The sequence below is a fragment of the Pseudophryne corroboree genome, chromosome 6 (assembly GCF_028390025.1).
Source record: "Pseudophryne corroboree isolate aPseCor3 chromosome 6, aPseCor3.hap2, whole genome shotgun sequence".
NCBI lineage: Eukaryota > Metazoa > Chordata > Amphibia > Anura > Myobatrachidae > Pseudophryne > Pseudophryne corroboree.
The window spans coordinates 753813225-753885313 of record NC_086449.1 but is presented as its reverse complement, the minus strand read 5'-3'; the positions used below and the strand labels follow the sequence as shown (position 1 = coordinate 753885313).

The following is a 72089-nucleotide window of genomic DNA, read 5'->3' as shown; positions in this document are numbered from 1 at the left end:
AAAGCACAGGTGGGCGGGAGGAGAGCATGGGCGGACATCACCAAGTCACATTGCAAGGTGACGCCAGTCCCCCCAGTGAGGCCGCCAACTAATGCACTCAGCATAGTATTAGCAGCAGGCAGAGGGGGGGCGGGCGCATCGGTGGTGGGAGGTACGGAAATGAGCTGCAGGCTAGGCTCCACCGATCACACACTCAGTGATCACTGTGCTACAGCAAGCGTGGCGTGCAGCGATGCTGGACATTAGGGAGTGCCTGTGCGCACCAGGCACCCCCTGTACGCACGCCTATGCGCTACCACCCCCCATATGCCACACTACATCACTATGCTATAGCCCTCCCATATGCTGCACTTCATAATTACACTATACCCCCCATACAACATACTACATCACCACACTACACTACTCACAATAAAATTAAAGCATCCCAGTTCCTCATTCTTAATGAGCTCACGTGAGTTCTCTTCCCAACGGAGCTCCAGACCAAGTAACAATGAAGACACCAGCAGCGTGTAGGGGCATGCCTGGTCCACTTGTCAGGAGAGAGCAGTCACTGGAGGGTAAGAAGGGGGCGGGGCCTAGTCCTACAGACGGGAGAGAGCACAGACAGGAGAGAGCAAGGTACAGGGGTACAAGGGGACGGCTGATGTGAAGAAGGGGGCGGGGCCTATTCTTACAGGCTTTCAAAATTCGATTTTTTTAAAAATTCGACATTTGACAAATTCGACTTTTCTGCAATGGTACAAATGCGGCAATTCGACAAAAGTATATTCAATTGAAGTTTGTAAATTCGACAACAGTGCTTTTAAACAGTAAATTCGTCATTTTCAATCCGCCACACTTTGCTGGCGGAATCTAATAAAAAAATGTAAAAACATGTTTTTTTTGCAGTTTTCTTTTTTGGTAATATCATATCTATTTATATTAGAAGGGATTAGGTACTTAGTTTGTCTTTTTTGGAGGCACAAGTATTATTTATATATTTTTTAAAAGATTATTATTATTTTTTAAATGGAATGTGAAAAACCCGTAAAAAAAATTGCGTGGAGTCCCCCCTTAAAGCATAACCAGCCTCGGGCTCTTCGAGCCGGTCCTGGTTCTAAAAATCCGGGGGAAAAACGGACAGGGGATCCCACGTATTTTTAAAACCAGCACCAGGCTCTGCGCCTGGTGCAAAAAATACGGGGGACAAAAAGAGTAGGGGTCCTCCTTATTTTTTACACCAGCATCGGGCTCCACTAGCTGGACAGATAATGCCACAGCCGGGGGTCACTTTTATACAGTGCCCTGCGGCCGTGGCATTAAATATCCAACTAGTCACCCCTGGCCCGGGTACCCTGGGGGAGTGGGGACCCCTTCAATCAAGGGGTCCCCCCCCCAGCCACCCAAGGGCCAGGGGTGAAGCCCGAGGCTGTCCCCCCCATAAAAGGGCTGCGGATGGGAGGCTGATAGCCTTGAGAAAATTGAAAGAATATTGTTTTTTCCAGTAGTACTACAAGTCCCAGCAAGCCTCCCCCGCAAGCGGGTACTTTGAGAACCACAAGTACCAGCATGCTGGAGAAAAACGGGCCCGCTGGTACCTGTAGTTCTACTGGGAAAAAAATACCCAAATAAAAACAGGACACAGACACCGTGAAAGTATAACTTTATTTCACACCTGCCGACACACACATACTTACCTATGTTGACACGAAGCAGTCGGTCCTCTTCTCCAAGTAGAATCCACGGGTAACTGTAAATAAAAGATAAATTATACTCACCTGATCCAGGTTCCAGATTAAATCCACGTACTTGGCAAAACAACAAACCGAACACACGGACCAGACGGACTGAAAGGGGTCCCATGTCCACGAATGCAGACATCCGAATCTCGCGAGAATCCGACAGCGGGATGACAACGTTCGGGCGCGCTCGGGTTAGCCGAGCGAGGCGGGAAGGTTCGAACCTGCCTCGGACCCGTGTAAAATGGGTGAAGTTCGGGGGGTTCGGATTCCGACGAACCGAACCCACTCATCACTAGTATGTACGTGTGCGTCAGGTGCCGTGCGTGCACGTACGTGTGTGTCAGGTGCCGCGCGTGTACGTACGTGTGTCAGGTGTCGTGCGTGTACGTGTGTGTGTGTCAGGTGGCGCGTACCTACATGTGTATGTCAGGTGCTGTGCATGTGTGTACGTACACGCGTGTATGTGTCAGGTGCCGCACGTGTACGTGTGTGTGTGCCAGGAGCCGCGCATGTCCATGTGTGTGGGTGTCAGGAACCGCGCGTGTACGTACATATATGTGTATGTGTGTGTGTCAGGAGCCGCGCGTGTACGTACATGTGTGTATGTGTGTCAGGAGCCACGCGTGTGCATACGTGTGTGTGTGTCAGGTGCCACACGTGTATGTACGTGTGTGTGTGTGTGTGTGTGTGTGTCAGGTGCCGCGCGTGTACGTACGTATGTGTGTGCCTGGAGCCGCGCGTGTACATACATGTGTGTGTGTGTGTCTCAGGTGCTGCACGTGTATATGTGTGTATCTCAGGGGCTTCATTTGTATGCGTCAGCTGCCACGTGGGTGTCAGGTGTTGAGAGTGTATGTGTTTGTGTCAGGTGTCGCATCTGCATGTGTGCGACTGTCAGGTGCTGCGCGTGTATGTGTGTGTCAGGTGCTGCATGTATATATGTGTGTGTTAGGTGCTGTTCATGTATGTGGGAGTGGCAGGTGCTGCATGTGTATATATGTGTGAGTAGCAGGTGCTGCGTGTGTATATGATTGTGTGTCAGGTGCTGTGCGTGCGTGCGTTAAATGCCACATGTATATATGTGTCAGGTGCTGCCTGTGTGTGTGTCAGGTGCTGCATGTCTGTATGTGTGTGGGTGTGTCAGGTGCTGCATGTCTGTGTGTGTGGGTGTGTCAGGTGCTGCATGTCTGTGTGTGTGTGTGTGTGTGTGTGTGTCTTTCAGGTGCTGCATGTGTGTGCCAGGTGCTGCATGTCTGCGTGTGTCAGGCGCTGCATGTCTGTGTGTCAGGTGCTGCGTGTCTGCGTGTGTGTGTCAAATGCTGCGTGTGTGTCAGGTGCTGCGTGTCTTTGTGTGTGCGTGTCTGTCAGGTGCTGCATGTGTGTGTCATGCGCTGCATGTCTGCGTGTGTGTGTGTCAGGTGCTGCGTGTCTGTGTGTCAGGTGCTGCGTGTGTGTGTGTGTCAGGTGCTGCGTGTGTGTGTGTGTCAGGTGCTGTGTGTGTGTCAGGTGCTGCGTGTGTGTGTGTGTGTGTCAGGTGCTGCGTGTCTGCGTGTGTGTGTCAGGTGCTGCGTGTGTGCGTGTGTGTGTGTCAGGTGCTGCGTGTGTGCGTGTGTGTCAGGTGCACATCCCAGTTCCTCATTCTTAATGAGCTCACGTGAGTTCTCTCCCCAACGGAGCTCCAGACCAAGTAACAATGAAGACACCAGCAGCGTGTAGGGGGCAGGCCTGGTCCACTTGTCAGGAGAGAGCAGTCACTGGAGGGTAAGAAGGTGGCGGGGCCTAGTCCTACAGACGGGAGAGAACACAGACAGGAGAGAGCAAGGTACAGGGGTAGAAGGGGACGGCTGATGTGAAGAAGGGGGCGGGGCCTATTCTTACAGGCTTTCAAAATTCGACTTTTTAAAATTCGTCATTTGACAAATTCGACTTTTCTGCAATGGTACAAATGCAGCAATTCGACAAAAGTATATTCAATTGAAGTTTGTAAATTCGACAACAGTGCTTTTAAACAGTAAATTCGTCATTTTCAATCCGTCACACTTTGCAGGCGGAATCTAATAAATAAAAGTTGTTGTTTTTTTGGTAATAGCATATCTATATTAGAAGGGATTAGGTACTTGGTTTGTCTTTTTTGGAGGCACAAGTATTATTTATATATTTTTTAAAAGATTATTATTTTTTTAAATGGAATGTAAAAAACCCGGAAAAAAAAATTGCGTGGGGTCCCCCCTCCAAAGCATAACCAGCCTCGGGCTCTTCGAGCCGGTCCTGGTTCTAAAAATCCGGGGGAAAAACGGACAGGGGATCCCCCGTATTTTTAAAACCAGCACCGGGCTCTGCGCCTGGTGCTGGTGCAAAAAATACGGGGGACAAAAAGAGTAGGGGACCCCCGTATTTTTTACACCAGCATCGGGCTCCACTAGCTGGACAGATAATGCCACAGCCGGGGGTCACTTTTATACAGTGCCCTGCGGCCGTGGCATTAAATATCCAACTAGTCACCCCTGGCCGGGGTACCCTGGGGGAGTGGGGACCCCTTCAATCAAGGGGTCCCCCCCCCAGCCACCCAAGGGCCAAGGGTGAAGCCCGAGGCTGTCCCCCCCATCCAAGGGCTGCGGATGGGAGGCTGATAGCCTTGAGAAAATTGAAAGAATATTGTTTTTTCCAGTAGTACTACAAGTCCCAGCAAGCCTCCCCCGCAAGCTGGTACTTTGAGAACCACAAGTACCAGCATGCGGGAGAAAAACGGGCCCGCTGGTACCTGTAGTTCTACTGGAAAAAAAATACCCAAATAAAAACAGGACACAGACACCGTGAAAGTATAACTTTATTTCACACCTGCCGACACACACATACTTACCTATGTTGACACGAAGCAGTCGGTCCTCTTCTCCAAGTAGAATCCACGGGTACCTGAAAATAAAAGATAATTATACTCACCTGATCCAGGTTCCAGATTAAATCCACGTACTTGGCAAAACAACAAACCGAACACCCGGACCAGACGGACTGAAAGGGGTCCCATGTTTACACATGGGACCCCTTTCCACGAATGCAGACATCCGAATCTCGTGAGAATCCGACAGCGGGATGATGACGTTCGGGCGCGCTTGGGTTAGCCGAGCAAGGCGGGAAGGTTCGAACCTGCCTCGTGTAAAAGGGGTGAAGTTCGGGGGGTCCGGATTCCGACGAACCGAACCCACTCATCACTAGTATGTGCGTGTCAGGCGCTGCGTGTGAGTGTGTTAGGCGCTGCGTGTGAGTGTGTGTGCGTGTCAGGCGCTGCCTGTGAGTGCGCGTGTGTGTCAGGCGCTGCGTGTGAGTGCGCGTGTCTGTCAGGCGCTGCGTGTGAGTGCGTGTGCGCATGTCTGTCAGGTGCTGCGTGCGTGTGCGCGTGTCTGTCAGGTGCTGCGTGTGAGTGCGCGTGTCTGTCAGGCGCTGCGTGTGTCAGGCGCTGCGTGTCTGTGTCTGTCAGGCGCTGCGCGTCTGTGTGTGTCAGGCGCTGCGCGTCTGTGTGTGTGTGTCAGGCGCTGCGCGTCTGTGTGTGTGTGTCAGGCGCTGCGCGTCTGTGTCAGGTGCTGCGCGTCTGTGTGTGTTTGTGTGTCAGGTGCTGCGCGTCTGTGTGTGTGTGTCAGGTGCTGCGTGCCTGTGTGTGTCAAGCGCTGCGCGTCTGTGTGTGTCAGGCACTGCACGTCTGTGTGTGTGTGTCAGGTGCTGCGTGTGAGTGTGTGCGTGTGTCAGGTCCGTGTGAGTGTCATGTGCTGCGTCTGTGTGTGTGTGTCAGGTGCTGCCTGTGTGTGTGTGTGTCAGGTGCTGCATGTCTGTATGTGTGTGGGTGTGTCAAGTGCTGCATATTTGTGTGTGTGTGTGTCAGGTGCTGCATGTCTGTGTGTGTGTCTGTCAGGTGCTGCATGTCAGGCGCTGCATGTCTGCGTGTGTGTATGTGTCAGGCGCTGCATGTCTGAATGTCAGGTGCTGTGTGTGTGTGTGTGTGTGTGTGTGTGTGTGTATGTGTGTGTGTCAGGTGCTGCGTGTGTGTGTGTCAGGTGCTGCATGTCAAGTGCTGCGTGTCTGCGTGTGTCAGGTGCTGCGTGTCTGCGTGTGCCAGGTGCTGCATGTCTGCGTGTGTCAGGTGCTGCGTGTGTGTGTCAGGTGCTGCATGTGTGTGTGTGTGTGTGTGTAAGGTGCTGCGTGTGAGTATGTTAGGTGCTGCGTGTGTGTGTCAGGTGCTGCGTGTGTGTGTCAGGTGCTGCGTGTGTGTGTCAGGTGCTGCGTGTGTGTGTGTGTGTGTGTCAGGTGCTGCGTCTGTGTGTGTCAGGCGCTGCGCATCTGTGTGTGTCAGGCGCTGCGCGTCTGTGTGTGTCAGGCGCTGCGCGTCTGTGTGTGTCAGGCGCTGCGCGTCTGTGTGTGTCAGGCGCTGCGCGTCTGTGTGTGTCAGGCGCTGCGCGTCTGTGTGTGTCAGGCGCTGCGCGTCTGTGTGTGTCAGGCGCTGCGCGTCTGTGTGTGTCAGGCGCTGCGCGTCTGTGTGTGTCAGGCGCTGCGCGACTGTGTGTGTCAGGCGCTGCGTGTGAATGTGTGCGTGTGTGTCAGGTCCGTGTGAGTGTCAGGTGATGCGTCTGGGGACGGTGGGGAGGGATGGACGGACACAGCAGGGAGGGCGGGGGGGATGGACGGACACAGCAGGGAGGGCGGCGGGGGGGATGGACGGACACTGCAGGGAGGGCGGCGGGGGGGATGGACGGACACAGCAGGGAGGGCGGGGGGGGATGGACGGACACAGCAGGGAGGGCGGGGGGGATGGGAGGGCAGGGGGGGATGGACGGACACAGCAGGGAGGGCGGGGGGGATGGACGGACACAGCAGGGAGGGCAGGGGGGGGATGGACGGACACAGCAGGGAGGGCGGGGGGGATGGACGGACACAGCAGGGAGGGCGGGGGGGGATGGACGGACACAGCAGGGAGGGCGGGGGGGATGGGCGGACACAGCAGGGAGGGCGGGGGGGATGGGCGGACACAGCAGGGAGGGCGGGGGGATGGGCGGACACAGCAAGGAGGGCGGGGGGGGGGTGGACGGACACAGCAGGGAGGGCGGGGGGGATGGACGGACACAGCAGGGAGGGCGGGGGGGATGGACGGACACAGCAGGGAGGGCGGGGGGGATGGACGGACACAGCAGGGAGGGCGGGGGAGGATGGACGGACACAGCAGGGAGGGCGGGGGGGGATGGACGGACACAGCAGGGAGAGCGGGGGGGGATGGACGGACACAGCAGGGTGGGCGGGGGGGATGGACGGACACAGCAGGGAGGGCGGGGGGGGGGGATGGACGGACACAGCAGGGAGGGCGGGGGGGGATGGACGGACACAGCAGGGAGGGCGGGGGGGATGGACGGACACAGCAGGGAGGGCGGGGGGGGGGATGGACGGACACAGCAGGGAGGGCGGGGGGGGATGGACGGACACAGCAGGGAGGGCGGGGGGGGATGGACGGACACAGCAGGGAGGGCGGGGGGGATGGACGGACACAGCAGGGAGGGCGGGGGGGATGGACGGACACAGCAGGGAGGGCGGGGGGGATGGACGGACACAGCAGGGAAGGCGGGGGGGATGGACGGATACAGCAGGGAGGGCGGGGGGGTGGACGGACACAGCAGGGATATGGACGGACACAGCAGGGAGGGCGGGGGGGATGGACGGACACAGCAGGGAGGGCGGGGGGGGGGGTGGACGGACACAGCAGGGAGGGCGGGGATGGACGGACACAGCAGGGAGGGCGGGGGGGGGGTGGACAGACACAGCAGGGATATGGACGGACACAGCAGGGAGGGCGGGGGGGATGGACGGACACAGCAGGGAGGGCGGGGGGGATGGACGGACACAGCAGGGAGGGCGGGGGTGGACGGACACAGCAGGGAGGGCGGGGGGGGGTGGACGGACACAGCAGGGAGGGCGGGGGGGGGGTGGACGGACACAGCAGGGAGGGCGGGGGGGGATGGACGGACACAGCAGGGAGGGCGGGGGGGGGTGGACGGACACAGCAGGGAGGGCGGGGGGGGGTGGACGGACACAGCAGGGAGGGCGGGGGGGATGGACGGACACAGCAGGGAGGGCGGGGGGGGGGGTGGACGTACACAGCAGGGAGGGCGGGGGGGGGGTGGACGTACACAGCAGGGAGGGCGGGGGGATGGGCGTACACAGCAGGGAGGGCGGGGGGGATGGGCGTACACAGCAGGGAGGGCGGGGGGGGATGGGCGGACACAGCAGGGAGGGCGGGGGGGTGGGCGGACACAGCAGGGAGGGCGGGGGGGTGGGCGTACACAGCAGGGAGGGCGGGGGGATGGGCGGACACAGCAGGGAGGGCGGGGGGGGATGGGCGGACACAGCAGGGTGGGCGGGGGGGTGGGCGTACACAGCAGGGAGGGCGGGGGGGGTGGGAGTACACAGCAGGGAGGGCGGGGGGATGGGCATACACAGCAGGGAGGGCGGGGGGGATGGGCGGACACAGCAGGGAGGGCGGGGGGGGTGGGCGTACACAGCAGGGAGGGCGGGGGGGATGGGCGTAGACAGCAAGGAGGGCGGGGGGGATGGGCGTAGACAGCAGGGAGGGCGGGGGGGGATGGGCGTAGACAGCAGGGAGGGCGGGGGGATGGGCGTAGACAGCTGGGAGGGCGGGGGGGTGGGCGTAGACAGCTGGGAGGGCGGGGGGGTGGGCGTAGACAGCTGGGAGGGTGGGGGGGGGTGGGCGTAGACAGCAGGGAGGGCGTAGACAGCTGGGAGGGCGGGGGGGGTGGGCGTAGACAGCAGGGAGGGCGTAGACAGCAGGGAGGGCGGGGGGGATGGGCATAGACAGCAGGGAGGGCGGGGGGGGATGGGCGTAGACAGCAGGGAGGGCGGGGGGGATGGGCGTAGACAGCAGGGAGGGCGGGGGAAGGACACGGCAGGACGGACACAGCAGGCCGGATGGACACAGCAGGGCGGGCGGGCGGCCGGGCACAGCATCGGAGGACGGACACAGCAGGCCGGGCGGACACGGCCGGGCGGGCAGGCGGGGGACGGACACAGCAGGGCGGCCGGGCGGGCGGACACAGCAGGGCGGCCGGGCGGGCGGACACAACAGGGCGGACACAACAGGGCGGCCGGGCGGGCGGACACAACAGGGCGGGAGAAGTATAAGAAAAATAAGAAAGGATGGCATACATCCTGCCGACGCTCCCGCTGAGTTAAGTGGGCCCGGCTTCCTCCGAGCTGCGGCTATCTCCTCCCGCTGACACTCCTGAAGGGGACCCGGCTTCTGCTCCGTCGTTCTCCTCCCCCAGTAAGGCTCCCTCCATCGCTCACGTCCCGCGATCTCCTCCGGGTCTTGTAGAGGCTCCCTCCTTCTCGTCCTCCCGCCGCCTGCAGCTGTCCTCGTCATGCACGAGACACTGCTTCCCACGCTCTCCTCGTGCACAACTTGACAAGCTCATCTATGTTCACCCCCTGCTGGCGGCCACTGCGCAGGCGCAACAAATTGAAAAGCCCTATCTTTAAAATGGGGCATATTTTACTTAATTAAAAAAAAACTATAACTTTTTGAAAAACCACAACCCCAAAAGGCACTACACTGGGACATACTCTATCTAATAAAACAAACCCCAAGTCTTAATTTGTCCTCTATCCTGAGTTATGCCTTCCCAAAAAAATCCTCATTCACTCTATAGGAAAACCATGTCAAAAAGCCACAGAGGGAGTGGCAGAAAAAAACTGACAGTTGGAACTTTAGCTTACTCTCAATTCCTCATTTTTTATTATTTTGCCCTGAAATTTGGCATGCACCAGCGGGTGACGATTCTACACGTCCATGCCAAATTTCAGCTTGGTACGTCCAATCAGTTTTGAGGTGTAGCCCCTCAAACACCATGCCCCCATCTCAGAAGTTCCCTATGGGAGAATTCCGTTTGTTCGATTCAGCCTTAATATAAGGGCACGACCGTGCCCTTATAATACACACACACACACACACACACACACACACACACACACACACACACACACACACACAGTACACGTATATATACACATGTATATATATCATGTGTGTGTGTGTGTTTATATGTTTGTATGTATGTATGTATGTATATACATGTGTATATATATGCATGCACATGGATATATACTGTATGTACTATAATTAATATAAAGTAAACTTTTATTAAGCACTTACAAGTGCCACCAGGAAGACAGCAGGCTGCAGAGGACGCTAGACAGCCATTAATAATACTCATGCAGCAAAAAAAAAAAAAAAAAAATTATTATAATTTTTTTTTTTTTAGGTGGAGGGGGGTTTCTGGGTGCTCGGAAACCCCCCTGGGTGCGCCACTGCCTATGACCCCTCCTGTCGCCGGGTCTGCATGTGTCTCTGTGTCTGCTTCTGTTTGGCACAAGTGACATAGGAGGGAGGGGGGGGTGTAACTCATTACAAATGTTCCCTTATGCAGCGCTCTTGCACTTTCAAAGGAGGCATGGATATGTCTCCTGTATTTGGCCACGCCACCCAATGCCCGCGCCTCATTCAGATCTCAGCTTCCATACATGGCATATATCAGAATGCCTCAGCCCTCCTACATCCCGTCTCTACACAAGATGATGTTGGTCTCACTCTGCATCAGCATAAATATATCTGTGCAATAATACTGTGACCACAGTAAATAGGGTTAGATACAGTATAAATCATTATTCATTAGTCACACCTCATTACAGTCCGTAGCTTTGTCTCAGAATAGGTAAAAAAAATATGTTACTGTACTTATGTTTTCTTTTGTTCCAACTGTTGTGCCGAAACCGTGCTGTTCTACAGTAAATACTTATACAGTATATACCAGTGGTATGTGTCCCCGGAGTGGTTGGGAACATCCAAAACTCAGGGCCCCTTAGAACCTTTGGGCCCGCTACAGGTGTCCCCTTAGTACCCCCTGTCACTAAACCAGACCTTTATGCAGGTATAACCTACAACATCAGTGACTGGCAAACACAAAGTTTGCAGACTCTGCAACTACAGTTCTGTATCTGACATTTTTCTTGCCTATATTTGACCTGGAGCCACTGTCTCTCTCTGTTACCCTTCCCCTGTCACCCACTGCCTCTCCCTGTAGCCCACTGTCTCTCCCTGTTACCCTCCTCCTGCCACCCTCTGCCTACCCCGGCCACACTTTGCCTCCCCCTGCATTCCACTGTCACCCTCTACCTCCCCTTGCCTTCTGTTGCCACCCTTTTCCTCACTCTGCCTTACGCTGTCACCCTCTGCCTGTCACCCACTGCTGTGTGGCATATTGTGGACTTGAGTTAGGGTGGAGGAGGGGGGGGGGATATATTTTTGCACCTATGCCCACCATTTACAAGTTCCGCCACTGGTCTGCATGTTACACTGGGCATCATATACAGTATATGTCTGCATATTAGTCTGGGCACCAGATAAACGTCTGCTTAATAAGTGATACCTAATATGGCGTATAGCAATTATGGTATACTAGGTGATTCATCGCGCCCTACGGGCGCTCTTCACACCGTCGCAAGGGGCTACACCCCTTTAACCATTACACGCCCTTGGGGCGTGCAATATTTTTATTATATGGAGTATTACCTCCAATCATAATTTTGTGTGTGGTTAAATATTGCAGGGACAAAGGGTGTGGGATGGTTAAGGGGCCGTAGCCCCTTGTGACGGCATGAACATTTCACGCAAGGCCTAATGAATCACCTAGAAGGTGCTGTGGTTGGGGAAGTGGCGGTGCGTGGGAGATGCGGATGGGCGATTGCGGGGTTGCCGCGGGTGGGGGAGGGTGTTGGTAGTCACCAAAGGTGGGGGAGGGGAGGGGGTGCTGTGGGTGGGGGAGGGGTGCTTGCAGAGGGGGCGCGGATGGGGGATGGGGTCAAGAGGTGCTGCAGGTGGGGGAGGGGCGGGTGCAGAGGGGGAGCGAATGGGGGAGGAGTTGCAGAGGTGTTGTGGGTGGTGGAGGGGATATGTAGATGCTGTTGGTGGGGGAAGGGCAGGGGCGGCAGATGAAGGAGGGGGTCTGGAGGAGCTGTCTGTGGGGGAGAGGCGTGTGCAGGGGGGTGCATTTTGGGGAGGGGTTGCAGAGGTGCTGCGGGTGGGGGAGGAGTGGTTGTGGGGTGCCGCGGAAGGGGTCTGTAGATGATGTGGGTGGAGGAGTGGTGGCTGCGGGTGGATGGCGAATGGGGGAGGGGGGCAGGAGGTGCTGTGGGTTTAGATGGGGTGGGTGGTGGAGGGTTGGGGCAGACGGGGTGCTGCGGATGGGGGAGGTGGTCGGGACGTGTTGCGGATGGGGGAGGGGCGAAAAAGTGGGGGCCATAGATGGGGGATGGGTTCCGGAGGTGCTGCGGGTGATGGAGGGATGGGGGTGGCGCAGGTGGGGGAGAGGCAGATGCGGGGCTGTAACAGATGGGGGAGGGGTTATGGAGGCAGTGCAGGGGGGTAGGGGTGGGTGTGGGGGTGCTGCGAGTTATGTAGGGGGTCGCGAGGCGCAGCGGGTGAGGGAGAAGCGGGGGTGGCAGGTGCGGGGAGTGGCAGGTGCGGGGGTGCGGCGGATGGGGTTAAGAGGTGCTGTGGGTAGTGGAGTGGTAGGTGCGAAGGTGGTGTGGTTTGTGTAGGGGGGCGGGGGTGCCGTGGATGGGGGTCCGGTGGTGCTGGGGTGGGGTGGGTGCTGGGGTGTGGTGGGTGGGGGAGGGGTGCTGTGGGTGGGGGAGGGGTGGGTGCAGGGGTGCCGTGTGTGTGGGAGGGTGCTGCGGTTGGGGAAGGTGCGGGTGCTGGAAGTGTGGTAGCGGGTCGGGAGGCACGGAGTTGATGCGGGTGGGGGAGTGGCAGGTGCAGAGGTGCCGCAGATGGGGTCCATAGTTTCTGTGGGTGGTGGAGTGCCGGGGCCGGGGTGCCGCGGTTTGGGTAGGGGTCTGGAGGCGGCACGGATGGGGGAGGGGCGGGTGCGGGGATGCCGTGGATGGGGTCCGGTGGTGCTGGTGCTCCAGGGGTGGGGGAGGAGCGGGGCTGCCGGGGGTGGGGGAGGGGCGGGTGCGGGGGTGCTGCGGGTGGGGAAGGGGCGGATGTGCTGTGAGTGGGGTAGGTGGTCGGGAGGCGTAGCGGGTGGGAGAGGAGCAGGGTTAACATGGGTGGGGGAGTGGCAGGACCGTGGGTTCTGCGGATGGGGCGTGGTGTCCATAGCTGCAGCGGATGGTGCAGTGGCGGGTGCGAGGGTGCCACGGTTTGGGTAGGGGGTGTGGAGGCGCCACAGGTGGGGGAGGGCGAGGTGCACGGGTGGTGGTGGGGTCTGGTGGCGATGCGGGTGGTGGGGGGCTGTGGGTGGAGGAGGGGTGGGTGTGGGAGAGGGGTGGGGGTGCTGTGGGTGGGGGAGGGGTAGGTGCGTGGGTGGGCTAGGGGCAGGTGCGGTGAAGGGGGGACCCAGGGTGCTGCGAGTGGGGTAGGGAGGCAGGAGGTGCAGGGGGTGGGGGCAAAGTGGAGTTGACGCAGGTGGGGGAGTGGCAGGTGCGGGGGTGTTGCGGTTGGGGGATGGGGTCCATAGGTGCTGCGGGTGGTGGAGCGGCGGGTGCGGGGTGCTGTGGTTTGGATAGGGTGTCTGGACGCGCCACGGGTGGGGGAGGGGCGGGTGCGGTGGTGCCATGGATGGGAGTCTGGTGGCGTTGCGGGTGGGGATAGTGCGTGTGTGTGAAGGAGAAGTGGGTGGGTTGGTGTGTGGAAAAGTGGAGGTGTGCCTCTGGGGTGTATGGCTGTAGCAGATGTGGGTAGTGGGGACTTCCTGCCTGTGTAGTGACCTAGTCGTTTGGCTGCTGCGGGAGGGAGATCCCGCTCAGCAGCACAGTGGCTGGAGCAGTGTCCCATCCTGGCTCCGGGCGGGTGCACTTGGTCTGGCCTCCACAGTGTATGCCTGGCGCCGGGGATGTGAATGGGGCTGGTGGCACGCGTGTTCCCGGAGTTGCGGGCTGGCTGTGAGGGGGGCGGCATAGTGGTGTGGCCGGAGCGGTGCGAGGCGGCATGTGCAGCGCTATGTATGTGCGGCGCTGTGGATTGGTGAGTGTGGTGCTGTATGCTGCCGTCCTGCGCGAACCCCCACTGGCTAGATGCGGTAGGGAAAGTGTTGGGGGGTGCATAAGGGAGGGATTACTCAGTGTGGGGTGTGGGTGTAAGGGGGCCAGGAAGTTGCGTCCAGCGGTGCTTGGAAGTCCCCTCCGCATAGCCTGTGTTACCCTCCCTGCTGCTGGCTGGAGCTGTGTGTGGTGCTACTGGTGGCCATGGCCACCCCTCTATACTGTGCCAGGGGGCATTTTTTACTTGCCTCTGGTGTTGGCACAGGCCATGGTGTCTCCCCCCGCAGATGCTGCTGACTCAGCCCAGCTCTGTGACTCCACCCAGCGTTAGAGGCCCAGGCACAGAGTCTGGGCTATTATATAGGAGATTAGATTTGGCACAGGATAAGGCTCAACCATGGATCTTTGAACCCAGTCGTATGTAAGTGACTTTATGCAAATGTTGGTACAAGCACTTCCCTGGTGTTAAGCCAGGCATCTGAATGTGCAAGGTCTGAGGTGCAGACTGTCAGCTCCCATATACACTGCAACACCGCTTGTAGCATCTAAATACACATCTTTGGTCGCACCATCGAATCTTGCACTAGCCTTATGGTGCAGGTGCAGATTATTAATCTAAATTATTCGCCTCTTACACATTCGATTCTGAGTCTCTGTACCCAACCACTATCAGAGATACACCCAAGACACTCCCATAACATGCCCATAAAATGGACAATCACCCTGCATCCCCTTAGCCAATACAGGAATGCCCAATACATTTTCAAAACATTTTTAAGACCACCTGTCTCCCGTGCGCCTCAATCGCAACTGTGGCTAAGCGTGCACGGAAACTGGACGCATGTGCAGTGAGACTTAGACGCATGTGCAGAATAAAAATAATCACTCCCCTGAGTCCGACTCAGAGTCAGGCCCAGTATATTATTTCAAGCCACAGACAGGCTAACTTTTCAATTTGGAGACATCAGGAATCTGAGTCATTGGAAATGATGGAGAATTTTGCATGGAACACAAGCAGGGACAGACTGGGGCCATGAAGCAGCCCCAGCACATCACTGTGACATGCACAGCAGTCACACGCACAAGGGGGCCATGGCCATGGTGGAGGTAGCGATTCACAGGGGCGTGCAATGAGTCAGTGGGGGGGGGGGGGTCTGGACTAGATGCAGGCCCCCGTCTTTCTGTATGAAAGTGTGATATCGCTCTAAAGTGGGTTCGTACCTAAAGCTCGGTCGTCTTCGTGTTCGGCAGTATCCACTCTTCAACAATGTTGAGGCCAGCGACTATTCTTTCCGTCACCTGTAAGGCTGGGGCAGAAGAACCAGGAGAACCCCGGAAGGACAACCCAAACACAATATACTCAAGGACCACTACACATGGGGGCGGTGACAACCATTTATTGCGCCGAAAATATCAGTCACCACTATAACTCAATTCTCACTTGGAGTACTTGCATATATTAAACATCATCTCAATATCCTATCTCTTCCCCTGTCTACAACAGTAATTACAGCTTAGGTATCTCAAAGGCTTGACAATAACTCGGTCAAACAATCAAATATTGTTACATGCAATAGCAATCATTCATTACGTAGTAATATCTTAGAGTAAGGGATGTTGTGACAGTAATTCTGTTGCACTTCTTGAGCTGTCCATAGGATGGCGCTGCACGCTGGGCACTAATGTTCAGTTCCTGCGCCCCAGTGGGCGTCTGCGGTCAGTGTTCCTTTAACAGAACTCCTGCACTCTCACAAAGGGAACTCCTGAGAAGACGTCGTTGGACGTGAGGTAAGTGTTCAGAGAAAGGTGTGCAGAACTAACGGTCAGTACTATAACACAGCAGCAATGGTTAACGGCACTAACCGTATTTGTATTCACGGAAAAGTAAGTCACAGGGGAGGTCGCAGCTGACCACAGTTCATCTATGTATATATAACACCACCACTTGGAAGTGTTTACTGAGGCGCTTTGGATCAGGGGCGTCCCCCCTTGTTTCCTGGCAAGCACTCGTGGCGTCAGTCCCACTGTCTGGTGGGGTATGGGTTGGAGCAGCCTGACTTGTGGACAGTAAGGGAGAGTCACTCTGGGGGCTAGAACTTCAGGGGGACCGCTGATAAGGGTACCTGTGTGTTGCTGGCTCCTGCCAGTCCGATCTGCTGCGGTTCTCCTCCCGGTCCTGCGGCCCTGGTATCTGTCTGCAATGCGGGTAGGGGTAGTTCCAGCTGTCCCCTCGTCGCTGCTCCTGCCTCTCTACTGTGCGGCGGTTTCTCCTTCCGGGCGGCTCTCAGGCTGGGCACTTAGTGCAGCGGTAGCCGGCGGTCTCAGCTCCGGCCAGCCGCTGCTCACACACAGCGGGTCCCTCTTCTCTGTCCCTCTCTAGCGGTGGTCAGGGGCAGAGTGTCTGGCGGCTGGTCTCTATATCCGCGGCAGCGGGTCCCATCCGGCTCTTTCTCCCTGAGGCAGCTTCCTCTCTTCTCCCGCGGCCGTGCTCCCGCGCGCCGGATCACTCTCTGCCCTCCTCCTCTTCTTGGCGCGCAGCTTCCCTTCCAATCCTGACACTCCAGGTTCCTGCGCCTGGGCAGACCAGCAGTACGGTTCTTCTGGGTCCTGGTGCCCTCCATCACGGCTCTTCCCACATGTTGTTGCTAGGCAACTGGGGCAGGGGATCACGACACTGTCAGTGCCTATGTAGCTGACAGGTCCCTGCAGGCAGCGCTGGCTGTTATGAAAACTAGTAGGGGGACAGTAGGGGTATCCCACACGTGGGTACCACATGTGCCCCTGGTGGAAGGATGCGTGTCCTCATGCATGGGCCAGGGAGTCCCTACCATGAGTCTCTTAATTCCAAAACAACATCGAGTGCAAACTAATCAGGTATAAAACATACAAGAAAACAGTTAACATTTTACTCTCTATACCTTAAAGGCGGGACGCCTTGTGTGCTACGTCCCGACCTTCTGGCCTCAACTATGGGAAAGTCACTCTCGCTAGGAGCGGTAACTAGGTTAGGCCGATCCTGGTTTTCAAAAGGCCTGTTGAACACCGGGTCGGGAGCTATGGGCGGGGCTGGATGCGGTGGAGGTAGACCACCCGTAAACACTAAGAGCTCCATGGGATCGTGTAAGGGTATGCCCCACAGGGTCTCCCGTCCCTCTGCCACAGGTGGATCTGCACTTCTCATCGGTAGCTCTGCGGTACAGAACTTGAGTTGGTCTCTCGGTACCACACTGACTGGACCTTCCAAGCCCTTACGGATCTTGTAGGTGTATCGGTCACCCTCAGGAACACTGACCACGACGTACGGGTAACTCTCCCACATAGCGTCAAGCTTGCTGGTGCGGTGATTCCGTTTCTTCCAGACAAGGTCTCCAGTCTTTAGTGCCTCAGGTTGGATGTGGGCATTGTAGCTCGCCTCCTGGCGATGCTGGGCATGCTCTACTCTTTTAGTTACAATTTCTCGGGCAGCTTCTATCCTCCGCTGGTGCTCACGGACCCAATCGGTCTTTGGGTCGATGGGAAGGGCCACAGCAGGGGCTAATTCCAGGTCCTGGGGTAATTTGCCTCGTCGGCCAAACATGAGGTAGTATGGCGTGAAGCCGGTGGAGCAATGCTCAGTGTTGTTGTAGAGGTAGGTTAGTTCGGGGAGTATGGTCGGCCACTTGGTGCGATCTTCTGCCGCCAGGCTCCGGAGCATCCCGATGAGGGTCTGGTTAGCTCATTCACACAATCCATTCCCCTGCGGGTGATAGGCTGTGGTCCGAGCTTTTCGACAGCCGTAGTAAGAACACAGTTCGTGAAACAGCTGCGACTCAAAGGCAGGGCCTTGGTCGGTCAAGATGCAGTCTGGATACCCATAGGGCCTGGCAAAGTGCTTCAAAAACAGTTTGGCAGTGGTTTTAGCAGTGAGGTCTTTGGCCGGGACGGCTACTAGGAATTTACTGTAATGGTCCGTTATTGTAAGGGCATATAGATATCCATTGGTGCTCGGCTCCAATTTCACATGATCCAGGGCAACGATTTGTAGTGGACGTTGGCTCTTAATGGGATGTAGAGGGTCCTTTTGGGTAGCGTCGGCCTGCCTTTTCCTTGTGCATGGAACACAATCATGGCACCATCTTTCCACATCTTCTCGCATGCCCACCCAGAAATATCGTGTGCGTAGGATGGCTTCAGTCTTTTGAGTGCTGAAGTGTCCGAATTTGTCATGGTAGACCGTGAGCAGAAGAGCGGCTTGATCTTTAGAGACAACCACCTAAGTGACTGGTTGGTGAGTACTCGGATCTATGCTGGTACGCACTAGGATCCCCTCCTCCAGGTGAATGCGGTCCCTATGCCGTAGTAACTTGATCAATTCCGGGTCGGCTTTGGCCCGTTGGACCCGGGTTAACTGGCGTCGCTGGTGCAACAAGGCCACAAGTTCCCTCAGCACTGGACTCTTCCGCTGCTTCTCGCACCAATCAACTGTGGGAGCATCCAGTAGGGCGCTTTCCACTCGTGGAGGTCCGATGACGGATAGGGGGTCCGACGTGGCCGTTCGTCCCTTTCGAGAGACTTTGAACACCGGGGTTTCGACATCTTCATCCCCATCCCTATCTTCCTCCTCAACATCTACACTGGGTAATCGTGAGAGGGCGTCAGCGTTCCCGTTGGACTTCCTTCTGTAAGATACGGTGTACCGGAAATTTGCTAGTCGGGATACCCATCTCTGTTCAAGAGCTCCGAGCTTAGCAGTAGACAGATGTGCCAGCGGGTTATTATCCGTCATGATGATGAACGGCGTGGCGGCCAGATAGTGTTTAAATTTCTCGGTGACAGCCCAGATGAGGGCGAGTAACTCCAGCTTAAATGCGCTGTAATTATCACAGTTCCGCTCAGTTTTGCGGAGGCCCCGGCTGGCGTATGCGATCACTCTTTCACGCCCGTCCTGCACCTGGGAGAGTACGGCTCCTAGTCCCCGGTGACTGGCGTCTGTATACACTTGAAATGGTTGTTCATAATCGGGATAGGCCAATAACGGGGCCTCGATTAAGGATGTCTTCAACTGATGAAAGGCTCGCTGCTGTTCCTCTCCCCAACATACCAAGGATGACCCTCTTCGCTCATGACCCGATTGGCCTCTGAGCAATTCATGCAACGGGGCCGCCACTGTGGCAAATTGTTCAATGAAGCGTCTATAGTAGCCCACGAATCCCAAATAACTTCGGACATCTCTGACGGTCTTGGGAACTGGCCAGTCCTGAACGACTCTGATCTTCTCCGGATCAGGCATCACGCCCTCGGCGCTGACAACATGTCCAAGATACTGGACTTTGGGCTTTAGCAGGTGACATTTGCTCGGTTTAAGCTTCAGGCCGCAGTTGCTCAATTGTTGGAACACGTCTTCCAAATGTCGCAGATGGTCCTCGTAGTTTCTTGAGAAGATTATCACATCGTCGAGGTACAACAGGACCATCTCGAAGTTGCGGTGTCCGAGACAGTGCTCCATGACGCGCTGGAAGGTGGCCGGAGCGTTGCAGAGCCCGAATGGCATCCTCATGAATTCGAATAAGCCCATTGGCGTAGTGAAGGCCATCTTCTCGATGTCTTCAGTGGCCATTGGGACCTGCCAGTAGCCGCTGGTGAGGTCCAGTGTGGAGAAATACGCTGCCGTCTTTAAGGCCGTCAGAGATTCTTTGATTCGGGGAAGCGGATAGGCGTCCTTGTGAGTTGCAGCATTGAGCCTGCGATAATCTACGCAGAAGCGCAGACTACCATCTTTCTTCTTCACTATCACCAGTGGAGCGGCCCATGGGCTGTGGCTTTCATGGATGACTCCAGCCTCTTTCATCTCTGCGATCATGTTCCTCACTGGCTGGTACATGGCTGGAGGTAGGTGTCGGTGTCGTTCCTTGATAGGAGGAGTTGTCCCCGTGGGGATGTGATGATACACAATCTGTAATACTCCATCTCTTTTATCAGTGGGGGTGTCAACATCGCCGATCTGGATCCCGGCCCACCATGGGGGTTCTTCCTCAATCGCCGACATTTCTCCGTCTGCCGCTCCTGATTGAGCCGCGGTTACACCCTGTCCCACGATGTCTTGGAAGTCGATCCAACTGACCTTCGCCACCGGACAGTACTTATAGAGTCTGATGGCATACGAGTGTGGGTTCAGAAGACGGACTGGTACCCTCCCGTGTACCACTTTGGCTAGTGTCCTCGCCACAGCAAACGGCTGTTGTCCATCCCCGTCACAGGGTTCCACCAGAGCCTCGTAGTCTCTCCCCCCCGGACCAATTCTTGTTTTGCACCACACTACTTGCTCAGAGTTCGGTCTCAGCAGAACAGGTTGACGGTCGGTGATTCTGGCCTTTCCAATCTCACCCTGACCATTAACGAATTTCCTTTGACCCTCTAGCACTTTGACGGTCTGTTGCAGGGCCTTTCGTTCCTTCGGGGCCGCGGTCTTCATCTTGTGTCGTAGGGTTTCTACTAGTTCCTCTGGACAGTTTCTCAGAATGTTCATGCCCAGGATCACGGGTGGCAAGTGCGCTTGGCGCGGAGGTGATGAGGTATCCTTGGCGAGTCATGACGGCATTTCCTATTTCCACATTGGCTTCCCAGTAGCCCTGGAAGGCGATGGGATGTCCATTGCTGGCTAGCAGGTGGAGCCATGTAGCGGGTGGAGACGCAAAGGTGGCTTCGTCCCAGTGTTGAAGGAACTCCGTGAATCGGATTGTAGAGACTTGTGAGCCTGTGTCCAAGAGAGTCGGTATCTCGATCCCATTGATGCGGATGTTCAGGTGAGGGCACTCTCCTACATACTGGGGCCACCAATCCCGCGACGGCGGACCTGTCAGTGGTTCTCATCCCGAGGGTCGGTCCCTCGCCTCGGGGTCCCCCCGTTTAAAGGGTCAAGCGGGCAGTTTCGTTCGATGTGTCCGCTCTGGTGACATCCCCTACAAATCGGTCGACCCTGTGGGTCAAACAGATTGGTATGCCGTCGGCCTGACTCTCTCGTGACCTCCCATCGAGGGTGGCTTCTTCCACCGCGTTCCTGACGCCATTCTCTGTGTCGGCTTCCATTTGGTTCTTTGCCGAGTTCTTCTAGCCCCTGGCTCATCCGAGACCGGCTGAGCATCACTTCTGACATCTGACGGTTCAGGGCTTCGATAGGGTCTAGCCCTGGTGGGGCCTGTGCCTGTTGAAGGACTGCCCCCGCTCGGGTGGTGGCATCTACATTCTTGTATGGAGGGATGCTCTTGAGGCTTTCTTCGTCCACTTTCCTTGGCGCCTCGTCATCTTCAGTCCCGTCGCCCTGATTCAATCCTAGTATCTGTAGAACATCTTCTTTATACGCAGAGAAACAACTGTCTGGCTTTTGGCGTCTCCACATTCGTAATTGTGACCGAATTGCTTCGCCTTGCGCTCCCTCAATAAATAAGTTAATTAGGGTGTCATCGGTCAGTCCAACATCCAGTGGATCCAGTGTTCATACAGCCCTCAAGGCTTCCTGTAGGCCTAGTGCAAATTCCCGTAAAGATTCACCTGGTCGTTGCTTTCTCGCGTACAGACGGCTCTTTAGTTCTGCTACCGTTTTGCATTCAAATATGTTCCTTAATTTCTGGAGTATACAATCTGCACTCTTCTTCTCTGCATCCTCCCATGCTTCTACTTCCCTCAGTGCTGGGCCGGTTAATTGTCCCTTCAGGATCTCTACTTTTTGTTCTTCCGTGAGCTTGTATAGTCGAAACATGGAGAGCATTTTGTCTTCGAATGCCTTGAAAGTACTTGAGCCAGGGACTTGTTATCCTGCGTATATCGGCAACCATGGGGCCCCAAAGTAATATGGCATAGATATAGGTGATGCCGTTGTTACTGTCGGGTTTCCGGGTGCCGCTGGTGGTTGTCCCTGTGCCGAGGACGACTCCGGAATGTCTGGGTTCGACATCTTGAAACGATCCTGTTCGCGGACGCCAAGTGTGATATCGCTCTAAAGTGGGTTCGTACCTGAAGCTCGGTCGTTTTCGTGTTCGGCCGTATCCACTCTTCAACGATGTCGAGGCCAGCGACTATTCTTTCCGTCACCTGTAAGGCTGGGGCAGAAGAACCAGGAGAACCCCGGAAGGACAACCCAAACACAATATACTCAAGGACCACTACACATGCGGGCGGTGACAACCATTTATTGTACCGAAAATATCAGTCACCGCTATAACTCGATTCTCACTTGGAGCAATTGCATATATTAAACATCATCTCAATACCCTATCTCTTTCCCTGAGGCGGCTTCCTCTCTTCTCCCGCGGCCGTGCTCCCGCGCGCCGGATCACTCTCTGCCCTCCTCCTCTTCTTGGCGCGCAGCTTCCCTTCCAATCCTGACACTCCAGGTTCCCGTGCCTGGGCAGACTAGCAGTACGGTTCTCCTGGGTCCTGGTGCCCTCCATCACGGCTCTTCCCGCATGTTGTTGCTAGGCAACTGGGGCAGGGGATCTCGACACTGTCAGTGCCTATGTAGCTGACAGGTCCCTGCAGGCAGCGCTGGCTATTATGAAAACTAGTAGGGGGACAGTAGGGGTATCCCACACATGGGTACTACAAAAGCAGCCAGCGTCAGAGCAGAGAGTCGGAAGGCCGTGCTGCTTGGCCAGTCCCGCTCTCTGTGTGGTCGTACCGGCCCATCGGGCCACTGCCATTTGACAGAAGTACAAAATGGCCAGTCCAACCCGGAACACAAGGTACTGTCATAGAACATGAGAACACATTACAGCCTTAGGGGTCTATTTATTAACATTATTTTTACTAAAATAATGTGAAAAAAGGTGTTTTCACACCCTTTTCACATTATTTTAGTATCACCTGAATGTATTAAAGGGCATTTGGAGCAGTTTTCATGAAAAACTGCTCCAATCCCTTTAATTCACTTTTTTTTAGTAACCCACATCGCATTCCCCCCAAAAAATGTGATAAAATACCGCAGTGTGCCCTGTGATAATCTGTGATAATCTCACCAGCTCAGGGTTCACAGGGCAGCACTGCGATAATGTGGCATTTGCCCAGCTTTCTCTGCCCCTGGCAGAGAAAGCTGAGCGGGACCTGGCGGAGTGATCAGCTATGTGTGTCCGATGGACACACTAGCTGATCACAGTGTAAACAGTAAAAAAATCAGTTTTCATAAACAGTCCTATACTGGCTCAACTAGGACTCTAAACTTTAGCAAAGCCAACTTTGAAATGATGAGGGTATTTTTCAGGGATATTGAATGGGAAGGTTTGTTTTTAGGAAAAAATACCACAGAGAAATGGGATGTACTAAAATCCCTGCTAGCTAAAAATACTCTCAAATGTATTCCTACGAACAGCAAAAAAAACTAAAAATCATAAACCGATGTGGCTTAACAAAAAGATAAAGGATCTTATGGGCAAGAAAAGGCGAGCATTTAGAGAATACAAATCTGACGGGAAAGTAATTTCAGCACTATAAGCACTGTAACAAAATATGCAAAAAGGAAATAAGTGCGGCTAAAGTAGAAACTGAAAAACTAGTAGCAAAGTAAAGCAAAGCGAATCCCAAAAAATTATTTAAATACATTAATAGCAAGAGATTAAAGAAGGAGAGTATAGGACCTTTAAAAGACAAGTTGGGAGTCTTAAGCAAAAATGATAATGACATAGCGGACACACTCAATGAGTTTTTTTCAACAGTATTTACTGGAGAGGACCCAATTCAGGGACTAACACACAATCTCAATAATGAGAATATCCCACTGATAGGTACTTATTTAAGCGAGGAGGTAGTCTGTGACCGATTAAAACATTTAAAGATTAATAAGTCACCGGGTCCCGATGGAATTCACCCAAGGGTTCTAATGGAGCTTCACTCTGAACTTGCAAAACGGCTATTTTTGATCTTTAAGGATTCAGTAATATCAGGTATGGTTCCCAAAGACTGGCGTATAGCGGAAGTAGTGCCTACATTCAAAAAGGGAAATAAAGCTGCACCAGGTAATTAATTATAGACCAGTTAGTCTTATATCTATAGTGGGGAAAGTTTTGGAAGGTATTCTAAGGGATAGTAGTCAGAAGTTCATTGAAGCCAATAAGGTCATTATAAGGAATCAACATGGATTTGTGAAGGACAGATCCTGTCAAACCAACTTACTTGGCTTTTCTGAAACAGTAAGTGCAAACCTCGATCAAGGTAAAGAGGTGGATGTAATTTTTTAGACTTTGCCAAAGCTTTCGACACTGTACCACACATGCGACGTATCTACAAGCTACATGAAATAGGGCTAGGAAGCACAATATGCACTTGGGTCAAAAATTGGTTAGATAATAGGGAGCAGCGCGTTATCGTTAATGGATCTTTTTCAAATTAGACTGAAGTGCTAAGTGGTGTGCCACAAGGCTCAGTATTAGGACCGCTATCTCCTATATATTAGCCCAGATCTGTGACTTTGTGCCTCATTTGCTAACGCTGGGCGGAATCAGAGTCACAGATCTGGCCTAAGCTATAGGAGGAAAAAGCAGGCAACTGGCCACTGTATGATTGCCTGGAGGAGGAGGACGGGTAACGGCCGCGGCGGCAGGAGGCTCGACCAGTCACTGTGAGGCAGCGGAGGATGGAGCCGCCCGGGTAGGATGACTGTGAGGCGGCGGCAGCGGAGGACGGAGCCGCCCGAGTAGGATGACTGTGAGGCGACGGCAGAGGACGGAGCCGCCCGGGTAGGATGACTGTGAGGCGGTGGCAGCGGAGGACGTAGCCACCCGGGTAGGATGAGAGCGGGGAGCCGCCGCCGGAAGACGGAGACAAGCAAGTGACCCGCAGTATACAGCGGCTGCAGCACCTCCTCCCTTCCCCACACTATGTGTATATACCTGTACATGCCCTATGTACTCCCTCCATACACACATACAGTATATACCTGCTGTACACACACCCACCCCACACACACACACACACACACACATATATATATATATATATATATAGATATACCTGCTGTACACACATCTACCCCCCCCACACACACACATATATATATATAGATACCTGCTGTACACATACCCCCCCACACACATATATATACCTGCTGTATACACATCTCCCCCCCCACACACACACACACACACACACACACACACACACACACACACACACACACACATATAAATATATACGTGCTGTACGCACATCTATCCCCCCACACATATATATACCTGCTGTACACACATCTACCCCTCACACATATATATATACCTGCTGTACACACATCTACCCCCTACACACACATATATATACCTGCTGTACACACATCTACGCCCCACACACACATACCTGCCTGCCCTATGTACCCACTCCATACACACACATATACCTGCTGCACACTCATACCTACCTATGCTTGCCCTATATACCCCACCACTCTAATATACCTGCCCTCTGTACTCCCTCCACACATCTATATGCCTGCTGTACAAACATCTACCCCCCACTCATATATACCTGCCCTATGTACGCGCACACACATACCTACCTGCCCTATGTGCCCACATACACGTACCTACCTGCCCTATGCTCTCCCTCCACAGACACATATATACCTGCTGTGCACACATCTACCCCCCCCCCACATATATACCTGCTGTACACACATCTACTCCCCACACATGTATATACCTGCTGTACACACACATCTACCCCTCCACATACACATATATACCTGCTGTACACACATCATACCCACACGCACACACATACCTGCCTGCCCTGCGTACCCACTCCATACACACATATATACCTGCTGTACACTCATACCTACCTGTGCCTGCCCTATATACACCCCCGCTCATATATACCTGCCCTATGTACTCCCTCCACATCTATATACCTGCTGTACACACATCTACCCCCATGTCCCTGCTATAACCCCCAGCATGCGGTACTGGCAGCACTGTAACCCCCAGAGTATGGGGCTATGTGTAGGACTGGATGCCCCCTGTATATATCTCGGGTGGGGGCAGCTCTGTGGTCCCTGTGCCCTGGCTGCTGGATTACGCTCTCCCTGCTGACTCCTCTCCCAGCCCAGATGGCCTCCACTCCGTGTTTCCCGCTGTACCCCGGCTGCATCCTCAGACTCCAGGCTGGGTGGCGGTGTAGGCCTCATGCCAGTCCCCGGACTGACCCAGTGACAGCTCTGGCGCCACCTGCATGCGGTACCGAGAAGGAGAAGCTAAAGCCAGCGGGATGTCGAGAGGCAAGCTGGCCAGGTAAGGTGAGGGATCCGCAGCATGAAGTCTCCCCCGATACCCCGACCCCATTATACATACCCCTTCCCCATTACATATACCCACCACAGTGTACCCATCCCCATTACATATACCCCTCAACGTGTACCCATCCCCGTTATATATTCCCCCCAACGTATACCCATCCCCATTATATATACTCCCCCACAGTGTATCCATCCCCATTATATATACCCCACACAGTGTACCCATCCCCATTATATATACCCCCTACAGTGTACCCCACCCTATTATCTATACCCCATTATACTCCCACACTCACCCTTCCCCCACCCATGGGACCCCCGCACCTGGCCCTTCCCCCACCCGCAGTGCCCACAGACCTCCTCCCCCATCCGTGACACCCCTACACCCGCCCCTCCCCAACCTGTGGCGAACTCCGGACCCCCTAACCCACCCACAGAACCCCCCCTTCCCCACCCGCAGCACCTCCGGAACCCCTCCCCCCATCTGCGACACCTGCCCCTCCCCAACCGCAGCGCATCCGGACCCCTCTCCCATCCACATCCCCCACTACCCCGCCCCCTCCCCATCGGACTCCCTTTCGTCGTGCAATGGTAATACTCTATATAATACAATTATTGGATGCCAGAAAGGCGTTCAGGGGTTAAAGGGGCGCAGCCCCTTGCGACGATGTGTACAGCGCCCGTAGGGCACGATGAATCACCTAGTTATTCAATATTTTAATTAATGACCTAACAGAAGGTCTAGAGAGCATGGTGTCAATTTTTGCAGATGATACCAAATTGTGTAAGGCTATAAATACGGAGGAGGATGCTGAATCGCTTCAGAACGACTTAGTTAAATTAGAAGCATGGGCAGCGAAATGGAGAATGCGCTTCAATACAGACAAGTGTAAGTTAATGCACTGTGGTAACAAGAACAAAAATAACACCTACATACGAAATGGGGTAACATTAGGGGATTCTGTACTGGAAAATGACTTAGGTGTCCTTATAGATAGCAAACTAAGCAGCAGTACCCAAAGTAGGATTGCAGCAAAGAAGGCTAATAAGATATTAGCATGCATAAAATGGGGAATTGATGCAAGGGACGAGAGTGTTATACTCCCGTTATATAAATCACTAGTGAGGCCACACCTTGAATATTGTGTACAATTCTGGGCACCATACTACAAAAAGGATATCCTGGAGCTAGAAAAGGTTCAGAGGCGGGCGACCAAACTAATTAATGGCATGGAGACACTGGAATACGAGGAAAGGCTTGCAAGACTAGGCATGTTTACACTGGAAAAGAGGAGACTAAGAGGCAACATGATCAACATCTACAAATATATAAGGAACAATACACAGAGCGGGACCTGTTTTCGGTTAGATCAACACAGAGGACTTGTGGACACTCGCTTAGGTTAGAGGAGAGGAGATTCCGCACAATACAGCGTAAAGGCTTTTTCACGGTAAGGACAATACGTCTTTGGAATTCCCTGCCTGAGGGAGTTTTAATGGCGGACTCAGTCAACACCTTTGAGAATGGGTTAGATAAATTCCTAATGGATAAGGATATCCAGGGTTATGGTGCATAGTCACGCACTATAGTTACTATAAAAAGAGGGATAGAACGCTATGGCAGACATCAGCATCAGTCAAAATTTTAGACCAAATAATCCTGCATAGGAGACCACAAATAGGTTGAACTCGATGGACAATTGTCTTTTTTCAACCTTAGATACTATGTTACTATGTATGTAATGCATATATCCGCCGTATATGCCGGTTATCTGTTTGTCTTCACACAGAAGGACGTCCCGCCGAGTATCTCCATCCACAGTCACCATTAGTATCGGCACTTACACCCACCCCTTACTGGTGATAATGGAATATTTTTTTATATTATGAATAATTATCATAGTTATATATTTAGCTAGACATACAATATATTTCTCACTACAACTACATTAAATAGAGACAAGAATGCACGGAAGACAATATCTTTGCTCTGGCTCTTTAATGATGTAAAGATTAACTACCAGGTATAACCACAGTAAGCTGTAACCAGTAGATGTTGGCCATGGAACATTGTTTTTATGTACTTACCTATTAGAGAAGGTGAGAAAAGGTGGAAAATACACACTGACAGATTTCTGCAGACTTCAAAAAAGAAAGGTCGCTCCTTTTCGATTAGAAGATTACAGAAACCTCTCAGTGCATATTTCCCCCTGCTCTAATAGGTGAGTGCATAAAGATAAGAATCCATGGTTACTGGTCAGCTACTGGGTGAGCCTCCGTAACAGCGGCGGAGTTACACAGGGGCCTACAACAGCTCTATGACCTTCGTTAGCGTGTCTTTAAGCATTTCAACCTTCAGTTTTAATAAGGTGTTTTCTGCCGCTAACAAGTTGTTCTCCTCGACTAACTGTTTGTTAATGAGATCGAGGACTTTAATCTGGCGATCCTTGTTCTTCTCACTGGGAGATAGTTTTTTGGATAAACTGCCATCAGAGTGATCATAACCCACTGGCTTGGTTGGAGGCATTTCTTCCTCAAGCCTGGTATGGCGAGGCAAGTGGGCATCTCTTCTCTGAGCATTCCAGCTCCTGTATCTTCTGCATGGACAGCAGGCAGTTATCGTCTCCCACAGTGTGATCATCCATCTCGGGGCCATAGTGCTGATGTGGAGAAAGATGAAGAGTAGACAGTGTTAGATGCCTTGCAATGCATTTACAATTGTAAGTAACATCTACTACAGTATTTAGGGATATACATTCATATTTAAGATCAACTAGAACCTGAAACTGTAAGCTGTATAATGGCCTTTCTGGACAGTCCATTTCACCGGTTACTATTATACTTATGTAAGCTGAGAACACTTTCATTGTTGGAATTTGTAAAATCATCTGTGGTGTCCGACATAAACCTACTTTCTGCCTTCCCTAATATTTTCAGACTTATCAAACCTTCTAAAGAGTATAAATGGAGCTGTTGCCCATAGCAACCAATTATCTTCTAGCTAATATTTATCTAGTTTACTCCATGCAATGATACAGTAGTTAACATCGCATTGTTGCTATAGGCAACACCTCCCATCATTAGAAGGGATGAGAGATCTCCCCCTAGATTACTATTAATGGTGGCCATGTACTGCTGATGTACTCTATGGCTCAGTGTGTAATAAGGAAACCAGGAGAGCGGTGAGGATTTCTCAGTACATAAATAGCTCCGTAGTTTGGCTTCAGTGGCAAAAGATGAAACCATCATGGAAAACCTCAGTGACCACTATAATAAACTAACATACACATGTGTATAATACAAAACATTTTAAATAAAACATGATAGTATTATTTAAATAAGCACCAGCTATGACATAATTTCATTTTCTGTGTATTTGTTTCCAGTTTAATGTGCAGTATCTGTATCCTATTTTCTGTCTTATTAAATCATTAAAGCAATCATTTCTATTCCCCTCTGATTCTTGTAGCCCATTTATCAATGATTTTTAGCTGTTTAAAACTCATTCCGTATGATAAATGTTGCTCCAGCCAATCAGCTACCAACTGTCATTTTTAAACACATGACAGCTGGGAGCTGATTGACTGGAGCACATATGCAACAGGTTTTGAATAGCTGATAAATGGGCATCTAAGTCTGCTGCCACATCTAACTAAGCTGCTCTTGTCTTTGTCCAGTTACTAACCTCAGCCAAGTATGTTTCTCCTGCCAGTTGTTTCTACTCCTGCCGGTGAGCTTTGTGTCTCCAGGTATTGAAGGAGAATGAGGGAGGCAGCAGCCAAGCCGGGATATAGGCAGTTGATACCATTATGACATCACAGCATGACCTCACAGACCCCACCAGGCCAGCCAGCACTGGTTCTTTCTGGTTTGAGGCCCATTATGACATCACAGCATGATCTCACAGACTCCACTACACTGGCCACTGGTTTGAGGCTCCTGTCTTTTGTGTGACTGACATAAGGGAAATGTGATATCACTCCTTATTTAAAGTTATTACATTCACATTAGAATATGAGTTATTATTTTATGGCAGGGTTTCCGTATTGATCTTTGATTATGTGTGACTTTGTATAAACCCAATGTTCACTGTGCTTTCATTGATTTTTAATGTTACAGTGTATCCGCAATAAACTCAATTAAGGATAAAGCACTGCTTATGGCACTGACCTCAGTCAGAAGTATTAGGATTCTGTTAGTTAAACATCATATTGGCCATAAGAGTCAACACAACATCTCTCTCCCTTCCCTGTTAGGCTCTGAGTGAAGCTATGAAAGGTGGTGTTACTTCATGCTGGCTGCTCCCCTGCTGTTGCTGCCTGCTGAGGTGCCTCTCTCATAGTGAAGGGCTGGCCCCATTTTTCTGTGCCAGATTCTTAGGGCCTGGTATGGGTGTCCCCTATGACCCCACCTGTCGTCGGGCCTGCATGTGTCTCTGTGTCTGCTTCTGTTCGCAACCATGTGGACACAACCTTGTTTTACTTGGCATAAGAGACATTGGAGCGGGGGGGGGGTAACTAATTACAAATGTTCCCTTATGCCAGTGGTTTCCAAACTTTTTCGAATCACGGCACCCTAGAATATCAGAATTTTTTTCATGGCACCCCAGGCCAAAAATTTCTTATTTAGAAATTTAGACAGAAATATTACATTAAGTAGATTGCGTTTATATGTCATCCTTAGGGTCAGTTGTGTGGTGAGGGACAAGATTTTCTTCTGTTTGGCCACATATTTTATGACTGGCAGCCACCAGCACTGGTTTTGCCTATTACATTGACCATGAATAATTTGAATTGGTCCTGGACCACCAACACAGGGCACCCCTGCAAGTGTCTCGAGACACCCCAGGGAGCCACGGCACACAGTTTGGGAACCTCTGTCTTATGCAGCGCACTTGCACTTTTATAGGGGGCGTGGATATGTCTCCTGGATTTGGCCACGCCACCCAATGCCCGAGCCTCATTCAGATCTCAGCTTCCATACATGGCATATATCAGAATGCCTCAGCCCTCCTCCATCCCGTCTCTACACAAGATGATGTTGGTCTCACTCTGCATCAGCATAAATATATCTGTGCAATAATACTGTGACCACAGTAAATAGGGTTAGATACAGTATAAATTATTATCCATTAGTCACACCTCATTACAGTCTGTAGCTTTGTCTCAGAATAGGTAAAATACATTTTTATTGTTGGATTGCACTGTTCCTGCACTTCTTGGGCCTGCCTAATATTTTAATTAGCCTCTGAGCAGGAATAAAATACTTTTTTATATTGTAACATTACTTGTTTCTGGAAAATGGACTTAGAAATAGCTTATTTCATTACACTTAAATAATGTAAAGTGAAAAAAAAATTGGAGTGATTGAGGGGTCTATTTATGAAGCAGTGAAAAGTGTGGAGAAGTGAGCCAGTGGAGAAGTTGCCCATGGCAACCAATCAGCATTGGAGTAACATTTATCATTTGCATGCAATACAATTGTACGGAGCAGCTTATTGGTTGCCATGGGCAACTTCTCCACAGACTCACTTCTCCACTCTTTTCACTGTTTCATGAATAGACCCCTTAGCTTTTTCTCTGAAGCCACAAAACCATGCTGTTGTTCAGAGGGAAAGCACTCTGGTTTGTTGGTGCAGCACTTGCTCTGAGGTTGGATCAAAGGGGAAAGGGCTGCAAACCTCATTTCACAACACCCACCATTGTGCATCCTCTTGTGCATGCGTACTTCTGTAGGTTTCCTTCTTCTACAGCACAGGGGATACCTGGGGGGTGGGGGGGTGTTTGTTACTGTACTTATGTTTTCTTTTGTTCCAACTGTTGTACCGAAACCGTGCTGTTCTACAGTAAATACTCATACAGTATATACCAGTGGTATGTGTCCCCGGCGTGGTTGGGGAACATCCAAAACTCAGGGCCCCTTAGAACCTTTGGGCCCGCTACAGGTGTCCCCTTAGTACCCCTGTCATTGAACCAGACCTTTATGCAGGCATAACCTACAACATCACTGACTGGCAAACACAAAGTTTGCAGACTCTGCAACTACAGTTCTTTGGGGTACATTTACTAAGCAGTGATAAGAATGGAGAAGTGAGCCAGTGGAGAAATTTCCCCATCAACCAATCAGCTGCTCTGTATCATTTTATAGTATGCAAATGATAGATGTTACTTCAGTGCTGATTGGTTGCCACGGGCAACTTCTCCACTGGCTCACTTCTCTGCTCTTATCACTGCTTAGTAAATGTACCCCTTTATCTGACATTTTTTTTTGTCTATATTTGACCTCGAGCCAGCTGAGGGTCTGATTATCATACTTAGCATAAAGTCACGGGCAACATGTTAGATTTGACACAAGATATTAGATACGACAGAGTCTGCATCAGATGCAGAACTACCATTGGTGCAGCAGGTGCATTGCACCGGGGCACTGTGGACTAAGGGGCCCACTGCTGCCCAGACCAGCAATGTGTTATCTCCTGGCTTCCCCACAGACTATTTTGAGCAATGTCGGATGAATGGCCCAGTCAGAGAGGGGGGTGGGCCCCACTGTCTGAGGGACCTGCTACTTACCTTAGGTAGGCAGGGTTGACCTTGTGTGTACCAGACTGATAGATAAGTCCTGCCACCTATCAGCACTGAAGATCACAGCCACATACTTCCAATAATTATTACCAGACAGCTGTACATTATTTATTTCTGAGTCACTGCTGTCTGTGAATTAAAGGCAGCTCACACCCAGTGTAACTGGCACTGTCAGCATCTGCCTGATCGAGTGCCAAACTCGGAAGGGGGCCCCTCTCACAGATAGAGAAGAAACCATTGTGTTCCTGCCCCCACCAAGGAACACACCCCTTTTTCTCCACACCACACAGGATATTGTGCTTGTACCCCTGTCACCCACTGTCTTTCCATGTCACCCACTGTCTCTCTCTGTTACCCTTCCCCTGTCACCCACTGCCTCTCCCTGTCGCCCACTGTCTCTCCCTGTTACCCTCCTCCTGTCACCCTCTGCCTACCCCGGCCACACTTTGCCTCCCCTGCAAACCACTGTCACCCTCAGCCTCCCCTTGCCTTCTGTTGCCACCCTTTGCCTCACTCTGCCTTACGCTGTCACCCTCTGCCTGTCACCCTCTGCCTCCCCTTGCCTTCTGTTGCCACCCTTTGCCTCACTCTGCCTTACGCTGTCACCCTCTGCCTGTCACCCTCTGCCTCCCCTTGCCTTCTGTTGCCACCCTTTGCCTCACTCTGCCTTACGCTGTCACCCTCTGCCTGTCACCCACTGCCGTGTGGCATATTGTGGGCTTGAGTTAGGGTGGAGGAGGGTCAAAATATATTTTTGCACCTATGCCCACCATTTACAAGTTCCGCCACTGGTCTGCATGTTACACTGAGCATCATATACAGTATATGTCTGCATATTAGTCTGGGCACCAGATAAATGTCTGCTTAATAAGTGATACCTAATATGGCGTATGGCAATTATGGTATATTAGATTTTCACAGGATAAGGCTCAACCAGGGATATTTGCAACCCAGTCGTGCGCCTCAATCGCAACTGTGGCTCAGCGCGCACGGAATCTGGACGCATGTGCAGTGAGACTTAGACGCATGTGCAGAATAAAAATAATCACTCCCCTGAGTCCGACTCAGAGTCAGGCCCAGTATATTATTTCAAGCCACAGACAGGCTAACTTTTCAATTTGGAGACATCAGGAATCTGAGTCATTGGAAATGATGGAGAATTTTGCATGGAACACAAGCAGGGACAGACTGGGGCCATGAAGCAGCCCCAGCACATCACTGTGACATGCACAGCAGTCACACGCACAACAAGGGGGCCATGGCCATGGTGGAGGGGGCGATTCACAGGGGCGTGCAATGAGTCGGGGGGGGGGGGGGGGTCTGGACTAGATGCAGGCCCCCGTCTTTCTGTATGAAAGTGTGATATCGCTCTAAAGTGGGTTCGTACCTGAAGCTCGGTCGTCTTCGTGTTCGGCCGTATCCACTCTTCAACGATGTCGAGGCCAGCGACTATTCTTTCCGTCACCTGTAAGGCTGGGGCAGAAGAACCAGGAGAACCCCGGAAGGACAACCCAAACACAATATACTCAAGGACCACTACACATGGGGGCGGTGACAACCATTTATTGCGCCGAAAATATCAGTCACCGCTATAACTCGATTCTCACTTGGAGCAATTGCATATATTTAACATAATCTCAATACCCTATCTCTTTCCCTGAGGCGGCTTCCTCTCTTCTCCCGCGGCCGTGCTCCCGCGCGCCGGATCACTCTCTGCCCTCCTCCTCTTCTTGGCGCGCAGCTTCCCTTCCAATCCTGACACTCCAGGTTCCCGCGCCTGGGCAGACCAGCAGTACGGTTCTCCTGGGTCCTGGTGCCCTCCATCACGGCTCTTCCCGCATGTTGTTGCTAGGCAACTGGGGCAGGGGATCTCGACACTGTCAGTGCCTATGTAGCTGACAGGTCCCTGCAGGCAGCGCTGGCTGTTATGAAAACTAGTAGGGGGACAGTAGGGTGTCAAAGTCAGAAAAATATCTCTATGCACACTACCATATTTGCACCTCACACAGGTCCGTGCTGCGCATGCGTACGCTCTCCCGTACGTGCGCATACTCACAGTCGCGGGCACCCGCAGGCGCATGGTATGCGTATTTACGGTAGAGTTTATGTGGTTGTAGCGTGCGACTCAATCGTAACATATTTTCAGTAATAATGTATTTTGTAGATCATGGTCCCTTTGATAGATTCTGAAAGTTTGGTTAATATAGAATGTTTATGAACAGAGGAATCCCTCTTTGTTTGATACGAAGGGTCAGACAGGAGTAATACAGTGGTGTTTAGTATCCATCGGAAGAATATTTAATTAGAAATATTCCGGTGTTGGTTTGAAGCAGATCAATCGCTCGTGCGAATAGTTATGGACATAAGAAGTTTATGAACATTTACTTTATTTGCACTTTATTACCCATGCGGCGGGAAACCCAGTTTCCCTCCCACCTGAGCAGTTGGAAATAGTCACAGCCCACCTGTATGAATCAACCTATGACCTTTTGTTATAATACGAAGCCGAATTCCTATGTCCAATGAACAATGAGATTGTAGGGACCATTGAATTGTATTGTGTGTGGGGCATAAATAGGCAGGCCGACCGTATCCAGTTCTCTCTCTTCAACGGTTCTCATTGCTGATAATCGGGAGCTGGATATCGAGGCGCATGCGATCGTTCCCCTTGTGCGTAAGTTTTCTCCGTAATCATATTGTCTTACTGTGAGCCATCTCTCTCTATCTCTCTCTCTCTACTCTTTCTCTCATATTTTCCTTTAATTGTATTGTATTGTATTTCCTGTGTAGTTTATCTGGTTAGTTGGTTTATGTTATATTGTAGTGTATCATTTGTACTGTGATTCCTTTTGCAAGTATAATAGTTATAATACATATAATAGGTTTCGGACCCTAAGCCCAGGTATCTGTGTATTCTTTATAGTGTTAAGTATTCTCTGAGCGTCGGTGACGCTCAAGCAGCTTTGTAGTTAATCAGGTTACACCAGGTTGCACTTACACTCTGTCTCTACACTAAGGTATACTGTGTATCTCACTGTTAAAGGTATAGATATAAAGGTTTAACGTTGTAAGCGTCTGCACCGCTGGTGATCTCCTCGTGGTCCCGAGCGTACGCTACGCTATAGCGAATCATCACGTTAGTCGGCAGCCAATAGCGTGCCTGCCTGTGATCACTGGGCCGTAAGCGAACGTGACGCTTGAGCGTCTCGACTACGGTTGAGCGATCGCTACACAACTTGCGTACCCTTACGGTACTTCTTACGTAGATAGCGTACAGTGTTCTTAGACCTCTTAAGGTGTTTTATATACGATAAATATTCAGCTTTATCAATTGGCGGCTCGCCCGTCCTTCACATATCTGCACTAGGTAGATCAGCAGACATTATCCCTCAGCAAAGGGCGGGAGGTTGTCTCGTAGTGCTGACGGGATAAGCGTCTGCTTCGCTTAGATAAAAGAGTGCTGAAGGAATCCGGGAACCGGAGGTAAGAACAAAACGCTAGTGTCTTTTAAAACTGTTTATTTTTCTGTCTTGCGTACACACGCACGCACACATATATATATCTGCATTTCTTTTTCTTTTTCATTTTCGTATATCACTCTCCTGTCTGCCAGTTTTTATAGTTGATAGAAGTGCTAAAAGAGAGTTGCCGTTATTTCATAGTTTAAGAGTAATATAGTTAAAAGATAGACAAACACACAGTTTTGCCTGGGAGATAAGGCGAAGTCAGTGTGTTTGTGTGGTAGATGATCAAGGATCATCTACATTGATAAAAGTATAAATTGTGTTACGGTGGATCTTTGCTTTGCGTATACGTGTCTCTAACAAAGACTTGCGTACGCAATCCAAAGGCCGACGCACGCAGCGTACGTTACGCAACGGAGCGTCCGGTTACGCCCACGTAGCTCAAGTCACGATAAGTTGATTTTTAACGCAAAGCGATAAATAACGCAAAGCGATAAATAACGCGAGGCGAGAAATAACGCAAGTCTATTTTTGGGTGTCCGAAATTTAGTTAACAGATCCTGCTCCTAATTGGTAACACACCTGATCTGAAGAAAAATTTCTGCGCAGAAATAGAAATAGAAACAAAAGTGTACATGTGATGAGTGAGTGTTTTTACAATTTTTAAAGGTTGAACCACAAGAAAAGTCGAGTACTCGTGAGGTACATGCGTGTAAGTGACGTGCACGGTGGCTAGGGAGGCATCTCTGGTTAAATATACAATTTTGAGCATTAGAGTATAGCAGACCAGGAGGTCATACTGTAACAAGACCAGGAGGTCATACTGTAACAAGACCAGGAGGTCATAACAGACCAGGAGGTCCAGGTACAGCCGACAAGGAAGTCCGCTATACAGTTCACAGGCACAACACCGAAAAGGGTTGGTGCAACACCCATATAGGCCATATAAGCTCTGGCTGAAGGAATTCGCAGTCGTAAGTTTCGATTCCATTGGTCTTTCCGTACATAAGCTTAGTTGTTTGTGTACTGAACGACTGGACCGCACGTAAGTGTGTGCAGTAGTTAGTAATCTGACCTAATACCATTAGAGTAAAGGGGTCACAAACGCTATCTGTACACTCTAACGTGATTTGTGTAATTTTTTTATTTTAAGGGAAGTTCGCTGCTCACTCAGGAACTATCCAACAACCAATAGTTACTGGAAAGAGTAAGTGTTCTTCGGATAACCCTCGCAGGTTCCAGTAAATAGAGGTTCAGGTCGCAGGGGCCCTAGGTCGAGTACGCCAGCACCATATCGGTGTGATCAGGTCGTATTGGTCGGCGTGGGCGAGTGAGTGGGGTACTCGGTAAACCGCCACCGTCAGCCTATTGTTGGCATTTGGTTTTGCGTAAAGGGTTGGCTAAATAAAGCAACACTTTCGAACTATGGGGGCCACTTGTTCAGGTAGGGGGCGATCAACCTCGGTTCGGGTTGATTCAGTGGTCCGGCCAATTGGGTCGGCCAGGTATATAATGTGTGAGAAATATGGAAGTCACACAGAAACTTTATGTGATGAATGGGAGAGAATGACTGTACATGACGGGGAGAAATTCCCAAGAATAGGGAGCTTCAGCTCAGAAGTGTTACAAAATTTAAGGAGGAGGATATGTCTCATAAAATCAGCAAAGAGACGAATCCAGCATTATGATTATTTACAGTTGTGGCAACAGGAAGGTGAGATACAGAGAGGTTTGGCTCAGGCGGCGGGATCTGGCTCTAACAGAAAACTGATTGCCACGGCCCCGCCGCCACCATACATATCAGGAGAGAAGTTGATTGCGGAGAAAGACGCACTAAGGTGTAACACAAAATCACTTAGTAACTGTGTAAATGTTAATGATAATGTTAACCCATTAACCCATGCAAGTATTAACCCGTGCAAGTTGTACCCTGTTTTGAACTTTCCTCAGGAGTGTGATCAAGAGGACGAATCGGCAACGATTTCAGCGCTCTCTCTAGCAGCCACCATAGCAGAGACCACAGTAGGCACAGCTCCACCCACGAGATTAGTAAAGGCCCCTAGCGGAGGGATAGGTGAGGTCGTATCAACTGGTAAGTACGGCACCATGCATTATGCTGAAACTATTTCACCACAGCCTGTAGAATCTACACAGAATGAGGTTGTTAGAATTACACCTGTCAGAGTAATAGCAGTGCCAAATGGGAAAACAGACGCATCAGGAGCCACTCCCATTAGGAACATTGCCATGTACACTCCATTTTCCCGAATGGAATTAAGGACCATAGTGTCTGAATTTCCTGACCCTAGAAAAGACTTAGTTGCCAGTCAAAAATACATCAGAGACTTAGGTAACACTGTAGAGCCCAACAATAAAGACTGGCAGATATTGCTGAGAGCATGTTTACCCTCAAATGTCGACGCAACTCAATTTTTAGCTGATTGCGGACTAGGTCATGATGTACCTCTTACAGATGTGTACAACCAAGATAATGTGAAAAGAATAAACTTGCAGCTAAAAGAGTATTTCCCAGCAGTAGCTAAATGGAATAAGATATTCTCCATTAAACAGAAGGAGTCAGAGACAGCTGCAGAGTATTTTCACAGAGCATTATTAGAAATGGCAAAATACACAGGCATAGAGGACATTAAAACAGACACAAACCATCGGGAAGTAGCAGTATCGGTACTGATGGATGGTTTAAAAGAGTCATTGAAGACTAGGGTACAGACCACGCAACCATGTTGGCGAGGTATGTCTGTGGCTACTTTGAGAGAGGCTGCTATTGATCACGACAGAAACATCACCAGACACAGGGAACAACAAGGTGACAAATTAATGTCAGTAAGTATACAGGCTCTGACCACAAGGCAGCCTTTGTTTGTATCACCAAATCCTGTGGGTAAGTCAAGTATGGTTACTTGTTATTCTTGTCACAAACAGGGACACATGGCACGAGATTGTAGAGTAAAGAATCCACGAAACTCATACCAAACCCCTAGACAACGACACGACACACGACATTGGGAGCAAGGTCCGCAGAAACGGAGTTATGAGCCACATACAGGGGAAACAAAAAGATATCCCCCAAACAGAGACTGGCATGCCTCTGGTAGTTCCCAACTATCTCCCTCACAAGTAGTTGCTGCCAGCGGGATTCAGGGAGGTCACCATACCCAATAGGGGTGTGGCCATACCTGTAATCTGCAGCCAGTAAAATTAATTGCCAATCTTGGAAGTGAACCCGAGATCGCAATTAATGTAGCTGGTAAAACTTTAAACTTTCTTGTAGACACAGGGGCGGCCAAGTCAGTGATAAATTCGACAGTGGGCATGAGAACCACTGGTAGGACAATTCCAGCCATGGGAGTAACAGGAGTAGTCCAGCACTACCCTGTTAGCAAACCAGCCGAGATTACAATAGGGCCTTTGCATACCAAGCATTCCTTTTTGTTGGCTGCATCGGCACCAACCAATCTCCTGGGAAGAGACTTACTGTGTAAAATGGGGTGCGTCATTTATTGTACTCCTGAAGGTGTATTCTTGGACATACCTGAGAAACACGCTCAGGAAGTGCGAGACATGTTAGACTCCCCATCAAAATTAATGTCACATACCATTATGACAAATAGGAATCCATCCCAAATAGAAGAGATGACGTCTCAGATACCAGAGTCACTTTGGACAAAAGACGGACAAGACACTGGATTAATGGCAAACGTAGCTCCAGTAGTTGTACAAGTAAAAGATGGTAGGATAGCTCCAAAAATCCCACAGTACCCTCTGAAGCCAGAGGTGGAGTTAGGAGTTTACCCAGTAATAGAGCGCCTGCTACAACAGGGCATTCTGGTAAGAACGTCCAGCACTGCCAATAGTCCCATCTTCCCTGTTAAAAAGAGTGGGGGGAGGGGTTACAGACTAGTGCAGGATCTAAGGGGGATTAACAAAATAGTTGAGAGTCAGTTCCCCGTAGTGCCAAATCCAGCTGTCATCCTAATGCAAATCCCTTCCACTGCCAAATTTTTCACTGTTATTGACCTCTGCTCCGCTTTCTTTTCGGTACCTCTGCACCCTGACAGCCAATATTTGTTTGCATTTACATACAGAGGAGTCCAATACACGTGGACTCGATTACCCCAAGGTTTCATAGATAGTCCAAGTATATTTTCTCAGGCTTTGCATGATTGTTTACAGTCTTTCCAACCAGACAGTGGATCAGTATTGATACAGTATGTGGACGATTTATTACTGTGTTCAGATTCACTGGAAGCATCTCTGAAGGATACGAAACAGCTCCTGTTTCATCTTTCAGACACCGGACACAAGGTGTCCAAAGACAAGTTACAATTATGCCAAACTAAGGTAAAATATTTGGGACACTGTCTAACACAAGGACTGAGGCACCTGACCGCTAATAGAATCCAAGCAATTAGAGACATGACTCTGCCACAAACCCAGCAACAGATCAGAACGTTTTTAGGAATGTGTGGGTATTGCCGTAATTGGATCCCAGGGTTTTCCATTTTGGCGTTACCTTTGCAGGAAATGGTCTCCTCGAACAAACCTGATAGGATTTCGCATACAGACGAGTCCGAAACAGCATTTGAGAGACTCAAACAGTGCCTAACGCAGGCACCAGCACTAGGTATGCCAGACTATGGGAAACCCTTTGAACTATACGGAACAGAAAGTGCTGGTTGCGCGGCAGGTGTACTAACCCAAAAACACGGTGATGCCAGCAGGCCAGTTGCATACTACAGCGCTCAGCTAGACACGGTAGCGCGATCCCTCCCCACATGCTTGCGAAGCGTTGCTGCGATAGCATTGCTAGTGACAAAAAGCGAAGATGTCGTGCTAGGCCACAACCTCACAATCCATACGCCACATGCAGTATCAGCCTTATTGAATTCTGCCCAAACCAGACACGTCTCATCAGCGAGATTTACAAGATGGGAATTGGCACTAATGGCCCCCGTAAACATCACCATAAGGAGATGCAGTGCATTAAATCCTGCAACGTATCTCCCAGGTGTGCCTGGTCAGGCACAAAGGGTGGAAGGTGAGAGTGATGGGGAAGGAGGATTTAATACAAAGGAAGATACACATGATTGTATGGAATATTTGACCCAAAATTTTACCGCAAGGCCTGACATCAGTGACAACCCACTGGAAGATGCAGAACTCACGTTCTACACGGACGGTAGTTGTCATAGACAGTCAGACTCGGGAGACTTGTGTACTGGATACGCAGTCGTAGATGACCAAGACACCATAGAAGCGGAACCGCTAGGCCCACCTCACTCAGCCCAGGTTGCTGAACTGGTCGCCCTAACCAGAGCATGTGAATTGGCTAAGGGTAAGTCAGCCAATATCTACACCGATTCTAGATACGCATTCGGGGTAGTCCATGATTTCGGAGCCCTATGGCGCCTCAGAAATTTCATGACGGCAGCTGGTACACCGGTAGCGCATGCAGCTCACATAAAAAGGCTTCTAACAGCGATACAGGAACCCGACAGAGTGGCTGTTATCAAATGTAAAGCACACACATATAGCCAAGACCCGGTATCACTTGGTAACAGCCGAGCAGACGAAGCTGCTAAGTTAGCAGCTGCTACCCCCATACAGACAGACACCACACAATTGATGGTATTTAATACCATTAACACACAGAAGTTGTGTGAAATGCAAAATTTGTGTTCCACACAGGAAAAGGCTGTCTGGAAGGCAAAGGGATGTGGCCAGGAGTCCTCAGGACTCTGGACGGATGGACATGGTAAACCAGTGGCCCCCAGAGCATATCTTCCATGTCTGGCTGAAGCAGCTCACGGGCTGACTCATCTAGGCAAGGAAGGAATGTGCAAATTGGTGAGAGCATATTGGTGCGCCCCAGGATTCTCCTCTCATGCGGGTAAAAGAGCAATGTCATGCCTTACCTGTTTGAGAAAGAATATTGGAAAGGCAATACCTACAGAACCATCCCATATCCCACCTGCCGGCGGCCCTTTCCAGGTAATACAAATTGACTTTATACAATTACCCCCTTGTCGGAATTTGAAATATGTACTTGTTTGTATAGATGTTTTCTCAAATTGGGTCGAAGCATTTCCTGCAGCTACAAATACCGCTATGTTTACTGCTAAGAAAATTGTGCAGGAATTTGTATGTAGATATGGTATCCCTAGAATAATCGAAAGTGATAGGGGTACCCATTTTACAGGTGATGTCTTTCAAGGAATGTGTAAGTTGATGGGAATTGATAGCAAGCTGCACACTCCGTACCGTCCACAGGCGAGTGCGAAGGTCGAAAGAGTGAACAGCACTATTAAAAATAAATTGAGTAAAGTGATGGCAGAGACAGGATTGACATGGCCAGAAGCTTTACCCATTGTATTGTACAGTATCAGAACCACTCCCAGGTCCCCTCTTAATCTGTCTCCCTTTGAAATCTTGTTTGGTCGACAACCGCATGTCATGATTAACCCTCAGGATGATTTGAAATGTAACAATGAAGTAACTGTAAAGTACTTGATTAACATGAGTAAACAGTTAAGGAATCAAAATGATAGTCTGAAGTTGGTGATTCCTGATCTACCAGATAGTAATTGTCATGACATTGAACCTGGGGATTATGTAATGATACGGAATTTTCTACGCTCAGGTTGCCTTATTGACAGATGGGAAGGACCATACCAGGTCTTATTGACTAGCACTATAGCATTGAAGGTTGCTGAGAGAGAGACTTGGGTCCATTCATCCCACTGCAAGAAGGTTGCTGATCCTGAGAAGTCCCGTGATAAGGAACAGACGGTAGAGGTTGTATCACTGGAGTGTCTGTTCCAGGAGGACTGAGGCGGCACCTGAGCCTTGAAGACCGAGAGCTGTTGTCGACTCCCCACTCCCTTTTATTGTTTTTCTCCACTTCCCATCCCCTCTCCCTCAAATTTATTTTTCCTCCTTCTCATTCTTCTCCGTTTCCTCCTATAAGATGGACTTGCCCCAAGAGACTGTGATCCGGATTTTCCTGTTGACCATGATGTTGACCAGAGCAGTCTGTTCCGGCGAGAGTACCATGGAGGTCGATAGAGGTTCTGGAATGGGTTCTGATGATAAAGATGGAGGCGTAGTTTTCCAAGATCAACCTAACCAACAAGCAAAGGCGAGTATCAGAAAACGATCCGATAGCATTGACCATAGAAGAAATTGTGACGGATTGTTAGCTGAGGAAAACTGTATCTGTAGGCTCTGTAACAATGTCATTGAAGATGGGTGCATTAAGAAATGCCAATCCAGTTTTAATATCCATATGGACCGGCATCCATTGAGTGACTATCACTCCTTAGTGGGTAATGTGTTAAACAAAACAGATTGTTGGGTATGCTCTCAAGTACCTCAAGGTCATAGCAAATCAGGGCTAGTGCCATTTCCTTTAACGATAGGGGAGGTACTTGAGTTAAATGGTGGGAGACCGGTGGACAGAAGGTTTAATATCTCCAGCACTCCTAGTTTGAAGCTCCACCAATACCATGTGGATAGGTCCCTATTATGTTTCAACATCTCCAATCCCAGAAAGCCGGGAAATTGGGAAGTATCATGGAGTAACCACACCATGACCTTTTCACATAGAGCAGATAGAATGCCTACAGATACAGAGCTTGTACGCCACATAGCCAGTAGAGGAAAATCTTTCCGGTATAGATACACCTTAGGAAATAGGATTACTAGAGTTGGAGAAGTATCACCAGGATACTGTGCACATATCGTACAACCTGATACGTGCATTAAGCAGATGGAAGAATTAGGGCTAGGAGATTTCACCTGGAAGGTGTGTAATATGGTAATGTCCTTCTCCGTCCCATATGTTCTCCCCGATGATGCATATTTCATATGCGGGAGAAAGGCGTACAAGTGGCTTGCCCCAAACTCGGAAGGATTGTGTTATATTGGAAAAGTATTGCCTGAAGTAATGACTGTAACACATGATAAAATGAAAGACATACATCGTGGTGCCCAAGCTCATTATACTCACACCCACTACGAGCACGTTGTTAAAAGGCACCTGATAGAGAAGACAGAGCATCCGGCCTCTGATCTGATAAGTGAATCCACCGGGATTCAATTCTTAATCGCGTTAGATTTCACCCGCACCGCTCGAGGAGTGATGAATTATAGATACATTTCCGCACTCGCCAATTTGTTAGATAATATCACTGAAATGAATGATGACACGTTTAGATACACTGGAAGAGAACTTCAAGCTTATAAAACAGAACTGGTACAGCATAGAATGGTTCTTAATTACCTCACAGCAGTTACAGGCGGATATTGTGTTACATTGGCAACACAGTACGGCGTGAAATGTTGCACGTATATCACGAATAGCACAGAGGATCCGGTCGAGGTCATAGACCAAAAGATGGACGATATTCTCCAATTGAAGTGGAAATTTCGCCGAAAACACAATCTCACTCTTGCTGCTGTAGGTAATGAGCTGACTGGTTGGGTGTCATGGTTGAACCCGCGAAATTGGTTCTCCGGTTTGGGAGACTGGGCTCAAGGAGTCATAATGGATGTTGGGAAGTTTCTCCTATGTATCTTAGGTGTTATCATAACGATCGGTTTGATATTTAGATGCGGTCAGGCTTTAATGAGGTGCAATCGTCGTACTAAGGTAATGAGTTTAAGGAGTGAGGAAACTGTAATTAACCTGGATTTGATTTACGACCCAACGATAGAAACAATGATGTGATGAAAATGCGATTATACGGTCCGTTTCTTTCACCTGTTTTTCTGGTTTTTCTCCAAGATAGCGTATACAAAAAGACTAAAGAAGTGGTTGTTGGGTTGGGTGCACTAAATCAATTTTGTTGAGTTAATTGTCAAGGTTAAAACGTAGCTTTTATTGCTTATATTAATATTCAGAGGGTCCTTGTCATGGGACACATACAGCAAAATATAGAGGTTAAAAATATGACATATACAAACATATACGTGGTGAGGAAAAGAAAGTTTAGTGAGATAGATTCTAAAAAGTGGGGTCACCACAATAACTCCTGCAACTTGTATAATTAATTTCTGTGTGAAACATGAACCACTCAGGACAAAAACTAGATAGGGTATGAGCGCTCCTAGTTATGCTGGATTGGTATCTGTCAATCTAAACTCAGTTTTCTAGTAATAACTGCATCTGGTGTAAAGATACAGTGGAGTCTATGTAATCTGTGTGTTTCCTGCTATGTTGACTGTGAGAGGATTTTGACCACTATAAATGTGAGTGCTTGTCAGATACTCACTTAGTATTCACATAAGGGGCACCTTCCCCTGACTAGAAACTGGAGTTAGAAGCTATTTCTTTGATGTGGGTACAAATTGTATCCACTTCAATCCACACTGATTATAAAATGTTGCTCAGTATCCTTATAGAGGCAACAATTGTTGCAATGCAAATGCACAGGATGGAGTAGAGATTTATAGTGTATAACTGTACTGATATATCAGGTATTACAGTAGTCCTTAATGACTGAAATTTTTTTGTGCACTGTCAGTGTACAAAAAAAGAGAGATTTATAGTGTATAACTGCACTGATATGTCAGGTATTACAGTAGTCCTTAATGACTGGGATTTTTTTGTGTGCACTGTCAGTGTACAGTACACTATTCTCTTAGTGAGTCACATTTATAGTGGTCAAAATCCTCTCACAGTCAACATAGCAGGAAACACACAGATTACATAGACTCCACTGTATCTTTACACCAGATGCAGTTATTACTAGAAAACTGAGTTTAGATTGACAGATACCAATCCAGCATAACTAGGAGCGCTCATACCCTATCTAGTTTTTGTCCTGAGTGGTTCATGTTTCACACAGAAATTAATTATACAAGTTGCAGGAGTTATTGTGGTGACCCCACTTTTTAGAATCTATCTCACTAAACTTTATTTTCCTCACCACGTATATGTTTGTATATGTCATATTTTTAACCTCTATATTTTGCTGTATGTGTCCCATGACAAGGACCCTCTGAATATTAATATAAGCAATAAAAGCTACGTTTTAACCTTGACAATTAACTCAACAAAATTGATTTAGTGCACCCAACCCAACAACCACTTCTTTAGTCTTTTTGTATACGCTGTCATTTCTTGGTTGTAATAGGGTCACACCCCCAAAGAGGCCTAAAGTCTAATGAAAGACACACGCACATTGGGGTTCTTTAAATCCATTAAATTTTCAAATTAGGTTATTAAGTGTGCAGATGTATTTCTCTCTCTCTTTATCCTTTTCTCCAAGATAACAAGACCCCCTTGGACGAGGAAGTTGACGAGACGCTATACAGACAACAGATAGACCAAAGAAGAAGTTTTGACCACTTGAGATATGGACACTTGATGAACTTTGCCATGGATCCCCAGTTTCCCTAGAATTCTTAAACTTACGCTAGCCCAACATTTTTTGTAAATCTAATGGCATTGACAAAGCTTATTGCTCACGCCTAATGAGCAAAACAGCGCAAAGAAGACGACTTTCAACTGATACCGAACAAAACTTCAACCGACAGATGTACATTAACCTGACATAGAATACCACCGTATTTACCGTAATTATGTCTTTTCTTCATTTCTACAACCCTCAGGTAATGACACACATAGTATAGGGAATACAGGCACAGATATCAGCAATCACATATTCACCCATTCATGTATCATCAACTAAAATGTGCTCCCCATTTTGTTCAAAATCCGAAAAGAGCTCGGTAAAGTTTGACAGCCCATCCACAGACCCGTACCACGGGATAAGAAGGAATTCAAATGTATACTTCGCAATACCTCGAAGCTTGATTTACAACACGTACGGCACGATGATACATGACCCCCCAAACATGGATTCATACACACATGCTTCTGCTATCTCACTAGGTCATACCCTCTTCACACCTACTCCTCTCTCCTCCCTTACCCAACCATGGAAATTAATTAACCCCTAACATATATTTTTCTCCTTTTGAAATGTTTTCAGGAAGTGGCAGTTATTATTGACTGCCAAAGGGTGGACTGTCAAAGTCAGAAAAATATCTCTATGCACACTACCATATTTGCACCTCACACAGGTCCGTGCTGCGCATGCGTACGCTCTCCCGTACGTGCGCATACTCACAGTCGCGGGCACCCGCAGGCGCATGGTATGCGTATTTACGGTAGAGTTTATGTGGTTGTAGCGTGCGACTCAATCGTAAAATATTTTCAGTAATAATGTATTTTGTAGATCATGGTCCCTTTGATAGATTCTGAAAGTTTGGTTAATATAGAATGTTTATGAACAGAGGAATCCCTCTTTGTTTGATACGAAGGGTCAGACAGGAGTAATACAGTGGTGTTTAGTATCCATCGGAAGAATATTTAATTAGAAATATTCCGGTGTTGGTTTGAAGCAGATCAATCGCTCGTGCGAATAGTTATGGACATAAGAAGTTTATGAACATTTACTTTATTTGCACTTTATTACCCATGCGGCGGGAAACCCAGTTTCCCTCCCACCTGAGCAGTTGGAAATAGTCACAGCCCACCTGTATGAATCAACCTATGACCTTTTGTTATAATACGAAGCCGAATTCCTATGTCCAATGAACAATGAGATTGTAGGGACCATTGAATTGTATTGTGTGTGGGGCATAAATAGGCAGGCCGACCGTATCCAGTTCTCTCTCTTCAACGGTTCTCATTGCTGATAATCGGGAGCTGGATATCGAGGCGCATGCGATCGTTCCCCTTGTGCGTAAGTTTTCTCCGTAATCATATTGTCTTACTGTGAGCCATCTCTATCTCTCTCTCTCTACTCTTTCTCTCATATTTTCCTTTAATTGTATTGTATTGTATTTCCTGTGTAGTTTATCTGGTTAGTTGGTTTATGTTATATTGTAGTGTATCATTTGTACTGTGATTCCTTTTGCAAGTATAATAGTTATAATACATATAATAGGTTTCGGACCCTAAGCCCAGGTATCTGTGTATTCTTTATAGTGTTAAGTATTCTCTGAGCGTCGGTGACGCTCAAGCAGCTTTGTAGTTAATCAGGTTACACCAGGTTGCACTTACACTCTGTCTCTACACTAAGGTATACTGTGTATCTCACTGTTAAAGGTATAGATATAAAGGTTTAACGTTGTAAGCGTCTGCACCGCTGGTGATCTCCTCGTGGTCCCGAGCGTACGCTACGCTATAGCGAATCATCACGTTAGTCGGCAGCCAATAGCGTGCCTGCCTGTGATCACTGGGCCGTAAGCGAACGTGACGCTTGAGCGTCTCGACTACGGTTGAGCGATCGCTACACAACTTGCGTACCCTTACGGTACTTCTTACGTAGATAGCGTACAGTGTTCTTAGACCTCTTAAGGTGTTTTATATACGATAAATATTCAGCTTTATCAAGGGGTATCCCACACATGGTTACCACAAAAGCAGCCAGCGTCAGAGCAGAGAGTCGGAAGGCCGTGCTGCTTGGCCAGTCCCGCTCTCTGTGTGGTCGTACCGGCCCATCGGGCCACTGCCATTTGACAGAAGTACAAAATGGCCAGTCCAACCCGGAACACAAGGTACTGTCATAGAACATGAGAACACATTACAGCCTTAGGGGTCTATTTATGAACATTATTTTTACTAAAATAATGTGAAAAAAGGTGTTTTCACACCCTTTTCACATTATTTTAGTATCACCTGAATGTATTAAAGGGCATTTGGAGCAGTTTTCATGAAAAACTGCTCCAATCCCTTTAATTCACTTTTTTTTAGTAACCCACATCGCATTCCCCCCAAAAAATGTGATAAAATACCGCAGTGTGCCCTGTGATAATCTGTGATAATCTCACCAGCTCAGGGTTCACAGGGCAGCACTGCGATAATGTGGCATTTGCCCAGCTTTCTCTGGACCCGGCAGAGTGATCAGCTATGTGTGTCCGATGGACACACAAGCTGATCACAGTGTAAACAGTAAAAAACATCAGTTTTCATAAACAGTCCTATACTAGCTCAACTAGGACTCTAAACTTTAGCAAAGCCAACTTTGAAATGATGAGGGTATTTTTCAGGGATATTGAATGGGAAGGTTTGTTTTTAGGAAAAAATACCACGGAGAAATGGGATGTACTAAAATCCCTGCTAGCTAAAAATACTCTCAAATGTATTCCTACGAACAGCAAAAAAACTAAAAAATTATAAACCGATGTGGCTTAACAAAAAGATAAAGGATCTTATGGGCAAGAAAAGGCGAGCATTTAGAGAATACAAATCTGACGGGAAAGTAATTTCAGCACTATAAGCACTGTAACAAAATATGCAAAAAGGAAATAAGAGCGGCTAAAGTAGAAACTGAAAAACTAGTAGCAAAGTAAAGCAAAGCGAATCCCAAAAAATTCTTTAAATACATTAATAGCAAGAGATTAAAGAAGGAGAGTATAGGCCCTTTAAAAGACAAGTTGGGAGTCTTAAGCAAAAATGATAATGACATAGCGGACACACTCAATGAGTTTTTTTCAACAGTATTTACTGGAGAGGACCCAATTCAGGGACTAACACACAATCTCAATAATGAGAATATCCCACTGATAGGTACTTATTTAAGAGAGGAGGTAGTCTGTGACCGATTAAAACGTTTAAAGATTATTAAGTCACCGGGTCCCGATGGAATTCACCCAAGGGTTCTAATGGAGCTTCACTCTGAACTTGCAAAACGGCTATTTTTGATCTTTAAGGATTCAGTAATATCAGGTATGGTTCCCAAAGACAGGCGTATAGCGGAAGTAGTGCCTACATTCAAAAAGGGAAGTAAAGCTGCACCAGGTAATTAATTATAGACCAGTTAGTCTTATATCTATAGTGGGGAAAGTATTGGAAGGTATTCTAAGGGATAGTATTCAGAAGTTCATTGAAGCCAATAAGGTCATTATAAGGAATCAACATGGATTTGTGAAGGACAGATCCTGTCAAACCAACTTACTTGGCTTTTCTGAAACAGTAAGTGCAAACCTCGATCAAGGTAAAGAGGTGGATGTAATTTTTTAGACTTTGCCAAAGCTTTCGACACTGTACCACACATGCGACGTATCTACAAGCTACATGAAATAGGGCTAGGAAGCACAATATGCACTTGGGTCAAAAATTGGTTAGATAATAGGGAGCAGCGCGTTATCGTTAATGGATCTTTTTCAAATTGGACTGAAGTGCTAAGTGGTGTGCCACAAGGCTCAGTATTAGGACCGCTATCTCCTATATATTAGCCCAGATCTGTGACTTAGTGCCTCATTTGCTAACGCTGGGCGGAATCAGAGTCACAGATCTGGCCTAAGCTATAGGAGGAAAAAGCAGGCAACTGGCCACTGTATGATTGCCTGGAGGAGGAGGACGGGTAACGGCCGCGGCGGCAGGAGGCTCGACCAGTCACTGTGAGGCAGCGGAGGATGGAGCCGCCCGGGTAGGATGACTGTGAGGCGGCGGCAGCGGAGGATGGAGCCGCCCAAGTAGGATGACTGTGAGGCGGCGGCAGAGGACGGAGCCGCCCGGGTAGGATGACTGTGAGGCGGTGGCAGCGGAGGACGGAGCCACCCGGGTAGGATGAGAGCGAGGAGCCGCCGCCGGAAGACGGAGACAAGCAAGTGACCCGCAGTATACAGCGGCTGCAGCACCTCCTCCCTTCCCCACACTATGTGTATATACCTGTACATGCCCTATGTACTCCCTCCATACACACATACAGTATATACCTGCTGTACACACACCCACCCCCCACACACACACACACACACACACACACACACACACACACACACACAAACATAAATATATATATATATATATATATATACCTGCTGTACACACATCTACCCCCCCCCCACACACATATATATATATAGATACCTGCTGTACACATACCCCCCCACACACATATATATACCTGCTGTATACATATCTTCCCCCCCACACACACACACATAAATATATACGTGCTGTACGCACATCTATCCCCCCACACATATATATACCTGCTGTACACACATCTACCCCTCACACATATATATACCTGCTGTACACACATCTACCCCCTACACACACATATATATACTAGTGATGAGCGGATTCGGTTTTACTCGGTTTTACTCGGTTCTCAAAACCGAATCTTATTGGCTCACTGATGTCACGTGTTTTGGATAGCCAATAAGATTCGGTTTTGAGAACCGAGTAAAACCGAATCCGCTCATCACTAATATATACCTGCTGTACACACATCTACCCCCCACACACACATACCTGCCTGCCCTATGTACCCACTCCATACACACACATATACCTGCTGCACACTCATACCTACCTATGCCTGCCCTATATACCCCACCACTCTAATATACCTGCCCTCTGTACTCCCTCCACACATCTATATGCCTGCTGTACAAACATCTACCCCCCACTCATATATACCTGCCCTATGTACGCGCACACACATACCTACCTGCCCTATGTGCCCACATACACGTACCTACCTGCCCTATGCTCTCCCTCCACAGACACATATATACCTGCTGTGCACACATCTACCCCCCCCCCCCACATATATACCTGCTGTACACACATCTACTCCCCACACATGTATATACCTGCTGTACACACACATCTACCCCTCCACATACACATATATACCTGCTGTACACACATCATACCCACACGCACACACATACCTGCCTGCCCTGCGTACCCACTCCATACACACATATATACCTGCTGTACACTCATACCTACCTGTGCCTGCCCTATATACCCCCCCGCTCATATATACCTGCCCTATGTACTCCCTCCACATCTATATACCTGCTGTACACACATTTACCCCCCATGTATATATATATATATATATAAATATATATATATACCTGCTGTACACACATCTCCCCCTGCCCCCCCATCTCCTATATATTTGCCCACATCTGTGACTCAGTGTATAGCGCTGGGCGGAGTCACACAAAGTTAGGAAATGAGTCACAAATCTGGGCAAATATCTGGCCAAACACCTCACCGCACGTCCCTGCTATAACCCCCAGCATGCGGTACTGGCAGCACTGTAACCCCCAGAGTATGGGGCTATGTGTAGGACTGGATGCCCCCTGTATATATCCCGGGTGGGGGCAGCTCTGTGGTCCCTGTGCCCTGGCTGCTGGATTCCGCTCTCCCTGCTGACTCCTCTCCCAGCCCAGATGGCCTCCACTCCGTGTTTCGCGCTGTACCCCGGCTGCATCCTCAGACTCCAGGCTGGGTGGCGGAGTAGGCCTCATGCCAGTCCCCGGACTGACCCAGTGACAGCTCTGGCGCCACCTGCATGCGGGACCGAGAAGGAGAAGCTAAAGCCAGCGGGATGTCGAGAGGCAAGCTGGCCAGGTAAGGTGAGGGATCCGCGGCAGGAAGTCTCCCCCGATACCCCGACCCCATTATACATACCCCTTCCCTATTACATATACCCACCACAGTGTACCCATCCCCATTACATATACCCCTCAACGTGTACCCATCCCCGTTATATATTCCCCCCAACGTATACCCATCCCCATTATATATACTCCCCCACAGTGTATCCATCTCCATTATATATACCCCACACAGTGTACCCATCCCCATTATATATACCCCCTACAATGTACCCCACCCTATTATCTATACCCCATTATACTCCCATACTCACCCTTCCCCCACCCATGGGACCCCCGCACCTGGCCCTTCCCCCACCCGCAGTGCCCACAGACCTCCTCCCCCATCCGTGACACCCCTACACCCGCCCCTCCCCAACCTGTGGCGAACTCCGGACCCCCTAACCCACAGAAACCCCCCTTCCCCACCCGCAGCACCTCCGGAACCCCTCCCCCCATCTGCGACACCTGCCCCTCCCCAACCGCAGCGCATCCGGACCCCTCTCCCATCCACATCCCCCACTACCCCGCCCCCTCCCCATCGGACTCCCTTTCGTCGTGCAATGGTAATACTCCATATAATACAATTATTGGATGCCAGAAAGGCGTTCAGGGGTTAAAGGGGCGCAGCCCCTTGCGACGATGTGAACAGCGCCCGTAGGGCGCGATGAATCACCTAGTTGTTCAATATTTTCATTAATGACCTAACAGAAGGTCTAGAGAGCATGGTGTCAATTTTTGCAGATGATACCAAATTGTGTAAGGCTATAAATACGGAGGAGGATGCTGAATCGCTTCAGAACGACTTAGTTAAATTAGAAGCATGGGCAGCGAAATGGAGAATGCGCTTCAATACAGACAAGTGTAAGTTAATGCGAAATGGGGTAACATTAGGGGATTCTGTACTGGAAAAGGACTTAGGTGTCCTTATAGATAGCAAACTAAGCAGCAGTACCCAAAGTAGGATTGCAGCAAAGAAGGCTAATAAGATATTAGCATGCATAAAATGGGGAATTGATGCAAGGGACGAGAGTGTTATACTCCCGTTATATAAATCACTAGTGAGGCCACACCTTGAATATTGTGTACAATTCTGGGCACCATACTACATAAAGGATATCCTGGAGCTAGAAAAGGTTCAGAGGCGGGCGACCAAACTAATTAATGGCATGGAGACACTGGAATACGAGGAAAGGCTTGCAAGACTAGGCATGTTTACACTGGAAAAGAGGAGACTAAGAGGCAACATGATCAACATCTACAAATATATAAGGGAACAATACACAGAGCGGGACCTGTTTCCGGTTAGATCAACACAGAGGACTCGTGGACACTTGCTCAGGTTAGAGGAGAGGAGATTCCGCACAATACAGCGTAAAGGCTTTTTCATGGTAAGGACAATACGTCTTTGGAATTCCCTGCCTGAGGGAGTTTTAATGGCGGACTCAGTCAACACCTTTGAGAATGGGTTAGATAAATTCCTAATGGATAAGGATATCCAGGGTTATGGTGCATAGTCACGCACTATAGTTACTATAAAAAGAGGGATAGAACGCTATGGCAGACATCAGCATCAGTCAAAATTTTAGACCAAATAATCCTGCATAGGAGACCACAAATAGGTTGAACTCGATGGACAATTGTCTTTTTTCAACCTCAGATACTATGTTACTATGTATGTAATGCATATATCCGCCGTATATGCCGGTTATCTGTTTGTCTTCACACAGAAGGACGTCCCGCCGAGTATCTCCATCCACAGTCACCATTAGTATCGGGACTTACACCCACCCCTTACTGGTGATAATGGAATATTTTTTTATATTATAAATAATTATCATAGTTATATATTTAGCTAGACATACAATATATTTCTCACTAAAACTACATTAAATAGAGACAAGAATGTACTGAAGACAATATCTTTGCTCTGGCTCTTTAATGATGTAAAGATTAACTACCAGGTATAACCACAGTAAGCTGTAACCAGTAGATGTTGGCCATGGAACATTGTTTTTATGTACTTACCTATTAGAGAAGGTGAGAAAAGGTGGAAAATACACACTGACAGATTTCTGCAGACTTCAAAAAAGAAAGGTCGCTTCTTTTCGATTAGAAGATTACAGAAACCTCTCAGTGCATATTTCCCCCTGCTCTAATAGGTGAGTGCATAAAGATAAGAATCCATGGTTACTGGTCAGCTACTGGGTGAGCCTCCGTAACAGCGGCGGAGTTACACAGGGGCCTACAACAGCTCTATGACCTTCGTTAGCGTGTCTTTAAGCATTTCAACCTTCTGTTTTAATAAGGTGTTTTCTGCCGCTAACAAGTTGTTCTCCTCGACTAACTGTTTGTTAATGAGATCGAGGACTTTTATCTGGCGATCCTTGTTCTTCTCACTGGGAGATAGTTTTTTGGATAAACTGCCATCAGAGTGATCATAACCCACTGGCTTGGTTGGAGGCATTTCTTCCTCAAGCCTGGTATGGCGAGGCAAGTGGGCATCTCTTCTCTGAGCATTCCAGCTCCTGTATCTTCTACATGGACAGCAGGCAGTTATCGACTCCCACAGTGTGATCATCCATCTCGGGGCCATAGCGCTGATGTGGAGAAAGATGAAGAGTAGACAGTGTTAGATACCTTGCAATGCATTTACAATTGTAAGTAACATCAACTACAGTATTTACGGATATACATTTATATTTAAGATCAACTAGAACCTGAAACTGTAAGCTGTATAATGGCCTTTCTGGATAGTCCATTTCACCGGTTACTATTATACTTACGTAAGCTGAGAACACTTTCATTGTTGGAAATTGTAAAATCATCTTCGGTGTCCGACATAAACCTACTTTCCGCCTTCCCTAATATTTTCAGACTTATCCAACTTCTAAAGAGTATAAATGGAGCTGTTGCTCATAGCAACCAATTATCTTCTAGCTAATATTTATCTAGTATACTCCATGCAATGATACAGTAGTTAACATCGGATTGTTGCTATAGGCAACACCTCCCATCATTAGAAGGGATGAGAGATCTCCCCCTAGATTACTATTAATGGTGGCCATGTATTACTGATGTACTCTATGGCTCAGTGTGTAATAAGGAAACCAGGAGAGCGGTGAGGATTTCTCAGTACATAAATAGCTCCGTAGTTTGGCTTCAGTGGCAGAAGATGAAACCATCATGGAAAACCTCAGTGACCACTATAATAAACTAACATACACATGTATAATACAAAACATTTTAAATAAAACATGATAGTATTATTTAAATAAGCACCAGCTATGACATAATTTCATTTACTATGTATTTGTTTCCAGTTTAATGTGCAGTATCTGTATCCTATTTTCTGTCTTATTAAATCATTAAAGCAATCATTTCTATTCCCCTCTGATTCTTGTTGCCCATTTATCAATGATTTTTAGCTGTTTAAAACTCATTCCGTATGATAAATGTTGCTCCAGTCAATCAGCTCCCAACTGTCATTTTTAAACACATGACAGCTGGGAGCTGATTGACTGGAGCACATATGCAACAGGTTTTGAATAGCTGATAAATGGGCATCTAAGTCTGCTGCCACATCTAACTAAGCTGCTCTTGTCTTTGTCCAGTTACTAACCTCAGCCAAGTGTGTTCCTCCTGCCAGTTGTTTCTACTCCTGCCGGTGAGCTTTGTGTCTCCAGGTATTGAAGGAGAATGAGGGAGGCAGCAGACAAGCCGGGATATAGGCAGTTGATACCATTATGACATCACAGCATGACCTCACAGACCCCACCAGGCCAGCCAGCACTGGTTCTTTCTGGTTTGAGGCCCATTATGACATCACAGCATGACCTCACAGACTCCACTACACTGGCCACTGGTTTGAGGCTCCTGTCTTTTGTGTGACTGACATAAGGGAAATGTGATATCACTCCTTATTTAAAGTTATTACATTCACATTAGAATATGAGTTATTATTTTATGGCAGGGTTTCCGTATTGATCTTTGATTATGTGTGACTTTGTATAAACCCAATGTTCACTGTGCTTTCATTGATTTTTAATGTTACAGTGTATCCGCAATAAACTCAATTAAGGATAAAACACTGCTTATGGCACTGACCTCAGTCAGAAGTATTAGGATTCTGTTAGTTAAACATCATATTGGCCATAAGAGTCAACACAACATCTCTCTCCCCTGTTAGGCTCGGCAGTGAAGCTATGGAAAGTTGTGTTACTTCATGCTGGCTGCTCCCCTGCTGTTGCTGCCTGCTGCGGTGCCTCTCTCATAGTGAAGGGCTGGCCCCATTTTTCTGTGCCAGATTCTTAGGGCCTGGTACGGGTGTCCCCTATGACCCCTCCTGTCGTCGGGCCTGCATGTGTCTCTGTGTCTGCTTCTGTTCGCAACCATGTGGACACAACCTTGTTTTACTTGGCATAAGAGACATTGGAGGGGGGGGGGGGGCAGGGTAACTAATTACAAAAGTTCCCTTATGCCAGTGGTTTCCAAACTTTTTTGAATCACGGCGCCCTAGAATATCAGAATTTTTTTCACGGCACCCCAGGCCAAAAATTTCTTATTTAGAAATTTAGACAGAAATATTACATTAAGTAGATCGCGTTTATATGTCATCCTTAGGGTCAGTTGTGGTGAGGGACAAGATTTTCTTCTGTTTGGCCACATATTTTATGACTGGCAGCCACCAGCACTGGTTTTGCCTATTATATTGACCATGAATAATTTGAATTGGTCCTGGACCACCAACACAGGGCACCCCTGCAAGTGTCCCGAGACACCCCAGGGAGCCACGGCACACAGTTTGGGAACCTCTGTCTTAGAGAAAAAACAACTTTGCAGAAGACTCTTGTGTGGGTGCACTCTTGTTTTCGTTATATGATTGTAGATTAAAACATAGCTTTTATTAATTCATTTAAAATAAATCCTCACTCTTATACTCCACCATGTTTGGTTAATAGGATATATTTATATCTCAATGCACTCAAAGTGCTTCAAAAAATTGGAAATGTTCTGGTTAGTCTATCACCAAAAGACTTGTAGGGGGATGTAGACACTATAGTTCTACATCCATTCCTAACCAACCAGTACAAGCGAAGCTTGTTTTAATGAGACCTCAATGTGTCAAAATTAATCGGACCAGTTTTATCAAGAGTATGTGTCGTAGCAGAATTATATACATATATTGGGGTTGCCTGCTAATTGCCCCCGTATTTTACAAGACAATAAGTTTTGCTAATTTTTTGGCTTTGGATATCTAGCAGAAAAGAGAAGAAAAACAGAAGAGAAGGGGGAAAAGAAAAAGGGGGGAGAGAAAAAGTGGTGATCCTGCTGTTGATATCTGGTCGGAGGGGGTCATCGATTACAACACCGGGTATTCCCTGGGGGTCTCCCTCACAGGTACTGACCCAGCCCACCACCGTTTTGCTTCCAAGATCGGACGAGATCGGGCTCTGTCGGTGGGGTATGGTAGTAACTTTTGACGCAATTGGTCGACCCACCAATGAGAGTGCACCGATTAGAGATTTCAGAAAAAGGCAAATGCAGATCTGCTGTCTACGTTAGACGCAGGTTTTCACCTGTGAATCATAAATGAGAGTCCGCTGATATAAGAAATTTTTTTTTGAGGCTGCAGATGAAGATAAAGGTAAGTTTTTTAGGGTAAGAGTACACGATCAGTATATGCTAGATGTGACTTGTGTTAAAATAACACCAGTTGATCCCACCTATAACCGCCATGTGTTGTGCCGCTAGGCAGGGAACATTAAGAGATCGATGTCACAGAGATCATGTGTTATTTACAATAGGTACTGACAATTTGTTTGATAATTTAGACATACATATATTATATCTGAAATCTCTGCTGTGAGCTAGATGGGACTGAAGGGGCTAAAGCACATATCCAAGAGAGACTCCCCCAAGAAGAAAAAGTTTTTTTTATATATGATTATGATTGCAACCCAAAATATGGGGCTGTTGCACTAGGAAAGACAAATATTAGGGGGGAAGTGTGTCCAATCAAACAAAAATGTCATCTGCTCTCTGGTTATCTATATGGTAACAGATAATGATAAACGATATGAGCAAAAAATATACAAAAGAGAGGGTAGACAGGTACATTTCTCATGTCCCGTCTCTATAGCAGGCAAAAAATGATACTGTATCTATCTGAAAACATCTGAATAGGTTTGATATTTGTTAATTGATGTTAGTTACAACAAGTTTGAACAAAGTTTCTATATGGAAAGATACAGAAAAAATACCAGCCCCTGCCCAGGTCCCTGGGTCAGTCTGGAGTCAGACAGATCTGCATCATACTCCTGATGTCCGTGGTCAGAGGAGGAAAACGCGTTTCACCCGTCTTGCGGGCTTGTTCACTTCCAATGCTGTTAATTGGGGTGATAAGTCAGGTTTAAATACCTGTTGCTGAGAGCCCAGCCAATCACTGGGATCCGTGATTCAGCCGCCTGATTGGTTACAGGCACATTGCTTAGGCCTGCGGAAGTGACGTTCTTCCACTGGTTGCTAAGTTACCATCAAGTCTTTATGTGTTGCTGGAGTGCCGTGTATGAATATAAAATAGTGTCCTGGCTTTTTGTCACTGCGCCTCCAGACTCACTAATGGCCGCATCGCTGGTCCCCTTAGTATCTCCCCCGGCAATCCAGGCAGGGACGGCACATGTTGTTGGATAAATGCCTAGGTGTCCCGTTGCCAGGCATTGCCAGGTCTCCCCGGCTTCAGAAAGTGATGTCACCACGTCTCCCCGGCTTTCGGGCAGAGACGATACGTCACATCCGGTGGTGCCTGAGCGTCTGGTTGCCTGGCGACCGGGAGGTAGGGGTGTCAATATCCGTGGAGGCGAATAGGTATAGGGCACTCCATTGCACTGTGCCTATCAGTAAGAGGTCCTAGTGCTGATATAAAGAGGAAAAAGAGGGAAAAACAGACATACACAGTAAACGATACATGAAAAAAGGGGATGTATAAAGGTACAGAAAAGATTATACCTCCGTACTTGGTATAAGGACGCCTGCTGTGCATAAAGGATAGGTATATATTGTATTCCCGGCTGTCCGGGTAAGGATGATAGGGTATTGTCCTTTGGTATAGGTCTAACATTCATGAGTGGGTGGGGAGGGATTATTCATGGGTCTAAGAAATTGGGCTTGTTGTTATAGGATTTGCTATGCCCCGGCGGCCCCCGTTGTTGGCATGTGTTATATTTTTAAACAAGCAGGGTACGGCCATGTATAGACATGGCAAGTTATATAACTTATTGCATGGTATTGGGCCCAGATCAGGGTATAGGGCTATATCTCAGTTATAGCCACTTAGGTAGAAATATTATGTCTTTTATATAAGACATGAGAAATTGGTTTTTGCAAGTATTAATTAAAATAGGGGTTGTAACCATCAAGGTGGTGGTATTATATTACCACCACCTTGATGGTAACAAACCCCTATTTTAATTAATACTTAGGGGTTGTCACCATCAAGGTGGTGTTACAATCATATAACGAAAACAAAAGTGCACCCACACAAGAGTCTTCTGCAAAGTTGTTTTTTCTCTAGTTTTTTCCTGACTCTGGGTGCACCACCAGGTACTAATATTTGTAGGTACCTACCATACATAATTTTGGTTTAATAAATTATCTCTGAAACCTCAGGACTAGTGCAGAGTCACAACCTTGTTCATGAACCTCTGTCTTATGCAGCGCACTTGCACTTTCAGAGGGGGCGTGGATATGTCTCCTGGATTTGGCCACGCCACCCAATGCCCGATCCTCATTCAGATCTCAGCTTCCATACATGGCATATATCAGAATGCCTCAGCCCTCCTACATCCCGTCTCTACACAAGATGATGTTGGTCTCACTCTGCATCAGCATAAATATATCTGTGCAATAATACTGTGACCACAGTAAATAGGGTTAGATACAGTATAAATTATTATCCTTTAGTCACACCTCATTACAGTCTGTAGCTTTGTCTCAGAATAGGTAAAATACATTTTTATTGTTGGATTGCACTGTTCCTGCTCTGCTTGGGCCTGCCTAATATTTTAATTAGCCTATGAGCAGGAATAAAATACTTTTTTATATTGTAACATTACTTGTTTCTGGAAAATGGACTTAGAAATAGCTTATTTCATTACACTTGAATAATGTAAAGTGAAAAAAAAATTGGAGTGATTGAGGGGTCTATTTATGAAGCAGTGAAAAGTGTGGAGAAGTGAGCCAGTGGAGAAGTTGCCCATGGCAACCAATCAGCATTGGAGTAACATTTATCATTTGCATGCAATACAATTGTACGGAGCAGCTTATTGGTTGCCATGGGCAACTTCTCCACAGACTCACTTCTCCACTCTTTTCACTGTTTCATGAATAGACCCCTTAGCTTTTTCTCTGAAGCCACAAAACCATGCTGTTGTTCAGAGGGAAAGCAGTCTGGTTTGTTGGTGCAGCACTTGCTCTGAGGTTGGATCAAAGGGGAAAGGGCTGCAAACCTCATGTCACCACACCCACCATTGTGCATCCTCTTGTGCATGCGTACTTCTGTAGGTTTCCTTCTTCTACAGCACAGGGGATACCTGGGGGGTGGGGGGGGGGGGGGTGTTTGTTACTGTACTTATGTTTTCTTTTGTTCCAACTGTTGTACCGAAACCGTGCTGTTCTACAGTAAATACTCATACAGTATATACCAGTGGTATGTGTCCCCGGCGTGGTTGGGGAACATCCAAAACTCAGGGCCCCTTAGAACCTTTGGGCCCGCTACAGGTGTCCCCTTAGTACCCCCTGTCATTGAACCAGACCTTTATGCAGGCATAACCTACGACATCACTGACTGGCAGACTCTGCAACTACAGTTCTTTATCTGACATTTTTTTTGTCTATATTTGACCTCGAGCCAGCTGAGGGTCTGATTATCATACTTAGCATAAAGTCACGGGCAACATGTTAGATTTGACACAAGATATTAGATACGACAGAGTCTGCATCAGATGCAGAACTACCATTGGTGCAGCAGGTGCATTGCACCGGGGCACTGTGGACTAAGGGGCCCACTGCTGCCCAGACCAGCAATGTGTTATCTCCTGGCTTCCCCACAGACTATTTTGAGCAATGTCGGATGAATGGCCCAGTCAGAGAGGGGGGTGGGCCCCACTGTCTGAGGGACCTGCTACTTACCTTAGGTAGGCAGGGTTGACCTTGTGTGTACCAGACTGATAGATAAGTCCTGCCACCTATCAGCACTGATGATCACAGCCACATACTTCCAATAATTATTACCAGACAGCTGTACATTATTTATTTCTGAGTCACTGCTGTCTGTGAATTAAAGGCAGCTCACACCCAGTGTAACTGGCACTGTCAGCATCTGCCTGACCGAGTGCCAAACTCTGAAGGGGGCCCCTCTCACAGATAGAGCAGAAACCATTGTGTTCCTGCCCCCACCAAGGAACACACCCCTTTTTCTCCACACCACACAGGATATTGTGCTTGTACCCCTGTCACCCACTGTCTTTCCATGTCACCCACTGTCTCTCTCTGTTACCCTTCCCCTGTCACCCACTGCCTCTCCCTGTCGCCCACTGTCTCTCCCTGTTACCCTCCTCCTGTCACCCTCTGCCTACCCCGGCCACACTTTGCCTCCCCTGCATTCCACTGTCACCCTCTGCCTCCCCTTGCCTTCTGTTGCCACCCTTTTCCTCACTCTGCCTTACGCTGTCACCCTCTGCCTGTCACCCACTGCCGTGTGGCATATTGTGGGCTTGAGTTAGGGTGGAGGAGGGTCAAAATATATTTTTGCACCTATGCCCACCATTTACAAGTTCCGCCACTGGTCTGCATGTTACACTGAGCATCATATACAGTATATGTCTGCATATTAGTCTGGGCACCAGATAAATGTCTGCTTAATAAGTGATACCTAATATGGCGTATGGCAATTATGGTATATTAGATTTTAACAAGATAAGGCTCAACCAGGGATCTTTGCAACCCAGTTGTGCGCCTCAATCGCAACTGTGGCTCAGCGCGCACAGAATCTGGACGCATGTGCAGTGAGACTTAGACGCATGTGCAGAATAAAAATAATCACTCCCCTGAGTCCGACCCAGTATATTATTTCAAGCCACAGACAGGCTAACTTTTCAATTTGGAGACATCAGGAATCTGAGTCATTGGAAATGATGGAGAATTTTGCATGGAACACAAGCAGGGACAGACCGGGGCCATGAAGCAGCCCCAGCACATCACTGTGACATGCACAGCAGTCACACGCACAACAAGGGGGCCATGGCCATGGTGGAGGGGGCGATTCACAGGGGCGTGCAATGAGTCAGTGGGGGGGGGGTCTGGACTAGATGCAGGCCCCCGTCTTTCTGTATGAAAGTGTGATATCGCTCTAAAGTGGGTTCGTACCTGAAGCTCGGTCGTCTTCGTGTTCGGCCGTATCCCCTCTTCAACGATGTCGAGGCCAGCGACTATTCTTTCCGTCACCTGTAAGGCTGGGGCAGAAGAACCAGGAGAACCCCGGAAGGACAACCCAAACACAATATACTCAAGGACCACTACACATGGGGGCGGTGACAACCATTTATTGTACCGAAAATATCAGTCACCGCTATAACTCGATTCTCACTTGGAGCAATTGCATATATTAAACATCATCTCAATACCCTATCTCTTTCCCTGAGGCGGCTTCCTCTCTTCTCCCGCGGCCGTGCTCCCGCGCGCCGGATCACTCTCTGCCCTCCTCCTCTTCTTGGCGCGCAGCTTCCCTTCCAATCCTGACACTCCAGGTTCCCGTGCCTGGGCAGACTAGCAGTACGGTTCTCCTGGGTCCTGGTGCCCTCCATCACGGCTCTTCCCGCATGTTGTTGCTAGGCAACTTGGGCAGGGGATCTCGACACTGTCAGTGCCTATGTAGCTGACAGGTCCCTGCAGGCAGCGCTGGCTGTTATGAAAACTAGTAGGGGGACAGTAGGGGTATCCCACACATGGTTACCACAAAAGCAGCCAGCGTCAGAGCAGAGAGTCGGAAGGCCGTGCTGCTTGGCCAGTCCCGCTCTCTGTGTGGTCGTACCGGCCCATCGGGCCACTGCCATTTGACAGAAGTACAAAATGGCCAGTCCAACCCGGAACACAAGGTACTGTCTTAGAACATGAGAACACATTACAGCCTTAGGAGTCTATTTATTAACATTATTTTTACTAAAATAATGTGAAAAAAGGTGTTTTCACACCCTTTTCACATTATTTTAGTATCACCTGAATGTATTAAAGGGCATTTGGAGCAGTTTTCATGAAAAACTGCTCCAATCCCTTTAATTCACTTTTTTTTAGTAACCCACATCGCATTCCCCCCAAAAAATGTGATAAAATACCGCAGTGTGCCCTGTGATAATCTGTGATAATCTCACCAGCTCAGGGTTCACAGGGCAGCACTGCGATAATGTGGCATTTGCCCAGCTTTCTCTGGACCCGGCAGAGTGATCAGCTATGTGTGTCCGATGGACACACAAGCTGATCACAGTGTAAACAGTAAAAAACATCAGTTTTCATAAACAGTCCTATACTAGCTCAACTAGGACTCTAAACTTTAGCAAAGCCAACTTTGAAATGATGAGGGTATTTTTCAGGGATATTGAATGGGAAGGTTTGTTTTTAGGAAAAAATACCACGGAGAAATGGGATGTACTAAAATCCCTGCTAGCTAAAAATACTCTCAAATGTATTCCTACGAACAGCAAAAAAACTAAAAATCATAAACCGATGTGGCTTAACAAAAAGATAAAGGATCTTATGGGCAAGAAAAGTCGAGCATTTAGAGAATACAAATCTGACGGGAAAGTAATTTCAGCACTATAAGCACTGTAACAAAATATACAAAAAGGAAATAAGAGCGGCTAAAGTAGAAACTGAAAAACTAGTAGCAAAGTAAAGCAAAGCGAATCCCAAAAAATTATTTAAATACATTATTAGCAAGAGATTAAAGAAGGAGAGTATAGGCCCTTTAAAAGACAAGTTGGGAGTCTTAAGCAAAAATTATAATGACATAGCGGACACACTCAATGAGTTTTTTTCAACAGTATTTACTGGAGAGGACCCAATTCAGGGACTAACACACAATCTCAATAATGAGAATATCCCACTGATAGGTACTTATTTAAGCGAGGAGGTAGTCTGTGACCGATTAAAACGTTTAAAGATTAATAAGTCACCGGGTCCCGATGGAATTCACTAGAGATGAGCGGGTTCGGTTCCTCGGAATCCGAACCCGCCCGAACTTCAGGGTTTTTTACACGGGGCCGAGCAGGCTCGGATCCTCCCGCCTTGCTCGGTTAACCCGAGCGCGCCCGAACGTCATCATCACGCTGTCGGATTCTCGCGAGGCTCGGATTCTATATAAGGAGCCGCGCGTCGCCGCCATTTTTCACACGTGCATTGAGATTCATAGGGAGAGGACGTGGCTGGCGTCCTCTCCGTTTATATATAGAGATTCGAGAAGAGAGTGAGACAGTCTCACTAGAGAGAGACACAGTAGTAATTTTGGGGAGCATTAGGAGGAGTACTACTACTACTAGTACTTGCTGAAGTGAAGTGATAGATAGTGTGACTGACTGTATTGTATTATCTGACTTGTGGGGGAGACACTGACAGTGGGGAGCAGTTAGAGTCTGAGAGCAAGACTCAGGACTCAGGAGTACATAGTACATATAACGTACAGTGCACACTTTTGCTGCCAGAGTGCCACACCAGTATAATATATATTGTGATTGTATGCTTAGGAGTACTACTTGCAAGTTGCTGATAGTGTGACCAGTGACCTGACCACTAGAGATGAGCGCCTGAAATTTTTCGGGTTTTGTGTTTTGGTTTTGGGTTCGGTTCCGCGGCCGTGTTTTGGGTTCGACCGCGTTTTGGCAAAACCTCACCGAATTTTTTTTGTCGGATTCGGGCAGGGGCGGATCCAGAAGAAAATGATAGGGGGGGCACCATGGAAGGGGCAAGTACATTTGCGTGCGGCTGCGTGAGGTGGCGCTTCTTATACAATGCCCACAGTTGTAGCGCTCGTTATGCAATGTTCACTGTACTGGTAGTGCCCCTTATATAGACCACATAGTAGTGGTGCCCCTTATGCAATGCCCGTATTGCCCCTAGTAGTAATGTTGCCTGTAGTAATGCCCCCAGTCATTATGCCCCCAGTGGTAATTTCCCTGCAGTCATGACCCCAGTAGTTTACCCCCCCTTTAGTTTAGCCCCCAAGTAGTAATGCCCCTGTAGTTAAGCCGCCAGTAGTAATGCCCCTGTAGTTACACCGCCAGTAGTTAGCACCTTTGTAGTTGGCCCCCAGTAATAGTCCCCCAGTAGTTGGCCCCCAGTAGATGCCCCCCCAGTAATAATGTCCCCCAGCAGTTTGCCCCCAGTAGATGCCCCCTAATAATAATGTCCTCCAGTAGTTTGCCCCCAGTAGTAATGCCCCTTAGGAGTTTGCCCCCAATAGATGACCCGCCAGTAGTAATGCCCCCAGTAGATGCCCCCCAGTAATAATGCCCCCAGTAGATGCCCCCCAGGAAAAATGTCCCCCAGTAGCTGCCCCCAATAGATGACCCCCCAGTAGTAATGCCCCCCTACGAGTTTGCCCCAATAGATGACCCCCCTGTAGTAATGCCCCCAGTAGATGGCCCCCAGTAGCTGCCCCCAATAGATGACCCCTCAGTAGTGATGCCCCCAGTAGATGCCCCAGTTATAATGCCCCCAGTAGTTTGACCCCCAGTAGTAATGCCCCTTGTTGATGCCCCCCAGTAGTAATGTCCCCCATAGTTAGCCCCCAGTAGTAATGTCCCCCATAGTTAGCCTCCCAGTAGTAATGTCCCCCATAGTTAGCCCCCAGTAGTAATGTCCCCCATAGTTAGCCCCCAGTAGTAATGTCCCCCATAGTTAGCCCCCAGTAGATGCATTAAGGAAATAAAAAACATACTTACCGAGCCCCGTTCCCGCGCCGCTGCAGTCCTCCTCCTGGCGTCCGCTCCTCAGTCACTCAGCACTATCAGAGAGACGTCATGACTGACGTCTCTCCCATAGCGCACAGTGACAGCGCCGGAAGCCGGAGCTCAGTACTGAGCTCCTGCCTCCGGCTGCCGCTGTGCAGTGAGACGGGCGCCCGCTGGTAACACAATCTCAGCGGGCGCCCGTCATCTCCGTATGCGGCGGCGGCGGCACGGGGGGGGTGTGTTCCCAAATGACAGGGGGGGCACGGGCCCAAGTGCCCCCCCCCTAAATCCGCCACTGGATTCGGGTGTGTTTTGGATTCGGGTGTTTTTTTCAAAAAACACTAAAAAACAGCTTAAATCATAGAATTTGGGGGTCATTTTGATCCCAAAGTATTATTAACCTCAAAAACCATAATTTACACTCATTTTCAGTCTATTCTGAATACCTCACACCTCACAATATTATTTTTAGTCCTAAAATTTGCACCGAGGTCGCTGTGTGAGTAAGATAAGCGACCCTAGTGGCCGACACAAACACCAGGCCCATCTAGGAGTGGCACTGCAGTGTCACGCAGGATGTCCCTTCCAAAAAACCCTCCCCAAACAGCACATGACGCAAAGAAAAAAAGAGGCGCAATGAGGTAGCTGTGTGAGTAAGATTAGCGACCCTAGTGGCCGACACAAACACCGGGCCCATCTAGGAGTGGCACTGCAGTGTCACGCAGGATGGCCCTTCCAAAAAACCCTCCCCAAACAGCACATGACGCAAAGAAAAAAAGAGGCGCAATGAGGTAGCTGTGTGAGTAAGATTAGCGACCCTAGTGGCCGACACAAACAACGGGCCCATCTAGGAGTGGCACTGCAGTGTCACGCAGGATGTCCCTTCCAAAAAACCCTCCCCAAACAGCACATGACGCAAAGAAAAAAAGAGGCGCAATGAGGTAGCTGTGTGAGTAAGATTAGCGACCCTAGTGGCCGACACAAACACCGGGCCCATCTAGGAGTGGCACTGCAGTGTCACGCAGGATGTCCCTTCCAAAAAACCCTCCCCAAACAGCACATGACGCAAAGAAAAAAAGAGGCGCAATGAGGTAGCTGACTGTGTGAGTAAGATTAGCGACCCTAGTGGCCGACACAAACACCGGGCCCATCTAGGAGTGGCACTGCAGTGTCACGCAGGATGTCCCTTCCAAAAAACCCTCCCCAATCAGCACATGATGCAAAGAAAAAGAAAAGAAAAAAGAGGTGCAAGATGGAATTGTCCTTGGGCCCTCCCACCCACCCTTATGTTGTATAAACAAAACAGGACATGCACACTTTAACCAACCCATCATTTCAGTGACAGGGTCTGCCACACGACTGTGACTGATATGACGGGTTGGTTTGGACCCCCCCAAAAAAGAAGCAATTAATCTCTCCTTGCACAAACTGGCTCTACAGAGGCAAGATGTCCACCTCATCATCACCCTCCGATATATCACCGTGTACATCCCCCTCCTCACAGATTATCAATTCGTCCCCACTGGAATCCACCATCTCAGCTCCCTGTGTACTTTGTGGAGGCAATTGCTGCTGGTCAATGTCTCCGCGGAGGAATTGATTATAATTCATTTTAATGAACATCATCTTCTCCACATTTTCTGGATGTAACCTCGTACGCCGATTGCTGACAAGGTGAGCGGCGGCACTAAACACTCTTTCGGAGTACACACTTGTGGGAGGGCAACTTAGGTAGAATAAAGCCAGTTTGTGCAAGGGCCTCCAAATTGCCTCTTTTTCCTGCCAGTATAAGTACGGACTGTGTGACGTGCCTACTTGGATGCGGTCACTCATATAATCCTCCACCATTCTATCAATGTTGAGAGAATCATATGCAGTGACAGTAGACGACATGTCCGTAATCGTTGTCAGGTCCTTCAGTCCGGACCAGATGTCAGCATCAGCAGTCGCTCCAGACTGCCCTGCATCACCGCCAGCGGGTGGGCTCGGAATTCTGAGCGTTTTCCTCGCACCCCCAGTTGCGGGAGAATGTGAAGGAGGAGATGTTGACAGGTCGCGTTCCGCTTGACTTGACAATTTTGTCACCAGCAGGTCTTTCAACCCCAGCAGACTTGTGTCTGCCGGAAAGAGAGATCCAAGGTAGGCTTTAAATCTAGGATCGAGCACGGTGGCCAAAATGTAGTGCTCTGATTTCAACAGATTGACCACCCGTGAATCCTTGTTAAGCGAATTAAGGGCTCCATCCACAAGTCCCACATGCCTAGCGGAATCGCTCCGTGTTAGCTCCTCCTTCAATGTCTCCAGCTTCTTCTGCAAAAGCCTGATGAGGGGAATGACCTGACTCAGGCTGGCAGTGTCTGAACTGACTTCACGTGTGGCAAGTTCAAAGGGCATCAGAACCTTGCACAACGTTGAAATCATTCTCCACTGCGCTTGAGACAGGTGCATTCCACCTACTATATCGTGCTCAATTGTATAGGCTTGAATGGCCTTTTGCTGCTCCTCCAACCTCTGAAGCATATAGAGGGTTGAATTCCACCTCGTTACCACTTCTTGCTTCAGATGATGGCAGGGCAGGTTCAGTAGTTTTTGGTGGTGCTCCAGTCTTCTGTACGTGGTGCCTGTACGCCGAAAGTGTCCCGCAATTCTTCTGGCCACCGACAGCATCTCTTGCACGCCCCTGTCGTTTTTTAAAAAATTCTGCACCACCAAATTCAAGGTATGTGCAAAACATGGGACGTGCTGGAATTTGCCCATATTTAATGCACACACAATATTGCTGGCGTTGTCCGATGCCACAAATCCACAGGAGAGTCCAATTGGGGTAAGCCATTCCGCGATGATCTTCCTCAGTTGCCGTAAGAGGTTTTCAGCTGTGTGCGTATTCTGGAAAGCGGTGATACAAAGCGTAGCCTGCCTAGGAAAGAGTTGGCGTTTGCGAGATGCTGCTACTGGTGCCGCCGCTGCTGTTCTTGCGGCGGGAGTCCATACATCTACCCAGTGGGCTGTCACAGTCATATAGTCCTGACCCTGCCCTGCTCCACTTGTCCACATGTCCGTGGTTAAGTGGACATTGGGTACAACTGCATTTTTTAGGACACTGGTGAGTCTTTTTCTGACGTCCGTGTACATTCTCGGTATCGCCTGCCTAGAGAAGTGGAACCTAGATGGTATTTGGTAACGGGGGCACACTGCCTCAATAAATTGTCTAGTTCCCTGTGAACTAACGGCGGATACCGGACGCACGTCTAACACCAACATAGTTGTCAAGGCCTCAGTTATCCGCTTTGCAGTAGGATGACTGCTGTGATATTTCATCTTCCTCGCAAAGGACTGTTGAACAGTCAATTGCTTACTGGAAGTAGTACAAGTGGGCTTACGACTTCCCCTCTGGGATGACCATCGACTCCCAGCGGCAACAACAGCAGCGCCAGCAGCAGTAGGCGTTACACGCAAGGATGCATCGGAGGAATCCCAGGCAGGAGAGGACTCGTCAGAATTGCCAGTGACATGGCCTGCAGGACTATTGGCATTCCTGGGGAAGGAGGAAATTGACACTGAGGGAGTTGGTGGGGTGGTTTGCGTGAGCTTGGTTACAAGAGGAAGGGATTTACTGGTCAGTGGACTGCTTCCGCTGTCACCCAAAGTTTTTGAACTTGTCACTGACTTATTATGAATGCGCTGCAGGTGACGTATAAGGGAGGATGTTCCGAGGTGGTTAACGTCCTTACCCCTACTTATTACAGCTTGACAAAGGGAACACACGGCTTGACACCTGTTGTCCGCATTTCTGGTGAAATACCTCCACACCGAAGAGCTGATTTTTTTGGTATTTTCACGAGGCATGTCAACGGCCATATTCCTCCCACGGACAACAGGTGTCTCCCCGGGTGCCTGACTTAAACAAACCACCTCACCATCAGAATCCTCCTGGTCAATTTCCTCCCCAGCGCCAGCAACACCCATATCCTCCTCATCCTGGTGTACTTCAACACTGACATCTTCAATCTGACTATCAGGAACTGGACTGCGGGTGCTCCTTCCAGCACTTGCAGGGGGCGTGCAAATGGTGGAAGGCGCATGCTCTTCACGTCCAGTGTTGGGAAGGTCAGGCATCGCAACCGACACAATTGGACTCTCCTTGTGGATTTGGGATTTCGAAGAATGCACAGTTCTTTGCTGTGCTGCTTTTGCCAGCTTGAGTCTTTTCATTTTTCTAGCGAGAGGCTGAGTGCTTCCATCCTCATGTGAAGCTGAACCACTAGCCATGAACATAGGCCAGGGCCTCAGCCGTTCCTTGCCACTCCGTGTCGTAAATGGCATATTGGCAAGTTTACGCTTCTCCTCCGACAATTTTATTTTAGGTTTTGGAGTCCTTTTTTTTCTGATATTTGGTGTTTTGGATTTGACATGCTCTGTACTATGACATTGGGCATCGGCCTTGGCAGACGACGTTGCTGGCATTTCATCGTCTCGGCCATGACTAGTGGCAGCAGCTTCAGCACGAGGTGGAAGTGGATCTTGATCTTTCCCTAATTTTGGAACCTCAACATTTTTGTTCTCCATATTTTAATAGGCACAACTAAAAGGCACCTCAGGTAAACAATGGAGATGGATACTAGTATACAATTATGGACTGCCTGCCGAGTGCAGACACAGAGGTAGCCACAGCCGTGAACTACCGTACTGTACTGTGTCTGCTGCTAATATAGACTGGTTGATAAAGAGATAGTATACTCGTAACTAGTATGTATGTATAAAGAAAGAAAGAAAAACCACGGTTAGGTGGTATATACAATTATGGACGGGCTGCCGAGTGCCGACACAGAGGTAGCCACAGCCGTGAACTACCGCACTGTACTGTGTCTGCTGCTAATATATAGACTGGTTGATAAAGAGATAGTATACTCGTAACTAGTATGTATGTATAAAGAAAGAAAAAAAAACCACGGTTAGGTGGTATATACAATTATGGACGGGCTGCCGAGTGCCGACACAGAGGTAGCCACAGCCGTGAACTACCGCACTGTACTGTGTCTGCTGCTAATATAGACTGGTTGATAAAGAGATAGTATACTCGTAACTAGTATGTATGTATAAAGAAAGAAAAAAAAACCACGGTTAGGTGGTATATACAATTATGGACGGGCTGCCGAGTGCCGACACAGAGGTAGCCACAGCCGTGAACTACCGCACTGTACTGTGTCTGCTGCTAATATATAGACTGGTTGATAAAGAGATAGTATACTCGTAACTAGTATGTATGTATAAAGAAAGAAAAAAAAACCACGGTTAGGTGGTATATACAATTATGGACGGGCTGCCGAGTGCCGACACAGAGGTAGCCACAGCCGTGAACTACCGCACTGTACTGTGTCTGCTGCTAATATATAGACTGGTTGATAAAGAGATAGTATACTCGTAACTAGTATGTATGTATAAAGAAAGAAAAAAAAACCACGGTTAGGTGGTATATACAATTATGGACGGGCTGCCGAGTGCCGACACAGAGGTAGCCACAGCCGTGAACT

General features: G+C 48.8%; 1 long non-coding RNA gene and 1 pseudogene across 1 annotated transcript; both read right to left on the bottom strand.

Annotated features, from left to right (window-relative positions):
- Positions 1-54908: 54908 nt before the first annotated feature.
- On the bottom strand, positions 54909-56588 carry LOC134935666 (uncharacterized). The gene is made up of 2 exons (XR_010180326.1): positions 56181-56588; positions 54909-55158 (listed from the first exon to the last, which is right to left on the bottom strand). It is a non-coding gene; the product is annotated as an uncharacterized LOC134935666 (long non-coding RNA).
- Positions 56589-57917: 1329 nt separating this feature from the next.
- On the bottom strand, positions 57918-58036 carry LOC134937444 (5S ribosomal RNA; annotated as a pseudogene).
- Between the last annotated feature and the right edge of the window lie 14053 nt (positions 58037-72089).